This window comes from Rhipicephalus microplus, chromosome 5 (assembly GCF_043290135.1).
Source record: "Rhipicephalus microplus isolate Deutch F79 chromosome 5, USDA_Rmic, whole genome shotgun sequence".
Classification (NCBI taxonomy): Eukaryota; Metazoa; Arthropoda; class Arachnida; order Ixodida; family Ixodidae; genus Rhipicephalus; species Rhipicephalus microplus.
Genome location: NC_134704.1, coordinates 145,375,609 through 145,447,697, shown reverse-complemented (window position 1 = coordinate 145,447,697; position 72,089 = coordinate 145,375,609). Strand labels below are relative to the sequence as shown.

Sequence of the window (72,089 nt, the reverse complement as noted above, 5' to 3'; positions counted from 1 at the left end):
TTGATTGGGACACTGCAGGACATTCGGTCATATTGCCTGCAGCGTTGATGAAGGGCCCGCTCGATAGCCGTAGCCTCCTTAATGAAGTCAACTACGGTACTCGGAGGGTTGCGCAGTAGCCCGGAAAAAAGCTGTTCCTTGACACCGCGCATGAGGTAACTCAACTTTTTATCTTCCGTCATGTGCGGGTTAGCTCGTTGAAACAGACGAGTCATGTCCTCGGCAAACATTGCAACGGTTTCGTTGGATTTTTGAACCCGTAGCTCCAATAACTGCTGCGCACGGTCCTTCTATCGATATTGGCGAAGGTATCGACGAACTTCTGTCGAAAGTCGGGCCAAGCTGACAGATTGCCTTCTCTATTCTCATACCAAGTACGAGCACCGTAGTCAAGGTGGAAATAGGCGCGTGAAAGCTTTCCTGTTTCGACCACTGATTTACCTTGGCAACACGCTCATAGTGGTCAAGCTCAATTGACAAGCTCAATTGGTCTGAACACATCACGAAATTAGTTGCAGATACATCGAAAACTCTTGGCTTCATTAAACGCTCCCTTTCTTTGTCTCCGAGTAACATCCGAAAACTTGCCTATGAGGTATACGTCAGACCTAAACTCGAGTATGCCTGCGCTATATGGAGTCCACATCAAAACTACTTAATTGAATTATTAGACAGCGTCCAGAATAGGGCCGCTCGCTTCATCAGTTCTGAGTATAGTAGTTGGGTCAGCATTAGTGACATCAAATCATCCATCAGTCTCGACTCCTCAGCCCAACGAAGAAGGACACTGCGTCTGGCACTGTTTCACAACCTGTATCACAATCGTCCTGACCTTCGAACCTCTACTTTAATAGCACCTGTGCGAACATCATGTCGACTTTTCAATTCCATGAGTGTGCAGTGTATAACTGGCTCTACAACCGCCTTCAACAAGTCTTTCTTGCCTTTGGCCATAGAGGAATGGAACTCGCTTCCCGAATCAATAGTACATCAACGTGGCAATTCGAAATTAGGGCAGTTAGTATCAGCCCATTTAGCAAAATGAATTTGACTGACAACAGACACCTGTACTCCACCGACTCACACAAGAAAGTGAAAGCTTACTTTTAAGCTGCTGCTTCTTCCAAGTGTATATTAAACATTTTGTAATGTACCTTTTTTATTCTTTATCCTTTCGTAAATACCGCTAAAGTTATATAATACCACTGTCCTCGACTCCATAACAATGTAAAAAGAAACCACTCCTTATGGTAGATTCTGCTTACAAAATCAGTCCATCTATCATTTTGTAAACACGTACTATGTGGTTTGTTTGTTTATTTGTTTCTTATTAGTTTTCTTTTTTTCCTTTGTTTTGTGCATGTCAAACCGCAATGCAAATACTTTGCAAACGCATGCGTAAACGCGTAGCATGTGTCCTTTTTGTTTTTATTTTCAGTCTCGTAGCAGTGTACAGAGCTAACATGCCTTTTTCCTTTGTAAATGTGACCTTGTACGCATATTTCGATGCTCCCCCCCCCCTTATGTAATGCCCAACCCAGGGCCCTTAAGGGACACTAAATGATGATGATGATGATGAAGCCAGTCGTGAACGTCTTCATGGGCACCGCCACTAAACCGATCTGGAACGAGGGGTTGAAAGAGGGTCACCTGAGATGGGTGCATCGGAAAGCTGCTTTGGGGCACCTGTTGCGAGCTTGCGTTGGCCATTGGTTGAGGTGTGAGGTGCCTAGCAGATTCCCGCGAGTGAGTCAGCTCTGGCGCGAGGCCTCGCAACCGTCGACTGGAGCGATGCACCGGTGTTTCTACAGGTGACAATGCGTTTGGACTCGATGAGCGGCTCCCAGCGGGCGTGTGGAGCATCAGACAGGGTTGCGGCCCAGCACCTCCACCAGTGATGCGGTACAACGCGAATAAAGCAGAGATAGACCTTGGGACGACGAAAGCAGCGTGTGCTCAACAGCTGAGCCACAAGATCGTCGTCTTCGGCCTCGAGAGAAGCTAGAGGCCCACTACCTCGTGCCCCCTAAATGCCCCATCATCGTTATCCTCCACATGTAGACACGCGTCAATATATATATATATGTATATATATATTGTTACGGGGAAGATTTATTCACCGAGAGCTGGTCTTGCTAACGGCCTAAAGAGCGCACAGTCATGCAGGCCAACGGGAGAAACTCGAGAGTCCAACCCACAACAACCACGTTGTCGTCTTCTTCATTTGGCTGCCAATTCAGCTGTGTCGGGGCGACAGTTCCATACACGTATCATCACCCCGGCCCGTAAGGCACCGTCTCGGCGCCTGTTAAATGAGCGAGTCGGCGTTGTAGGGCTTGAGACGAGAAACGTGGACTACTTCCGTTCTGGGTGCAGCAGCTGATGATTTTGTGGTAGCGGCAATCTCGTAGGTCACAGGTGTGACCTGACGAATGACTCGGTAGGGCCCAGCGTATCACGATAGTAGTTTCTCGCAGAGGCCAACACGTCGAGATGGGAGCCACAGGAGAACAAGAGATCCCGCAGAGAAAACGGCATCTCTATGTCGACGGTCATAAAGAGACTTCTGTGCTGTCTGCGACGACGATAACCGAGCACGCGCTACCGCGCGTGCCGTGAGGGAACGGGTGATTGCATCCTGAGCGTACGAGGTGGAGGATGGGTGGTCTGATGAAAGCAGTGTGTCGAAGGGCAGTAAGGGATGACGTCCGAAGAGTAGATAAAAAGGGGAGTAGCCCGCTGTTTCAGGACGCGACGAGTTATAGGCGAAGGTTACGAACGGAAGAGCTATGTCCCAATCAGTGTGGTCGGTAGATACGTACATGGAAAGCATGTCCGTCAATGTGCGGTTTAGGCGCTCTGTAAGGCCATTACTGTGAGGGTGGTAAGATGTGGGACGGTCGTCGACGTCAAAGATATCCAGGTAAGAAAATAGAACACCCCGGAGCGCCGCAACTTGGGAAGGTAAGAGGTCGCTGGATATCATTTTGTCGAGGAACGCCTTATTTTGCGACGTGATGACAGGTTTCGCCATGGTCTTAGTGTCAGGTGTAAAAGAACAAATCGAACATTCATCAAGGGTGGAAAGATCGGCTAAAGTGATGCCTTGGGGAAGCACTTGAGTCGACGTAGAGAAGTTCAGAACTGGAAGTAGCACCGTGTTGTTAGCAACAACCACTATATATATATATATATATATATATATATATATATATATATATATATATATATATATATATATATTTATATATATATATATATATATAAGGTAAGAAGTGTATACTTAAGGGCTTGTTTTTCCGTGTTTGACATTCACACAATATTAATGAGATCTAACAGACAATAATGCCAAGAAAAGTACAGGGGACGATATTAGACCTAATTGTAATATAAATATAAAGAAAGAATAGCGCGTAAAAAGATAACTTGCTGTGGGCAGGAATCGAACCTGTGACCTTCGAATAACTCGTTCGATGCTCTCTCTCTCTTTATATATTATATGTATATACTAGTGTCCAGCGATATGTGCGTAAGCTGCGTACTTCTGACCTCTGCACTAGAGGTTACGGTATTCAATTACGAATACTGGTGATTTCCTCAAACCGAAAAGAAGCAAACAACAAGAAGCATGAATAAGAGTAAGCGCAGAAGGTAAGCGCTTCATGTGCTCAATAATGACTAAAGTTACAGTATCCCAGTTTCCATCGTTTTCACAATCAAGTTTCCCGTGAGCTATAAACTAGATGTTTTCTTGCCTTTGCCGTCTTTTATTTTTGCTTTCTTCTCTTGGTGAGATTCTGCCGGAATTTTGTGTTGCCACTTTTCCTGGCTGCATACACCGCTTTATTATTCACTCTTTATTAACATTGTATTTGTGTAAACATATACTTCTTTGTGCGATTCTATTTTTTCGTGTTACCCCGCTGCAATGTTGCCCTCGCGGCGCTGCAGGTACTTGTATAAATGAATAAATAAATACTTAAATAAATAAATACAATAAAGTTTCTTTTCTCTTTGAGCACGCTCACTTGAAGGCACTCACCTGGAGGGTTCGTTGGAGGCCGCATCCAATGCACGTCTGCCCGGCCGCTTTCAAATCCTTCACCGCGTTTAAGAAGCTCTGCCTGGTAGAAACATTTACTGGCATTAATGGGTGGAGTACCGCTGCGCTGCTACTGAACGTAACGATGGCAAGCCTCTTCGATCCATCCGCAATGTCTCGGACGTATCGTGTCAATCCGTCTTTCAGGAAGGTCATTCGATTATCACCCTGGAATATTCAGAAAATACATGAGTGAAATGATTGACCACTTTTGAACTGCTCTACATCTGCACTCAAAAAGACCCTGATGCCTTGCACTGTAGTACAAAGTTCAAGTGGAACATTACCACAACTGAGATCCAAATTTGTTCATGAGTTATGTGCCTTGATTAGCAGCTTCACATCTGATCATTGCGATATTGAATCGTAAATATTTACCATATAGTGTAATTAACGGTAGCATCATTATAACTTCAACGCCATGTATTAGAACCACCCTGAATTATAGGGTTGTGTTTAAACGAACCGTCAGAGGCTGGAGGAGCCGTTTATTAGGTCGTGAGGGTGAGCTCTGCAGTGGCCTTGTAGATAGAGACTTTTTCGAGACAGAGATTACAACAAGAGACTTTTTATGCCGGGTCTCACCGAGGCTTTACCGAGCCATTTCCGTCACGGATAAGACGTTCCTTTTAAGAAAAAAAAATGGTCGGCATATTCGTGAACTTAATTAACTGTTAACTTGTCACACAAAGCACTAGCCTCTTAATAAATAAAGGTAGTGCGATTAGCTAATTTTACTACCTAGTTATTAAGTGATTAGGGCTGACTCCAGTTGTTACTCCATTACAAAACTGTTAGTAACTGCACAAATAGAGGTTTACGCCAATTTTGTTATGTATGCGCGTGCACTGTCATATCATGATAATGCGTTTATTAAAGTATAGGGTACAAAAACAAGGTGGAATCGTTCGCGTACATTAATTAATGGCTGTTCAATACTTGATGCGACTATACTGCGGTAAGTGCGCATCACAGCAACACACTTATAGAGAACTGATGACATATTCATGTGATCACATCATACTCACAAATGGCCATGCATATGGTGACGCTCGTATGATCATAACATATGCTCGTATGAGTATGAAAAGAAGAACAAAACTTTATTTGCGAAAAACACTTCATTGCTTCTAAACCAGGGCAACGCTGCGTGTTCCCGTCCATATTCCAAGGCACCGCTGGCCCACGCCATTCTTTTAGTGCTCCTGACTAGCATCCGCGTGTCCTCAAGGGCCGGGCTGGACAGCATTGCCTCCCACCTCTCTTTGCTGTTATCTCCTGCCTGTTCTTCGGTGTGTGCCGTACATTCCCACGTGTTGTGGTAGAGCGCTGGTGTGCTTCCACACCAGGGGAATATGTCTCTATGCTGTGGGGTAGTACGCATGCAAGCTGTGGATGTTTATGTATGTGTTAGTTTGGAGTCGGCGTAACGTCGCAGAATCTATGGCCGAAAGGTTCTTGTGTAGTGCTGCAGTGGGTAGTGCCTCCGCAACTCCTTGTGACATTGCAGGATTACTTTGTAACTAGGGAAGCGATTCTCAAATGAAAAGAAAAGAAACGTGAGCCCCGTAACTGACTCTCAAGGGCAGGACACCTCAACGGCAGCTCACGAAGGGTGTGGATAAGGAGGTATTAAGAGGATAGGAATAAAAGGCATAGAGATAGAGAGAGCGAAAGGAGAGAGCGAGGCGCAGGGACAGTCATATACAGAAGTAAGGAGAAGATAGGAAATATGTACACGGTCGAAGGAGTCCGAGGATGAGGCACCACTCGGCGAGAGCTCTTGTCGGCGTTCGGAGATGGTGTATGGGGCGAGCCAGTCGGTCAGATCTGCGCTGTCGTCGGAGATCACTGGGGCACAACCGGTTGGCACGAAATCCAGCCAGCGAGTCCCGCTTTGTAACTGGGATTGATGTGTGTCGGTTCCTCCACGGTTTTGCCATCGGCAGCTCGGTAATTCATGAAACGTCGAGCCGCCTCATGTGCATAGCGGTTCCCAGTGAAACCCTCGTGTCCCGCGGCCCGAATGATTGTTTGGGTATAGCGTATGCCCAGCTGTCTGCTACATTGGGTGAGTATCCGGTGCGCACTTGTATAAATGGATCACAAGTGAGAACCCACACGCATACGCACACGCTACTTTTCGAGACTTCGTCATAGCAATTTTGTACTGTAGCAGCTACTTGAAGGCTATATATACCCCTCCTTTGTGATCGCCATTGTGTACGGGTCAGCAGCCATTGAACTAAGTAAAGAATTTTTGTTTTCGACACATCATCATAGGCGCTTCTGTTTGCTGATGTGTGCCATTACGTAGCACGAAACTTCTGTGACAAGGTTCAAGTGCCCATGTTACAATTGCCCATGTTACAAGTGCCCATGTGTGAAAAAAAAATACATGACACAAAAACATCTCATGATAAGCCCATGAACCTGAATTTGTTGGTATACATTCATAGTAAAAAATGACACCATCTCCCGCTATAAGGAACCATGTGGAGATGCGAAGAAGCGTTCGCTAACGCTTACACTGGCGGCGGCGTTGACGCGCAGGCGCTGATCGCGGTGTTGCGGAGAGAAGAAACCTGAGGAGAAGCAAATCGCGCTGTGATGGACCGGTGTTTCCTACTGGGACACGCTAGTCGCTGCTAATGGGTAATAAGAGACAAAAATCTATGATTGGACGTAGAGACCCTCAGTGTATGCACTTTAGATTAACGTGCATGCTGGGAATTTCTTTTGCTAAACAATAACACGGAAAATCTCTTACCGGCACCATCTTTTAGGTCAAGTTACAGTTTGTATATATAGGAGGGTGGCCAGTGAACTATGTTCAACGCCAGCAATCAGTTGTTTTCAATCATAAACTCGCGTTCCTCGACAAGCTGCTGATTCTCTGCACGTCCCTCCATCAGTTGAAGAGGTAAAGGCATCACTACAATCTATGAAACGGGGAACAGCCCCTGGGCCAGACGGTTTTCCAGTTGAATTTTACTTGTCATTTTGGAATGAGCTTGGTACTGCATTAACCGCGGTTATCCGGCGATGTTTCGAGGATGGTGTCTTTCCATCAAGTTTTCGAGATGGACGCATTGTGCTTATTCCAAAAGGTGACGCTTCTTCCGTTAATCCTGAAGATTGGAGACCTATCACGCTTCTTAACGTTGACTATAAGATATTCGCGACGGTGATCGTTCAACGATTGAAGGCTCTGTTGAACACCCTGGTGGGTCATCACCAGGCTTCATCTATGCCTGGACGGGAAATACACAGCTTGTCCTTTACCACCCGGGATATGATAGCCTATACTCTGTCGCGATCTGCGCATGGTCTCCTTGTGTCTTTAGACAAAAAAAAAGCATTTGACCGACTAGAGCACACGTATATCTTTAAAGTGCTCACAGGCCTTGGTTTTCCTGGTACTTTTGTTGAATTAATTAGACATACCTACTCTGGTATAAAAAGCACACTAGTTCTAGATGGTTGGGAGAGTGCTGCCTTTTCTATTACACGTGGGGTCCGTCAAGGATGCCCCTTGTCTCCTGTTCTATTTGTCCTCAGCCTTGAGCCATTTTTGTGTGCTCTAGAAGTGGATTCGCATGTCCGGGGTCTTGCGCTTCCCGGCAGCAGTACCGTGAAAGTCACAGCTTTTGCTGACGACATAACACTGTACCTTTCAGATGAAGATAGTCTTTCACATAGCCTGCGTTTATTCTTCCAGTATGGGGACATTTCAGGTGCCGCGCTAAACGTCTCTAAATCCCGGTATTTGTTCATCGGCTATCCCAACTCCACACTTAGCTCCACATCTATTCTTCAGCCGGCTGCATCTCTTCGCATTTTAGGAATTCTATACAACCACTACGGCGTTTGTAACTCCGTTTGGTCAAATGCCCTCGATGAAGTAAAGCGAAAAATTGAGAACGCCCGGGAATTCGTCTTCCCGCTTCTTGAGCGGAGGTACCTTGCGCAGACTGTGTTCTGCGGTCGCATTTGGTACCTTTCTCACGTGGAACAGCCGCCTTTACGCACCGTGAGGTCATTGCAGTCGGCCTTGTGTTCCTTCTTTTGGTCTGGTGGCACCGAGTTGGTTTCTCGTGCGGCGTTAGGACAGCAACGTTCCCAGGGGGTTTTGCTTTTACTTCGGTAACAATACGCTGCCGCCTATTGGCCCTGCGCTTCCTGTTGCGCCTCGTACAAGGAGAGGAATCCCCCGTCCGAACTCTGGCATATTATTTTCTAGGCACTCACCTTCGGCAATAAATACCGAAGGTGAGTGCCTAGAAAATAATTTGCCTAATGTGCGCCTTAATCGGGGCCCACAATCAGTAGTACTTCCTTCGTTTTATGCAACAGCTGTCGCGTTTTTTCGTCATATCTAGTCGACTTGCCCTGAGTTAGATGTGTTAGATAATCCTATCGTTGACACAACAGCCGTTTTGTTGCTCCTGTTAGTTCCTCCCGCACGCCGCACCCGCTCTAGTCGTGTGTCTTGGAACACGCTGACGGCATCATTTCTATCTGGCACCTCCGGGACTTCATGTGGCGGCTGGGGTGGGGCGTTCTTCCTACCCTTGACCGCCTAGATAGGCGGAGAATGGTCCAATCATCAACATGTCCGAACTGCTCCCTACGGGAAACAAATCAGCATGTTTTAAGACAATGTGTCGTTGCTCGTGTCTTCTGGAGGGCTGTGCATGCAGGATTTCGTGGCCTCGGAGTAAACCGCTTTGTTTCTTCCGGACGTTGTTCTCGAGGCCGCTTTGCCTGCCTTCTCATTGTTGCTGGTGCCTACTGTCTTTGGCGTAACCGTTGTGAAGCTGTTGCAGCAGGTCGTCGCCGCCGGGCTCTCTTCCCGATTTTGGAGCGACTGTACAAAGAAATACTATCTGTTTTGTCGGAGGAACTCTTCTTTCTGGGTGAGGTGGAATTCCTTCGACACTGGTCCTGCCGTTTTGTGTCCGTCTGTGAGAGACGTGTAAGGCTTGTTTTCAGGCCTGCCTGGTATTGGTAGGTTAATTTTTGTTTAGTACTCGTACAAATACCTTGTAAATAATATTTAAATATCTGACACATAGATCTCTACATTTTATTTGTGTATTCTTCGTTTACCATGTATTTTCCATATGTAGACATTGTTTTTGTAACAATTCCTATGTAGCTGTGTATGTTGTGTTCCGTTTACGTATGTAAACATATCTTTTTGTAACAACTTTTGGTGTGTCACAACTTTTGTAACAACTGTGGATGTTGTGTTCTGTCTCAATGTTCTGTTGGATTGTAATTGATGTTCACTGTCTGTGAGAATAAATTTCTCTAAACACAACTCACTCGCAGATGCTGGCTGCGTCGGCGTTGTGGGGTGAGATGGGGAAGCGCTGGAGAGGAGAGAGAAGGGGAGGTGATGCGCAATGAGAGTGTTAAAGCCACGAGGACTGGTGCCTAGAGGAGAGAAAGGGGAGCTAGCGTGTGCTAACAGACGCTGCCTGCGTCCGCTTTGAGAGGCGAGAGAGGGGGAGGGTAATAAGAGATGAGACAGTGGGAGTGCAGTGAGGGTGGTCATGCCGCACACCAGATTGAGTTCGGCTAGAGTGCACTAGAAGTAGCTAGGCTCAATGTTACTGGAATAAACTCGGTTTGAAAGCCAGCTGACGAGTGCGCATGCGCGAACACAGTACGCGCATACGGAAAGGAACCGTGTAGTATTTCCGTAAAATGTTCCTGTAGCTTGCTAAAAACCTCTAACGCGATGCTATGCATGAAAAATCGAATGTTTTCTACGCTTCGCTAAAACGATACGGTGCTGCCAGCTACCAACTGTTCTTCGTTATACGAACTCTGGTTCTACAAATTGTCTTGTTTTCCAAGGTTACTGCCAGATGGCGTCCATATCTCATTGCATCAGTGGTCATGTAGGCTCCCTATCGCATCGCCTCTAGGAAGGGAGCCAGCATCAGGCGTGTAGCCAGCAGTGTTTTTCTGGGCAGGCGCCACCTAGATTTCGGGAGGGCCACTCCTTAAAATGGCCAGTTTTCGCTCTCTATGCCATGGCAAAAAATTTCAGGGGGGGGGGGGTACGTGCCCGGTGTGCCAACCCCTGGTTATGCCCCTGGGCAGCACTGTCGAGCTCGTATCTGGACTCCCAAGAGGCCACCGTCAAACGTGGTGCACTCGCATGGCGGATTCCATGTTCCCATGGTTGTGTCGTTCACAATCTCCGACCCCGTGTAGCTCTCGCCGAATGGTCCCCGTCCTCGAACTCCTTCGACCAAGTGCCCCATCTTTCTCTACTCTCGCTTCACTCGTGTGCCGCGAGTACTCCGCGTTTTTTTCTACATTTCTTTTCGTTTCCTTACCCCATCCCCTTGAACGAGCTTAGCCTAATGACCTACTGCGTTTCCTCCAAAAATATCTTTCTCGCTTACACGTGAAACGTGCGAGGACAGCGGCTCGCGCCAATGTAATCTCGAACTAAGGACCCAATTCACCGATGTTCTCACGCGCAACTTCAAATAAACGTTTTATTTCCTCTCTTTCCAGAGAAAAGACTATCGTCTTGCCATTATGTTTGCAGTGAAGCACGTAGATATCCAGCCAATAGACCTTATGCAAAATTGCTGTCATCTATCGGCTGTTGTGTGCATAGCCGCTATGTTAGAGGCTCCACGCGGCGCAGTACGCACAGGTTGGCGTGGGTTTACGTAGACGTCTACATAAGGCGTATCGCCGTGAGGCGTGTATTGGCTGATAATCGCAATGCCGACGTATAGCTGAGTCTCTTGCAGCACACAGAGACGAACTCGGAATGCTGAAAGAAAAAAAGTAAGCCGCAAATTTTGTCTTTTTTTTTCAAGCTGATGGCGTTTCCAACATGAACTTTCGGTAATGCTCCCGAAATGCGTGTTTGCGTTCTCCTTTCTATGCAAGTAAGACGTACAATAGGGAACCGAAGCTGAAGTTTGCGGAGCAACGACAACGCCACGCCTGGCTCTGGCGGCGAGCTCCGGAAATCTTGAGGATAGATGGGGGAGAGGGCGCAGGGGAGTCGGTGTGCTTCGGCGAAACGGGAGCGCGTGCAAATTGCGCGGAACGCGTTCTGCAGTCGGCACGGAGAACTGCGGCGCCATGCCGTGCTAAAACGAGACGCTCGCTGTGTGAAGTCGCAATTGAAAAAGTGGCCCCACGGATATGTCGGCGTGGTCCTGAGTATTGATTTGTGGGCTGCCACAACAATGCAGACAGCACCAAGGGACGCTCTGCACGTGTAAAGTTGTATTAGTTCCCCAGCATGTCGGCGAACACAACCGCGTTCGCGAACGACAGAGCAAGCATGACACGAGTGCTGGGGAAAAAAAACGAGGCGAGCACTTCAACTTGACTCGCTGTAGTTAAAGCTGAGATTGCTGCTTCGCGGCGAAGTCAGCGGGTCATGGTCCCGTGGCATGGAGTACATGACTCTGAAATTTTTCGGATATTTTAATGCCATGGCTGTATTACTTTAGTTTTTATGAATTTTAGCACGACGCAAATATTTGCACATGACAGTACACGGTTGCTACTGCCAGATACCACATCAAAACAACAAATATGGGGTTTTCATAAACGTCAACGTCGAACATTGATAGAGTACGCTGCTTTATGTCGGCAGAATGAGACTTACTTCCGGGCATAGGTCACACCCGGTATCTTCATGGATCCGAGAAATGCATTTCACAGTGCCTCGGGCATCCTCGACTTCCGTCGTCTGCTCCACATCTAAAACATGACTACGAGCTTTACTCCTTTTGTTAGATTCACTTCTATGAAGTGCTTGTACAGCTCAGATATCTTTATTAAGCCGCACTGCAGGCGGTACATTGTGAGGTTACTCAAACGCACCGCGCCTCTCTGCACGAACACGAACGTAAGCGAGTGGCAGCACGTTGGCGAGAAGGGAAAACACACGATACACGTCCCCAATTTCTACTTTTCTACCAGAGATGGCGCTGCCTGTCCAGAGTCGCAGCGCTACCATGCTTTGCTTTGGATTCCTATAGCAATCGTATTCGTGTTCCCATGGATCGTATTCCCATGCCTACTTAATCAAGGCAGTTTTCCCCATGTTTTCGCTAGCAGCCGCTTACCAAGTGCAGGCAACTCGTACGCTTTACGAAGAAGCCACCTTCATACAACGGTCTTTATCGCGACTAATTGCACGTGCCTGCGCATCGAATGCTTGTAAAACGTGCGCAGTCATGCGCAAGTCATCCCACTAAACGGCTGCTTGTAACACTCCAGAAGAGAGAACGGAACAACACGAAACAAGAACGCTTTAGCGCAATACCGACTGAATTTCAAGGCTGGAGGGCTGCCGCAGTGACGTCAGAGGGTGGGGGCCCAGTTACGCCATGAATGCATTGGAAAGCCAGTGTTTCGTTCACGTTTTAGGAGAACCAACGCTCCCGCTGTTGCAGCTGCTGCGGCTAGATTGGGAACCGAGACTCTTGGCAAATGAGCAGCGCAGATGCTTGTATTGATTGTGTAGTACACTGCAACTGTGTGGCTAGAAGAAGTGTGTTTTTCCAATCTGCAGACAAGGCTTTCTAGTAGTGCCGGTGCAGAGTCATCCAAGCTGTACAGTTGCTACCAAGTCACACGCGCGCCTCTATGCAAGCCAAGAAATTAATAAAAAATGTAAGCAATGGTCATAGGGCTTCCTATTACACTCTAATATGCTGCTGCTGCATGAAATATATCATGCGGTGGTCATTCAGTATATAGACGGCCACATCTAGTGGTGTTGGCCTTTCTTACGAAAGCATTCTTGTGATTCATCAACCAATACAACGATCTTTTTTCCTTCCTGAATTGCCTTTCAGCTCCATCGCACAGTTGCTGAGAGTAGCCTATGCTGCAATACATCTGTGTACAGTGGTCGTGTATACTGTCATGGGGTTCAAGCGTATTTATTTTAGAGACATCACATCGCTTACTTTCATGCTGTCCGAGACGTCAAGAGCCATTACAACCCGTTGGGGTAGATCTTCCGTGTGCTGCGTCTCTTCGAACGTTGTCTCGATGCGCTTGGACACGTTGGCACGGGCAAGGCTGCAACAACAATGGGAGAGTGCCCGAATGACAGGCATAAGGCTTGGGCGTGTTGGTTTGTGTCTGCTTAGACACTCTTACCCTCCTTTCCTTGGTGCACACTACGAGATATTCTGATGTCCACGAGTGTTGGCAACCTGTTTTTGAAAAATATCCTACGCCGAGGCAAAAATTACTCTACTCTACCCTACGTACCATTTACTATTGCTCTAAGTTTTTTTACACCTAAATAGCACCATGTAAAAATGATAGCGTAGAGATAACGTACACTCTAAAACGTTCGTATATATGAGGTGCCTCTTGGATCAGCTCACTTATGACCGGGTGACGATCCTTGACGCCCCATTGTTATGTCACAGTGGCGTCACAGAGAATTTCTAATGAGGTCGAGACTTATGACACTATATCATGATGTCTTCTTGCAGCAGACACGTTGCCGCCGACCATCACTTTTAGTTAAAAGACCCTCAACGCAACGAACAGATTGGATATGATAAAGAGAAAAAAGAACACACCAAGAAAAAAATAAAGCTATTTGAATGATGTTTGACGCAATATTTGCTGTATTTTATGCTGGTGAGATTTCAAATAAGACAGGCTCAATGCCGATCTTCCCAGGAATGTAACCTTCGGAGAGGTCATGAGGATCTTTCACATTTATCAATGAGCGATAGGGTGATAAATGTTGAAATTGCCTTACGTCATCGCGGTGCTACCCTACGGTGGCTGGCGAAAAGTTCCGGAAATGCCCAAAGGCCGCTATGGTTGGCAACCTTGGTGTGCACCAAGTGCACTGTAACACTACCTCCATGCTCTCGGTGAAACACGAATGCGCTTACGATCGAAAAAGTTCGCCGTGGTTGTACTGTGGAGTGCTCAACTGCTGACCCGAATATCAAGGGTTCTATCATAGCCGTGGCTGTTGCATTTCACCGTCATTATCATGGCCACCATCATCATCTTCATAATCATCATCATCTTGGCTACGCCCACTGCAGGGCAAATGCCTCTCCCTTGAGCCGCCAATCAATCCGGACTTGTGCTTTTCGCTGCTGCGTAATACCTGCGAACTATGCATTATCATTGGGCCACCTAATATTGTCTCCCCCCCCCGTGCTTCTGTGAGAATCCAGTCAGTTACCCTTAATTACCAGCGGTTAGCTTACCTACACCCAACGTGCGCGGCTCATGTTCAATCTTTCTTCTCGATTTCAACTATAATATCGTTTTGTTAACCCCTGTTTGATACCCGACTCTCTCTACTCTCTTCATGTCTCTCAAAGTTACACCTATCATTTGCCTTTCCATAGCTGGCTGCGTCGTCCTCATTTCGGTGGGGGTGAAATGACAAAAACCTTTATACTATGATATATCAGTGCACGTTAAAGGACACCAGATTCCGGTGCCCTCAACTACGGTGTCTCTCGTAATCATATCGAGTTTTTTTTTTATGTAACAGCTCAAACATTATTATCATGCTTTGGTAAACGCAAGCTTTATTTTCTGTTTCTAGATTACGTGATAGCTATTCGTCTCCGCTGGGTGAGTTTCTAGGGACTGATAACTACAAAGTTTGCACGGGGCTTCACTCTACATATCTTTACTACCTGATGGTGTGTGGCTCTACTGACAGAGCCTAAGCCAAGGTGTTGGATGTTTTAATTTACTCCTGTTGTTACGTGACTGGAATTCGAAAAGGTATCTCTTCATTGCATGTTCTAAATGAAAATTTGGGAATCGCATAACTCTTTTCTGCACTTTCGACTCTCTTAATTTCTTTTGAGTTTACCTCAAAGCAATTAAAGTAGTTTATTGCAATGATAAGTTCGCTTGGTTAAATCTCATTTAAGATAATTGTTTTAACTGATCTATTCGAAGATTCTTCGGGATGACTTTCTTACTTCAATTTTCTCCGTTCGTAAATAATTTTCGCCAAGCAATGTGCTTTGTTTAGGTATGCTAGAGAATACCCAAACATGCTTACTTCTTTATCTATATTGCGCCGGAATACAGTTAAAGAAAATTAAAAAATCAAAACCTTTACATATCACCCGAATTACCGTCAAATCACCGGGACTGCGCCTCTGTCAAACCGAATAGCAGTGCCTTTACGGATATACGGTTTCTAAAGAAGTGAACAGTGGCGCCGTTCTACCTTATCAGAACCAGTTGTTTGTCAGAAGAATGTTACAGCGGTACGGTGATGTGCGTACAAATGAATAAGTTAGGCGAGTAGATGAGAGAGAGAGCCATAGATACTTAGTGAAGTCTTCGTTCTCGCTGATGACTTCCCACGTGGATCTTCCATGGCAGATCGCATTCTGCTCACTGGGTGCGTATGGGTTGTGCTGGCGTGCTCCGTTAGTGGATTCACAAAAGTGGCTTACCTGCAATATTCATTGGCATTATATAGCCAAATTACGTCGTTCGTCGAACAATCGTACCAATCTTTTTTCGGTGTAGGGAAACCATTGCACTACACCCGGGAATGCACGGCTGAGAGTAATACGTTACGTTTTATTTGTCTCATTTTAAGACGAAAAACTTTAATAGACAGTCATAGTTTACCGGGCTTAGCGGGATAGCGGTATCGAAGTGCGCATGCGCAGTAACGTACGTGACCCGTACCGCTAACCGTACGCATGCTATTTTTCATAATTAACGTTACTGTGTTAGCGTGGTGTATGCATTGTACGTAACACACGTCGGCGTTGTTGGACACCCGCTCCGAAGTGATTTTCGCGTACTTGTTGATAGATTCACTTTGTTCGCAGTAAACCACAGCTAAAAATGGCTTCGCTTGCATCCAGTTGGCTTCGATGATTGAGTATTACGAATAAGTTAGCTTAGCTGTTGAGATCGCTTCCCGTTTCAAATGTATTTAGGCCTAACTAGAAAATAGATGTAAAAAAATTGCAACAAAATTTTTTTCGCGATCAGTGCGTGGTTAAAATTTATTTACAATTAATATTACTAAAATGAATTTGTACGATGGTTTCGCGCGGTGACATAGGCAAACATCCTCGTCGTTTTTTTTTTTTGTCACTGTTCTTCAACTCATTAACCCTTTGGTAGGTGGTGCCACCATCCCAGATGGTGCACGTAAACCACGTAAGCGCTATCCCGCTAAACTATAGGGCGCTCTCCGCAACGACTTTTTTCTGCATGGTAACGCTATTCTCTTAACTTCCGCTATCATGCTAATGGTGCACTATAACTGTCTAATATTTCATAGTCGAGTTCATCCTTCTATGACCTGCAACGGTGCTAGCTGCGGTATCTCCCACCCCCTCTCAGCAATCACGTGACGGCAATGCGGCGCATAGCAACAGCTGCACCGCTGTACCCCTTAGGATGCTTACTCTCAGCTATCAAGTCATTGCTTAGCAAGTGTTGAAAACAAAAGAAAAAATGAAGAGGGGAGTAGAGAAATACGGAGACAGCGTAGTGTAGTATGGTTAGGGGTTGTAGCTAATCTCCACGAAAGAAACTTCCAGAACTGAGATTTTGGCTGTCAGTTCATTTATTGATTCAAACATTTATTTATTCATTTTCTTTCATTAATTATTTATTGTAGTTTTGTTAGTTGGACATGAATCTCCAGAGTTCATTCATTCATTCATTCATTTAGTTAGCACTGTTTTTTGTCACATGCAGTTCATGCAATTAAAGATCTACAAAGGCAGCATTGCTTTTCACTGAGAAATGGCACAATTTTTTTCTATTACTGAATTTTTTTCTATCAGCCCAGAAATACTGTTCTTCATACGACAAAAAAATGACGTTTTCGTCCAAATTCTCCAGAAAAATAAAACTGCGCTTTCGTGTAAGCAATTGAAATAGATTTTCGCCGAGATTCATTGCAATTCCTGCCTTTGTGGCCCAGGGGCAATCATTTTTGTGGGAAGTGTCAAAGCTTGGATGATCCAATTAAGCTTGCTTCAAATAATGGAAGGTACTCACGTTGGCGACATACGGCATGAACATGATTGATGATTCCACAGTATCTGTCACGTCTGTTTTGATACGCATAACGCACTTTTCATGAAATGTACATGTAGTTTTGTTCAGTGGGCACGAATCTCCAGAGTCCAGTGTCAAGTCGAAGGTAAACTTTGAGGAGCACGCATTCAGTTTGAGTTCTCGGAGTCCTGTGACCTGAGTGAGCAGAAGGTAAGCGCAATTAGCAAAACATGAACATCAGCGAACTGCAAGGTGCATCAGCGAACTGCAAAATTGTCTTGATGTGCTAGTGTGTGTAAACGTTATTCAAGAAAATGGAAATTGAGGGAGAGTAAATGCTAAATACAGTGCTTCGGTTGTGAACTTCTGCTAGTTTTGGCGTCCATAACTGCTTCTGGCAGCTTCCGTGGTCAGACCGAATACGTCGCACCAAAAAAATAACTGCAGTTTATACAACACAATCACAACTAACTTCTTTTAAGCTACTGCAAAATTGTCTTGATGTGCTAGTGCGTGTAAACGCTATTCAAGAAAATTGAAATTGAGGGAGAGTAAATGCTAAATACAGTGCTTCAGTTGTGAACTTCTGCTAGTTTTGGCGTCCATAACTGCTTCTGGAGGTTGCCGTGGTCAGACCAAATACGTCGCACCAAAAAAAATAACTTTAGTTTATCCAACACGATCACAACTAACTTCTTTTAGGGTACCCCTGATAAGTCCATTTCTGTCCGAGTATGCACTTACGGTCACTGTTTTTTTTTGGTCACCGGTCATTGTTTGTTGTTCCGACTGTAACTGTGTAAGAGTGTAATAGTGGGTCATGTATTACTTGTATTTTGTGACGCTGATGCTGATTGCAAACAGGAGCGTGAGCACTATGTGAGGCCCTTGTGGTCATTTGCTCTGGCTCCTTGTTTTTGTAAAGGAAGTAAAACAAACTTCTACGACTGGTTTGCTCAGGTGTGCACTTTTTCCTAGCTTTTAGCAATGATTGATTGATTTGTGGGGTTTAACGTCCCAAAACCACCATATGATTATGAGACGCCGTAGTGGAGAGCTCCGGAAATTTCAACCACCTGGGGTTCTTTAACGTGCACCCAAATCTGAGCACACGGGCCTAAAACATTTCCGCCTCCATCGGAAATGCAGCCGCCGCTGCCGGAATTCGAACCCGCGACCTGCGGGTCAGCAGCCGAGTACCTTAGCCACTAGACCACCGCGGCGGGGCAATGACTCTATGGAAGTTTCGTCAGGGATAATTTCCGTCATCACAGATAATGTCTTGAAAAGATCGCTGATGACACGTAATGTGGTGCTGCACCTTAGCGTTAGCTGAAGAACAACTATAGGAAGGAGCTTCTCTGTAAACAACTTCAATAGAACTCTTTGAAAGTGCTCCAGTGGTCATCATAGCTTCGCTGGTATTGTGAGTTTCGTTGTCAGTTTTATATATTCGGGCTTCAAATGACGATTTTGCTCGAGTTTGCAGTCAATGCTAGGTGTTTCGACGTTATAGCTGTTACTATGTAATTTACAATCGAGCAGCGTAACAAAAAGAAAAAAATGTGGTGCATTCAGAACTCTATAAGCACTATGGTGCATTTCTAGTTCCCAGCATTGCGATGGCTGTACTGCAATCAAAAATAAAAATAATAACCATGATTCTATGAAAGTTTATACGTAGTAAAAAAGAAATGTTGATCAAGGCACAGTGCCAATGGGACCTACATAATTTGCGAAAAATACAGAAAGTGGATAGTATGTAACAAACAGCATTTCGAACTCTTCAACTTGCGAAAGAAAATGCTGCAGTTATGATTATTTGCTTCGGAGATCTTACAAGCAAATATCGTTCTGTCGTTCTTTATGAAACTGTCGTTCTTTATGAAAGGGAACACGCGATAGCCTGACCTGCTCTCTTCAACGGCTGCGTACTGTATCTTGTAGGGCCTGTCCTGCGACCTAACTGGTTGTTTTGTTCGCCAATAGATGACGCCAAAAGCCAACGTCTTTTTTTTTTGCTGTTGGTTGATGATGGTCTTGCAGGCAGCCACCACAGAGCGCAGGCCACGCGCTTACGTGTTCCCTTTCATAAGGGACGACAGTGTACCTAACTGACAGTGACACCTCAGATAAAAATCACTAGCGTATTACAGGATCCTCCTCGCAGTAGGTGAGTGGATACTTTTCGTCATCCCGCCAGCCATGTTCGTCAAAGACTCCGTACCGGTAATGGGCCCATTCGTGCACAAAGACGTACGCTGCAAGAGCAAAATAGCCATGTCAGTAAGCACGCACCATGACATTGAATTAATTTGTTCGTCAAATTCTACGACTACTTACATAAGCGGTTGCTAGTAGAATGTCGAGGATATAACACAGGAATTATTAGCTAGTGTAAGGGGGAAGAATACGCCATAGTGGGCCATCTCTTTAGCCATACGTTAAGCGTGAGCGGTTGGCCCTAGCGCCGTGATTCCTGTGTCGGTTGTCGCCGCTTACTTTCAGTGTGAATAGACCTGCTGTGAAAGTGCTACTTACGCCACTAAACCCCGTTTCTGAGTGGTGGAGGTGCGGGGTAACTCAACCTAGAACCCTGCAACAGGAAACTACCTGGCTCCCCAGAAATGGCTGACGAAGCATATCGAATGACCTTCACCTTTTATTTCTCTCTTTTCCAATCTTATCCTTCCTTATACCTCATTCCTGTGCCGACCTGTTGAGGTGTCCTCGTGAGAACAGACAGTTACGGGTGGCACTTTTCTCTCCTTTTCTTCTGTAAAAACGATGTATATATATATATATATATATATATATATATATATATATATATATATATATATATATATATATATATATATATATATATATATATATATATATATATATATATATATATATATATATATATATATCAAGCACGGTATGCGCCAGCCTCCGATGATCACCGTGCCCACTGCGCTACGCGTGCGCGATCCACCTTTTATCGACGATACCGATGAACGAAACGTTGAAGTTTGGCTGTCGACATTTGAAAGGGTAGGCGCAAGCAACAAATGGGACGACCCTTCGAAACTGCAATATGTGCCCTTCTACCTGAAAGAGGTAGCGAGTCTCTGGTTTACCAAGCACCACTCGGAATTCCCCGGGTGCTTTTAAGCTACGCATTGTTCGGTTGGACCGAAGGACGCAAGCTTTGAGGAGTCGCGTAAACAACGGGTCATGACATGGAGGCCAGCGGCCGCGGATGAAACTCTCGTGGCGTTGACCCTCGGCAGAAACCACAAAATACTAATACCGAAAATCAAACGATATGTGCGCGAAGAGGTGGCAGAGGTGGCAAAATTCTTTGCCACCTCTCCGTCACCGACGAGAACCGGAAAACTGACTGTCACGGCTCTGGAGGCACGAGCTTCGTCGTCGTCACAATGATCAAGTACTCGCCTGTCCCCCGCCAACGTTCTGGAAGTGTTTATCGGAGTTTTATGAACTCTCGCCCTTCTTGATACCGGAGCTGCCATGTGTGCCATGAGCCGAAAACTGTCATGACGCCACCATCTGAATTTTCGGTTAGTACAGCGAGAGCGCAACGAATTCGACCGTTGAGAGCGTGTACGGCTGGAGTCACCATTCAAACATTTTGTACCACATCGAGTTTCTAATGTTGGCCACCTGTTCGCATCACGTAATACTCGAATGAGACTTCTTGCCATGCCACCACGCCGTAATTGAATGCGCTCGCGCTCAGGTGGAACTTGTGTTCGCCGATGTCCCGTCTGCCAACACCGACCGACTTAGCGTTGGCAAGCTTCATGTGGCCACTGACACTGACCATCGTTCTCTTAGTCATTGTCCCTGTTGACCGCACTGACCTTTCTGGCACTACTGTTACGTTCACTCCGTCTGCCATTTCCAGTCATCGCCATGGCACGTCTCTGTCATATGCCATTCTGCCTCCCAATGATGATGCAACGGGAAGACTTGTTCGCAATCCCAGATTATGTCCTCTCACCTTACACCATCACGAGACACTTGGTCGCGTTCACCCAGTAGACGAACGCTCTATCGTTCCCATTGAATTCCATGACACTGGCCCAAAGCTTCAGTTCGATGCTGTACGTCCTTGTTTCCATCCGGATGACGTCTCTCTCGATGTAATCAACTGCTACATCGAATGCGAGCTCCCTCGGGATTAATGAGCACGACAAATAACGCTTCTTCGGGAGTTTATACATTAATTTGTCGTTCCACAGAAGCCACTGAGTCAAACCAACACCATCACTTACAGTATCTACACGGTAACGCATACTCCTTTGCGACAACGCCCCTACCGTGCACCAGCAACAGAACGCAATATATCATTGCGGAGCAAGTCAATAACATGCTTCGCCACGATGTTATCACGCCCCCTTCAAGTCCCTGGTCTTCGCCTGTAGTGCTCTTCAGAAAAAAAGATGGTTCGATTAGATTATGTCTGGATTACAGACGACTCAACGATATTACGCGTAAAAATTTGTACCCTCTACCCCGCATCTCCACCACTATAAAACGAGGTTTTATGGCGTAAGTAGCACTTGCAAAGAATGGTATTGATACTGAAAGCGGGCGGCAGCAACCGACTTAGAAATCACAGCGCTAGGGCCAACCGCTCGCGCTGAATAGTCCTGCTGTGCAAGCGCTATATATTCACGTCAATAAACCCCGTTTCACCTAGATATATATGCCAGAAGGTTTGTTCATCGTTTTTGCTTGAACTCGTCAGTTACAGTTTTACAGTTACCAGAATGAGATGGTCAAGTCGACATCTCTGTTTTCAAAAGTAACATGAAAATGATTCCTTCAATTGCTACAACTATGACATCGTGTTCAATTTAGTTATGTATGCCTGATTAGATGTTTTTTCCAAGTACAAGGTAAGAATGCCTTCTCTAGGTCCACCTTTAGTCGGCCAGAACCAAAGGTGGGCGTAGCATACAAGTGTGGCCGACCTGTAAATTTGTAAAAAAGAAACCGAGGCGTGAGTTAGGGTACGAACCGGAGTTGTTACTGACGTTCGAGTAAAATTCGCCAAACGATGAGCGATAAGTCACCAAAAGTCGCCATTTGTTGTCAAATTTCGTGAAAAATTTGCTACTTTACATATGTATGGCCAGGGTGGCTATAATAATTACAGCAGCATGCTTAACACCTCAATTATCTTGACGTTTTTCAATATCAGAAGCATCAGTCGGTTCACCATGAGGGCACATAAAAATGACATGCATGCTCCAGCAGCGTTTTTGATTGTTAGCGCCTCATAACAAAAGTTTTTGATGGTTTCGATTGTAGCGAATACAAGGCGACGCAGTCGGTATAACAACAAGAAGAGGGCGTGCGTAGCATTCGTGCAGATTTGAAAATTTTCGTTGCAGTCGAATCATGCGCCTGGTAATAGAACAACTTACTTAAAAAAACAACGGAAATAAATTCGAAAATGCATTAGCATCAGTGCAGCTTCTGAAGTTTCTGAGGGCTGCCTAAACAAGAAAATTTTTCGATTGGCCGAAAAGCGTGTTAATGAAAAACTCACAGCTTTGCCGCAAAGTCGAAGCATTGAATGCTATAGCAACAAATTGGAAAGTCACACAAAGAATGGCAAGCATATTGAGAGTATACTCAACAATATATGTACTACATTGTATGTTCAATTTTGTAGTTGTTGATGATTGTATACTTGCGCGATTACAAATTATTATTACTGTTATTTCATTAGCCCTACTGTGAAGCTGCTGTCACAGCTCAGTCAAGCTGTGTCTGAGAACATTTTGTGCGCTTCTGCTGTCTGTAAATGTTCAAGGGAGGGAATAAAGAATTTGACTTGAATAACCAAATCCAAGAATTCTTACATTTACGGCCGCTCTAGACGTGTGGAAAAGCTTTGTATTCTTGCACAGTACATTTGTCAGCAGAAAAATATGTTATATTGCCATTTTAACAATAACACGTTTAATATTAAAAAAATAATAAAACATCAAACTTCGTTCATACTTTCTGACCATGCAAATATTGTAGGTAGCGATAGAACGGCCCCTATGATAATTAGTAGGTTGGTTGTACTGTACAAGTAATGTCATCAAGATATCTCTCGACTAGACCTGTGCTTCGTTCCCAAAATCGCCAGTGGCGGTGCGCAGGTGTTTTTTCTCCAGTGACGGCGCATCAACGGCGAGAGGGAGATTGGGGTGGGTTCAAAATTTGTGTGTCCCGTGAATTTGAAAAAAAAAAACTGTTTCCTTGAAAGGGTGAAGCAGTGTATGCGATAGCAACAAGTCTTAATGTTATAACGATCTAAGGCGAGCAGCTTACTATTTTCATACGATCTCTTCATACGTGTCTGTGTTTCACGCTTGTATATTGTTCCAAGTTCTTCAGTGCATTTACTTCTCCCTTATTTACGTACTTCATCGGGTAAAAAACTAAAAGGATAAAAGTGCATTAAGCCCTTCAAGGCTGGAGGATGCCGCAGTGTGGGGACAAGCAATGCCCTTCTGACTTCTGGAGAAAAGTACGTTGGGAGCTATTCTCGATGTGTCCATCTAAAAAAGTCGTCCATAATTCATTTGAGCAGAGGACATTCATTTCCACTAAAAATAGAAAAGTGGTGAGCTGTAATGTTTGCTTTCAACCACGTCCAAGCACCAAACCCACCAGCACATTCTTAGGGTAAAAAGAAGCCGTGCAAAATTTATAGAAACGTGAACTTGTCAAGTTTTAACTTGCATATAAACGTGTCCCAAATGTTTAGGAACGATGCAGCGAGTGGGTGTCAACCTTCACAACTCCATTAGAGTCCAAATTAACCGTGCCTTCGATCAGAATTTATGCACAACCTCTGAGATGTACGCCCAAAAGCAGACGTCTGGGCACCTGCGTTCATTGCGCTGAAGAGAATTAGTGTCGATATTTGTTGAAACGTCCGGACATCGAAATGATGATGCTGAAAAAGAACCGTAAAAAGTGATTGTGGTGATCGCTGACATGCAGCTAACCAACTGCCGCCGAAACGGACAGTACTCCAGCAGGACATATCGAGTATAACTTCGCAGTCATAAAAAGAAAATTAGCACATCCCACGTATTGTGGGCATCGATGATTTTCGAAGCACGAATGATTAAGGTTGATATGTCACTTTATAATGACCACAACGTTACGAGGCGGACGTAAATTATGGCGTTCATGACTCCGATGCCATGATTATTATGTTTGGATGTGTCATTTACCTTCGTCGTATATTCCCGTTACATGATACCAAATTTAGCATCGCGCGAAGTGATATGCGTAGCTTGCGAAACAGCCGCGACCATGCTATGAGCGTAACATGTAGCCATGTTTTGCATCACACGCATATCATGACTATCATGTTTGGACGTGTCATTTACCTTCGTCGTCTACTCACGTCATGTGATACCAAACTTGGTATATGTGGAGCTGGCGAAACGGCCTCGAGCACGCTATGAGCGTAGCAAGTAGTCAAGTTTTACAAGACACGCATATCAAAATTATCATGTTCTGACTTGTCGTTTACGTTTATCGTGTATTAGAACGTATCACATGATACCAAATTTGGTATTTGTGGAGCGAGCGAAACGGCTGCGGGCACGCTATGAGCGTAGCATGTGGTCATGTTTTACATGACATGCATGGGACGATTATCATGTTTGCACCAGTCATATACCTTCGTCATCTATTGAGGTCACGTAACACCAAATTTGGTATATGCGAAGCTAGCGAAATGATCGCCAGCGCATCATAAGCGTGGTGTGTAGTCATGATTAGTAATAACATGAAAATCAAGACATGCGTGTCACGATTCTCAATTTACGGGTTGTCATTTATGTTCGCCATGCAGTCCTGTGATACTATACTGTTGTAGTTACCGGGCACACAAAGGTCATTGCAATCATTGCAGTCTTCGTTTGCGAAAAGCGCGTGCTTTTCAGACACAGCGAAGTAACAACTGAGACGCTTATTCGCGTGCATCTGTACCTGTCAGTAGGTTTCGTGCGTCATTTGCACGTAAGATACGCGGGGCACGTTTCAATTTGCTTTCCATTTGGTGCATGATCTTACAATTTGTTGCTATCACATTCATTTCTTAGCCTTTGCGGCAAAGCTGTCACTTTTTTCATTCCAATGCCTAGCGAGTTCACAAAAGCGAACAAAGCGCCATAGATCAAGATTTTGGTGGATGCCAGTACAGATTCCATACACCGCACAAGATAACAAAGCAGTACCAATACAGATTGCAAAAAAGGTACGATTCCGCTCTCAGGAAATGAAACATGCTGCTTTCCATGATCAGTATTGTTCAAAATACGCATAAAACACTGCATGACCAAAATTATAACTCCGATCCGCCTATTCGATGCACCCTCCCATTACATGTATCAGGAACACTGATATATTCTTAACAACAAGGCTACCGATGAAGCAACATGACAATATATTAATACTGTAGGCATTCATTAAGCACATCATCTATCTTTACACATATTCATCACCATGAGTGGTAGCCATCTTATTCTGCTGTGGGGACTTGGCTTAACTGAGTTCTGTGCCTTGGGCGCGGTCGCTTCATCGTGTCTTCTAGGCCTAATAAAGGTTGCCTTCACCGTTACATCACAAGTGGTGGAGGTGCGGGGTATCGATCCCCGTACCTCTCGCAGCCCGATCTGCCTCCTGGAGCTGCGCTCAGGTCGTCGTTTGTACCAGGTGTCCGGTAACATGCCTCAGGACGAGCCAAGCGGCGCTTCTGCGTTTACCTCCACGGCCCCGGCTACCACGGCCTATTCATCGTGGATTATCACCGCGCACCAGCGTGAGCCGCCCACGTTCGCCGGCCTTCGAGGTGAAGATGTTGACGATTGGTTGGACCAGTTCAATCGAGCGAGTTCCACTAACAACTGGGATGATCCTACCAAGCTTCGCCGTGTTTCTTTCTACCTCACAGGCGTAGCGAAAACATGGTTTTTCAATCATTAAACGGACATTACGGACTGGACACGCTTCAAGCATCAGCTTCGCCGAATTTTCGGCACCCCGGCGGTTCGTTCAGTTCTCGCGAGGAAGACACAGGATTCTCGCAAGCAACAATGCGGTGAGTCCTACACATCGTACATAGAGGATGTGTTTGCTCTCTGTCACCGTTTCAGCACGTCCATGTCAGAATCAGAGAGAGTTCGCCATCTATTGAAAGGGATAGGCACGGTCGCGTTCAATGCCTTGGTCATTCAAAACCCGACTACAGTCGCTGACGTTGTTGCCACGTGCCAACGCCTAGAGGAACTTGAATCCCAACGGTTACCGCCGGACAGCTCTGAAAACACTACCACGACTGATGCCTCACTGCGTGCCATGATCCGGGCGATTATACGGGAAGAGCTGCAATCTTTCGGCCTCTCAATGACACCGAGTCCACCTCCCCCCTCCAACACTGTTTTCTGGGATGTTATCAAAGAGGAGTTGGCGTCCATGACCGGGCCAGCGTTTGTAGAGTCTCCAGTACCTCGACTCCAACCGACGTACGCAGAAGTCCTCGCTGGCTCACCACCCGTGGTACAAACGATGCCCGCACACTCGACGCCTGTCCCGCTGGCTTCGTTAACTCCGAGTGTGACTAGCCAGCCCTTTCACCCACCGTGGCGGCCGCATCATCCGATCTGTTATTACTGCGGCTATCGGGGCCACATTGCACGCGTCTGTCGGAAGCGTCAGCAGGACGAGCATCGTGGATTCCACACCTACGGACGGGATGATGGGACAAGCTGGTACGCTTTCCAACGTCGTCCTTATGATCCGCCGCTACGCCGCTCACCGTTTCCAACTGCGACATCTGAGCCAACCAGTTCCTACTGCTCTACTAGACGCCGCTCACCCTCACCCCTCCGCCGTTCCACGTCTCCATTGCGACCTGTCTCGCAATTCACCAACCAACGCCCGTAAAACTAACCTCTGCAGCTTTTGGAGAAAAAGCTGCATCGAACGAAAAGACAGAAATTCCTCCAGTGCGTCCATATAATACGATAGCTGTTTTAATAGAAGGTGTGTACGTGGACGCTTTAAAAATAGACACTGGTGCTTCTTTGTCTGTGATTGATCGTTCTTTGTGCTCACGTCTACGAAAAGTCACCACCCCTTATGATGGACCTACACTGCACGCTGCTCAAGGGGACGCCATTAGACCTGCCGCTATGTGCACCTCTCGTGTTTTCATAGCCGGTATTCTTCATTTTGTACAATTTGCTGTGCTGAATTCATGTGCCCACCAGATTATATTAGGCTGGGATTTTCTGTCTACGGCGAACGCTTTCATCTGCTGTCGAGAAAATGTTGTTCATATGATGGAAACTGACTATGCCCTGTATGCGGATGACAAGCCCGTTCGCTTGCTCACTGCTGCAGAGACCGAGCTACCACCTGGTCATCAGCGGATAGTTGCCATCACTTCTAATGTGATCGACTCTGGTGACGTGTTTGTCCAACCATCTGCACGCTGTCTCGCAAAAGGTATAGCCCTTGCTTCAGGTCTAGCGCGATCGCACAATGGCTCCGAACTTCTCTACGCTACAAACCAGACTTCTGAGAAAATTCTCATTCCTAAAGGCACCACAATGGCTTGCTTTTCTGAATCTCAACCTGTCTCTGTTGTCCCGCTTATGCCAGCGTGTTCTGATCTTCCTTCTATTGGACGTTCACCAAGCGTTTCTGTTCTTGCTGCGACTATTAGTCCAGAACTGACCTCTTCACAGACAGATGAGTTGCTTGCCTTGCTACAAAAGCATAGCAGATTGTTTGATGCCCATTGCTCATCTCTGGGGCAGACGTCCATTATTAGGCATCGTATCCAGACCGATGGCACTTCCATCGTACGCCGTCGACCATATCGCGTCTCTTCATCAGAGCGTGAAATCATTGAACAAAATGTAGCCGATATGCTGCAACGGAACATTATACGTCCCTCCGCGAGTCCTCGGTCATCCCCTGTTGTTTTAGTAAGGAAAAAAATGGCTCCGTGCGATTTTGCGTGGACTACAGAGCACTTGATAAGATTACCCACAAGGATGTTTACCCCATGCCGCGCATAGACGATGCTTTGGATTCACTGCAAGGTGCTGAGTACTTCTCAAGCCTAGACCTGCGTTCAGGTTACTGGCAAATACCCATGCACGAAGATGACAAAGAAAAGACAGCGTTTTCAACACCAGATGAGCTGTATGAATTCAACGTCATGCCATTCGGCCTTTGCAATGCTCCAGCAACATTCGAGCGGATGATCGACACAGTTTTACGAGGCTTGAAGTGGAAGACTTGCTTGTGCTATTTAGACGATATGGTTATTTTCTCGTCAACCTTCCCTCAGCACTTGCAACGACTGGACGAAGTTCTTACGTGCCTTGCAAACGCAGGCCTTCAGCTGAACACCAAGAAGTGCCGTTTTGCGAGCAAGACGATTAAAGTGTTAGGCCACATCGTAAGCAAGGACGGTATTCGTCCCGATCCTGACAAGATTTCCGCTGTCCAACACTTCCCGCGTCCTGAAAAAGCCAAAGATTTGCGCATTTTTCTCGGCCTCGCTTCTTATTTTCGCCGATTCATTCGAGACTTCGCCTCAATAGCTTCACCATTGCACAAGTTGCTCGGATCAGGCGTCCCCTTTGTGTGGTCTCCTGAATGTGAAGCGGCGTTTGCCCAACTGAAGTGGGCACTCACATCCGAACCAGTCCTCTGCCATTTCGACGAAACCGCGCCTACGCTCCTGCATACAGACGCTAGTGGTCGAGGCATTGGTGGAATTCTCCTACAGCGAGACAAATCTTCACGTGAGAAAGTCGTCGCATACGCCAGTCGTGCACTGACCCCTGCTGAAAAGAGTTATACCATCATCGAACAGGAGTGCCTAGAGGTCGTATGGTCGATACAAAAGATTCGACCTTTATCTCCACGGCCGCCACTTTACTGTAGTTACGGACCATCACGCCTTGTGCTGGCTCTCGACAATCAAGAACTTGTCCGGCCGCCTTGGTCGCTGGATTCTTCGCTTAGAAGAATACGACTTCACTATCACATACAAGTCGGGAAACAAGCATCAAGACGCCGACGCACTTTCGCATTGCCCGCTCTCTTCGGAGCCGCTTAACAAACCCGCCACTGCCGCACACGAGACGCTTTCAGCCGTCTCTTCCCTACATGTTTCGTCATTAAATACTTTGGACTCAACTTCTCCAAGCGAGTGTAGTTTGTTCTTATCTCACGAACGTGCTGACCCTTACTTTCGCCGCATCATGGACCGTCTCGACGGGACTTGCCGGCCCCCTAAGCCCCGCCGTGGTGGTCTAGTGGCTAAGGTACTCGGCTGCTGACCCGCAGGTCGCGGGTTCAAATCCCAGCTGTGGCGGCTGCATTTCCGATGGAGGCGGAAATGTTGTAGGCCCGTGTGCTCAGATTTGGGTGCACGTTAAAGAACCCCAGGTGGTCGAAATTTCTGGAGCCCTCCACTACGGCGTCTCTCATAATCATATGGTGGTTTTGGGACGTTAAACCCCACATATCAATCAATCAATCCCGGCCCCCTAACGCCCATCTTCGCCGACAGCTGACGCAATTCAAGCTCAACAACCACGTCCTTTACCGTCATATCTACCACCCTGATGGTCAACGCTGGGTGCCCGTTCTACCTCGCTCTCTTCGGGCTCAAGTTCTCAAGACATATCACGACGACATGTCTGCTGGACACATGGGCTTCCAGAAAACGTATGACCGCATAAGATGTCACTACTACTGGCCGGGCTTGTCCACCTGTGTCGCGAAGTACGTTGCCTCATGCGCCCTTTGTCAGCGTCGCAAGCTACCTACATCAACTCGAAGTGGGCAATTACAACCGCTCCCGTGTCCCCTGCAACCATTCGAGGTAGTTGGCATTGACCTGTATGGTCCGCTTCCTATGACTGTCACGGGCAATCGATGGATAGTTACAGCTGTCGACCACCTGACTCGCTACGCCGAAACAGCTCCCGTGCCTTCTGCATCAGCTTCGGAAGTGGCCGACTTCATCCTTCGAGCAATAATCCTTCGACACGGAGCTCCTCGTGTAATCCTGAGCGACCGTGGAAGAGTATTTCTTTCAGCACTCGTCGAAGAAGTGCTCAAGGCAGCCGGCACTACACACAAAACAAGCTCCAGTTACCATCCTCAGACGAACGGCCTTACTGAGCGCTTCCATCGTACACTGTCAGATATGATTGCGATGTATATCGAACCCGACCACAGAATCTGGGACACCATTTTGCCATTTGTCACTTTTGCGTATAATACCTCTGTACAGCGCACAACCGGTTACTCGCCGTTCTACCTCGTCCACGGTCGCTTCCCCTCTTCTTTCCTCGATGTTTCGTTCTTCTCTGCGCCTGTCAAACCATGTTCATCTTCAAGTGAAGAATACGTGTCTCGTCTACTTCATTGCTGCCAGCTGGCTCGCGTGAACACTGAAGCCAAGCAGCAGGATCGCAAGCTTGAATATGATGCCTCTCATTGTGTCGTGTCTTTTAGCCCTGGCGACGAAGTCCTCCTTCTTACACCCATTCGCACTCCTGGACTTTGCGAGAAGTTTCAATTGCGTTTTATTGGTCCCTACACTGTCTTGGAGCAAACATCTCCTGTGAATTATCGCGTGGCACCCGTTCTTCTTCCGACGGACCGCCGCTACAGGGCAGCAGAATTAGTCCACGTATCCCGCATGAAGCCTTTCATACGGCGTTCATCTTCGCTTTAAAATGCGGCCAAGAACTGCGGTGAGGATGACCGCTTTCACGTGGGGGGGGAAGTTAGTGTAGGCATTCATTAAGCACATCATCTATCTTTACACATATTCATCATCATGAGTGGTCGTCATCTTCTTCTGCTGTGGGGACGTGGCTTGTCTGAGTTCTGTGCCTTGGGCGCGGTCGCTTCATCGTGTCTTCTGGGCCTAATAAAGGTTGCATTCACCGTTACATCACAATACAAAGATATGAAGTGGCTTTTTACATGAATAAGGTGAACGCGCGTCATTACAAATGCAATATCTCTCCGAAGCGTAGGACCCGTCTTTAGACCCTGCGGCTTCTTTTCATTTTAATTAAGATTCTACGTTTCTCCCAACTGTATATAAACATGATTTGCGGAAACAATAGAATATATGGTCTGAAATATATTTATACTTTTGTTTACTTGATTAGTTTAACGTAGATGGGGACACCGCAGGCGATCATGTACCCCGACAGCAACATCATAGAGACGATGCGACTTCCCTCCCAAGACCAGAAAATGAATGCGCTGCGTTGTATTTGTATTTATGTTCTCTTTGTTTATGTAATTTTCGCCGTAGCACTTCTGAAATTTCGAAACCTCACGGCTGTTGGTTTATTTACCTTAAACCAGGAGGTAATCAAGCAGGTGATACATACCAGGATTTCCAAACGTCTTGGTTGTTGAATCGTTCAGTTCGGCTAGAAACGTTGGTGTGACTTTGATGTACTCTCCGGGCTTTCCACAGAGCTTCCACTGCTTTGTGAAGGGCCGTTCCTGCTCTTGTGACTCTGCAGGGAGGTCGATGCGTACGTCGCCTTTCTCGAATAAACTAGAAGACAAGCGGCGTGCACTGCTTCTCTTTGGCCACGTGCTGGGGAAGTTGATGGCCACGTGCTTGAAGTACACGAGGCCATTAGTTGCACGGTGGAGGAAGTGAGATGAAGACCTGAGCAGGGTCTGAAAACATGTGAGTAGATTTAGTTCCACAGATCCCCTTAAGGGTCGGTTTGTTATGACAGGTGAGAATAGCAATGTGTGGAATACCTAGCGAGAATAAATGGTAGAGAAGAAAATGGAAAGAGTTTACCCAGTCCAGGATAACCAGTTGGATACACTACACGTGATAACAAGATGAATAACATTGAAAAAGAGACGCAAGAGATTGAGAGATAGCACAGCAACACACAAGGCCGCAATGAGTAACAGTCGCCCACTACTGGCCGCTGTTGCTGAAAGCGGCTGTTTCCCCCTTCTGCTGACTGACTGCTCCTATCCCTGTCGGCTATTTTTTACTGTTTCTTTCCCTTCCCCATCCCACTACAAGACGCTGCGCCGTGCTCCCTTAAGGGCTGCATAAATTTGGCGTCTTTTCCTTGCTCTAACCTTAATCACCACTATGAATCGGGCTTGTAACACGATATGACTGTCACAACCACAAGTTTGCGCAACAGTTTAGTATGATGAAAGCCTCAGTTGTCGATACTTGGAAAGCCTTGTGAAAGCTTCTTCGTTGAAAAAAAAATCATGATCGATGCAAAAACGAAAAAAAAATTCCGGAGGGTCGAGCCAAAATCGTAACCAAATGAGGCGTGGCAATCAAGTATTTTGACAAAGGTCCACGAAACTATTTAAGAAAAATGACCATCTATGTGAGGTCAAGTACTGTGAAGGGTGACGCTGTTCTATTTAATATTGCGTTGCAAAAGCACAGGATATCAGCAAGCCTTACACAGTGTGGATTTCTTAACGATTCGCTGGTTAAAAGCTCTCTTACGAAAGGGTGAACTATAATTAGTCCGCATTAGGCGTAGCACCAACAACAAGCGCAGCCACAGCACCACGGTATACCCTGATTTCTTGTTGTGGTCATGTGAGCTCTTGCACAGCATGCCACGCTTATGGCAGAAAATAAGATACTACCTTCTGAGAAGACAGGACACGCAAGCATGGACCCAAGTAGGAAGTCGGGACACCTCAGACGCTTACTAACAATTGAAGATGCCCTCAATGACGAAAAAGAAAGACGGCATAGAAATTTATCTGCGAATGCTGATACAACTGGCGAACACGTCAACCTGGCATGTGTGGTGATCTACGTTAAGCACAACACGACTATTAAGGCATTTGATTTCATATTTGTGCAAGTTAATGAACGGTTGTCTTACGCATGCGCTACTACTACTATCAATGTATCAGGCTTCAACCATCAGACATGTTTCTTCATTCCTATGCAGGTACAGAATAAGGCATTTGTTGAACATTGGCGTGCACTCGCAATCATGAAATGTAAAGAAAAGTTTGAATGCCAGATTGAAAGGTTCGCATAATGCATGGGCATCAGCAAGTAAGCTTTCATCACTTCATTCATTTTAGTTGCAGAAGAGACAACGCTTAACGTATACACCACCTAGTAAGAAATAGAATGAAGCAAAGTATGACACCTGTAGATGAGAGTACTTAAAGTCAATAACAAAAATTGGGGGATCTTCAGCTTCGCCTTTTAGAATTTAACGCGATAGCGAAATCCAGCCCCTAGTGCGCCCTTGAACCGCTAAGGGCATACTTAATAATAAGTTGTGTCACACACACACACACACACACACACACGCACACACACGCACACGCACACGCACACCCACACACACACACACACACACACACACACACACAGATCGTAACAGCGCGCAGCGCGAATGCTACATACAGGTTTTCGATCTAAAGCAAGAATCGCAAAGTGTCGAAGATACACGCCGTGCGCTCGCCATCTCGGAGGCTATAGAGAGTCTCACAATGCCTCTCAGATAGCAGCACATTATTCTCAACTTTCACAGATTGTGGCGTCACCATGCGGCATCCGTCGTAACTGTCGTTTGGGTAATGTCCACGCAGCCAGCCCATGCCATCGTTGAGCCGGCCTCACTTTGCGGGCTCGCTGGTGCTTTATATCTTGTCGCTGGCAATTTCTACTATGGTTATTGTGAAGTCGGACAGTTACTGCTAGTTGTATTAGCAATGGTTTATTTTCTATTGTAGATTTGGGTGCACGTTAAAAAACCCCAGGTGGTCGAAATTTCCGGAGCCCTCCACTACGGCGTCTCTCATAATCATATGGTGGTTTTGGGACGTTAAACCCCACATATCAATCAATCAATGGCGAGCAAATGCCACTTCGGAGCCTCTGCAATTCCATGGCCCGTGATAAGCTGTTCAGAGGAATAACTGCCCAAAATGTGCGAAGACGACTGTTGCAACTAGGTTCTACCCTCACCTTACAGCAAGCAATTCAAATTGCGAAGGAACAGGAGCGTACCGAACTGGAAATGCAGGAATTCACGAACCACGCTAGTTGAGAGGATCGGATTACATCCGGGTCCTCAAGACGGCCGCGAAAAACAAAAGCATGGCTGATGGCCTCCCAGACAGAGCTCGGCAGGAAGCCAACATGGCCGCGGACATCACAACTTCCGTCCTACAACATCGAAATTGTTGCAGCCGGCTGCGGCGGCTGCATTTCTGATGGAGGCGGAAATGTTGTAGGCCCGTGTGCTCAGATTTGGGTGCACGTTAAAGAACCCCAGGTGGTCTAAATTTCCGGAGCCCTCCACTACGGCGTCTCTCATAATCATATAGTGGTTTTGGGACGTTAAACCCCACATATCAATCAAATTTGCATGCCACCAGAATGGACCACACCGATCTGAATCCGGTGTCTGCAACAGATGCGGACCTCATTAACACTACGCAATTTTTTTAAATTGTCTAGCCCGCAACCGCACTTGTTCTGCCTGCAGAAAACGAGATCACTACCAAGCTGTATGCCGCTCATCAAAGGTCAGCACGTCTCAATAGAACGTAATTGAATAATGAGATGCTACGATAACAAACTCGGTTACAATCCTAAACATTGTTGAATGCTCCAGCCGTCCTTCGCCGCTGAAGATTACAGTTCAAGTTGGTCAAGTCAACATTCCTTTCCTCGTTGACACCGGTGTGACCGTATCATTGCTTAACTTATAAGATTTCAAGAAGTACTTTTTGGGGGACCAGACTACTTTACTCGTACGTTGTTCTTCAGGACTATTTGAAAAAAGGCATTCCCAACCTCGAAAACTTCTCTACAAACGTTCGGTACAATGAAACCACTCACTGCTGCTGTCACATTTTACGTGACGAAAGGGGGTTTCTCACTTCCTGGGTCGGACGCCATTCGAAGCCTGCTTATAACCATTCACGGTGCAACATTGTCTTGCTCATAAGTTTTATGTTAAAAAAACGCCAAGAATTTTTGCCAATGCTCCAAATTTCGCCACCTCTTCACCCAGAAACCCGGACTGGTGAAAGGCTACATGCACGAAGTGAAACACCGTCCAGGTGTGCCGCCAGTTGCTGCCAAACTTCGCAGATTTCCATTCCTGCTTCGGCAACAATCTCAAATGAACTTTCTCGTCTTGAAAAAGCAGGCGTCATCGAACGAGTTTCAGCAACAAATTGGGTATCTCCACCGGTCGTGGTGAAGAAAAAGAACGGTTTCGTAAGACTTTGTTTGGAATTGCGTGAACCAAACGAAGCTATCGTGGTTGATGGATTTCTCCTACCCCACATCGAAGAACTTCTCCAGCAACTTACAGGGGCTGTTTACTTTTCAAAGCAAGATCTTGCATCAGCGTACCATCTGGTTAACTTGTCAGAATCAAGTAGAGACCTAACTTCCCTTGTAACACATGGTTTATTCAGATTTCGTAGAGTTTTTTGGGCTTCCATCTGCCCGCGCTGTTTTTCATAAAGTTTCAGACATCTTGAAAGATTGCTCTGGATTACTGTGCTACGCAGGTGACATTTTGGTATAGGGTCGAACGCGTGCTGAGCATGATGCTAATTTAAAAGTTGTACTAAGATGCATAAGCAACACAGTAATGAAACTGAACGACAAATATGTCTGCCGTCCAGCAAATTCCAATTTGAGGACACAATGTTAGTGCCAAAGGATAGTCTCCTCTTGAATCCGAAGTGCATGCTATTGTTAATGTATCTGCAGATTGTAAAATCTTGCATTCATTTCTTGGTCTCGCTGGCTATTACTCAAAATTCATTTCACATTATGCTGATGTTGTTGAACTACTGCGTTCTATGTTGCGTAAAGGCCAAACATTCAATTGGTCCGGAAGCTAATTCGGCTTTCAACTATATCAAAGAAGTACTAGCTGCAAATCCTGTCATTCAACTCTTTGACGAGAAGCTTCCAATAGTCATTACTACTGATGCGCCATCATAGGATTGGGTGTCGTGTTTGACATTTGTACTTATGGGATATACATTTTACATAACGCACTGATCATCAAGCTCTTGTTACGTTACTTTCTGCTGTATCAGAGGGCCGACGCCCATTACGCATTTCACGCTGGTGTGCCAGGCTGTTATACTACAACTTCACTGCATAGTGCTGCAATGGTGCACATAACGTTGTGATGGATGCACTTTCTCGCTTACCTGTACAGCTTCCAGTCTGCCCAGATCTAGAAGAAGAAGTAGTCTCTCTCGTTACTCCTTGCATAAGTAAAGCGGACCTACAGGCAGGAACTGCTGAAGATGCTGCATTACAACATGTGCTTGCATTCATTGCCAATTGCTGGCCAGGTAACAAATCTCTGCCACTAGAATTACTGCCCCAGTTTGCAGTCCAATTAGAGCTGTCCTGTGTAGAAAACTTACTTTTCCGCGCAGATAGTCACAATTCTTGCATCAATGTGTAGTAGACTCGTGAAATTGGCTCATGAAAGCCACCCAGCCATTGTAAGGGCGAAACAACGGTTTAGAGAGATACACTGGTGACCTGGCTTGGATGGTCAAATTGAACGAGCAGTTCGCAACTGCATCGTATGTTTTGTCAAACAGCTGATAAATTTGCTAAGACTATTTTTGCATCCCTCCAGCGTGTTCGGTGGCCAAGCAAACCGTGAGAAAAGCTAGGCATGGACATTGTCGGTCCACATGAACGTGCTCCATGTGACTGCAGATTTGCAATTACATTAGTTGACTACCACTATAAGTTGCCGGAAGTTTGTTTTACTCATGCAGTCACTTATCAAGCGGTCATGACATTCTTGACAGCAATCCTTAGTAGGGAAGGCTACCCTGAGGCAATTGTTACGGACAATGGTCCTCAGTTAAAGTCTCAACTATTTGAAACTTTCCTCTCAGAAAGAGGCATTCAGCACCTTTGCTCATCAAACTGCTATGCACAAGGGAACAGCCAATTTGAAAGTTTCAAAATAGTTCTGAAAGAGCAAATTCAGCTCACTCAACTTGAATGCCGCCAACTGAAACTTTCTGTTACAGAGTACTTAGACACATATCACTTAACGCCTCAAGCTACTACAGGGTTTTCACTTGCACAATTTTTGCATATTCACCAACCCCATTCTGGAATCGACATTGCAGGGTTACACCCAAAGTCTTCTGGTTCTTTGCCAACGTTGGATAATGTGAGAACACGAGTATTCAATAAGCAACGGGCAACTAAGCAACGCATTGATTCAAAGCGTGAAGCAAAGCCACCTAAGCTACAGGGGGGCCACATGGTCAAAGTACTGCTTCATGCAGAGCAAAACTAAACTTCACAGCAGAATTCACTTCGTCTGCGTAATTCTTCATTCATGCAACAGAATTACTCCCCAACTCCATTCTTCTGCAACGACCCGGTTAGTGACACTTCCAGAAACCACCTTACTGGCATCTTCACAAGAAACGGCTAATGTGCCCAGCCCCAGTGCAGATTGTTTTGAAGGGGGGAAAGATGTCTCAGGTACTGATGTGTCATGTACGGACGCTCCAGAATCGCTACAGCTCTCCGAGGATGAGCATGTAGGTGAGCCCCAAGGCTCAAAATCTTCTGAGATCGATACGGCTCCATCGGTAAATCCTTCACCTCGTCCTCCGGCATGCCGTCCTTCCAAGCTACGCAGTAAAAAACCGGCGCGTTAGGGCCGGTTCACGCTAGCGGCGAGCCTGCCGCAAGACCGGTGCCACCCGCAGAAAAGCTGCTCGAATTGCACGGCAAGCTCCCCTGACAAACATGGCTGCCCTTCCGAATGCAGTTGTCGACCACCTCGAGTCTATCAAGCGGATCCGTGCTTCCTGTAGATCATAAGCTCCGAATTGATGCTTCCATTTGCTTTTGACTCATATCTTTGAGCTTCGACAATACAGTACTCGAATTGATTCGGCACCGTTTTTGAGAACCATACTCAAATAATTGATGTTCTAGGCCTGAGCAGGCATTCCCGAATTTCAGAGGGCATACAATACACGTTTGTTTGTTGTTGCTAACGCTGAATAGCTGGCGTCACTTGTCCAAACGCCTGCTTTAGGGACGTCATTTTGAATTGCTATGCGATTTTTTGAGTACCGGACAGGCGCAAATGCTCTAATCGCTGCTGGAACGTAGTCTGGAAACGATACGTACGATATATCGTGAAAACCGTGGAGCAAGAAGCCAGCAGCTCGAAGTGTCCCGCGGTAGACGCAGACAATGCGGAGAGGCGAAAGCAGACGACGCGCCTCAGCCATGTCACTCGTCACTGATGGGCTAAACCACTTCCCGGCAAATGGCAAACGGCACGAAAATGGGTCTCGGACCCATTTTTTGAACGTCGTAAAACGGCAGACGTGCGCGAAGCAAACAGCCGCGCACGGCTGCCTGAAAACATGAAACGCCATACGGTCAGGTATTCTTGCCGCTATAGCGTGAACCAGCCCTTACAAGGATTATTTACCTTGAGCGTACTTAATTATATTACTCTAATTCCTACATGTGTTATGTGTTGTATAATGCTGTTTTCTTACCGATTTCTTACCACCGTCCACAATGGGTGCCGTAAACACTACCGATGAGGACATGAAGAGGTAATAAGTGAAGTCGAATGCTTCACGTGTGCATTTCAGCAGCGGCAAGTGGGTGCTGCCTGATGTACTGAATTTCGTCAAGAAGTAAGTTCAATATATTATCTTGACCTGCAGCGTTCTCGATAGTTTTGTTGTGTTGAATCCACAAAGCTGAACGGCAGTCGCTGCTTCGTTTTTCTTTGCGCTAAATAAATACCACGCATGGTACGTGCTCGTTCTGCACTTCTCCGAAGCAGCGTAGTGCGGTGCACGCGCAAATAGGAAATGTAAATCGTGATCCACTGTCAGAGAGAACACGCAAGCTCGTGGCCGGTGGTCCACGTGGCGCATACTGGCGGCGAGATTTTTAAATACGGTGCGTGCGCAGTGAATTGTAATGGCGGTGCGCACCCAGTGTCGTCTGCTATTTCTCCGCCTGCGCGCACGGAAGCGTCGGAAAGGGTTTCCGTAATTTGCAATGCAATTGATCTAGCTTTCACATTGCCTGCTGCTCGTCGGACTTTCAGCAAGAACCAAAAATATATGGTTTTAATTTTATTGCTGCAGTTTTTCGCAAGCTCTCACCGTCCAGGCTGTCATATTATTCACGTATATATACTGCTCGCTCCATCTAGCCGCTTTAGATAACAGATATTGTTAATCAAGACTGATGAAGCAGACACTCCAGGCTCGTAGTGACCGCCAAGAAATATCGGCTCATTTAAGAATTGGGATGCTGAGTTGGTTTCAGTTGATTTACAGTGCGAAAGTGAGAAGCGCGAAGGGACATCGCTTGCTATCGCATGCCGAGTAGATGGGCAGTGAAGTAGCAGGCGACGCGAGGAAGGCTTCACCTTCATGGAGCAACGCGCATGCGCCGCATTTCGAAATCTCGCCAGCAGTTAGCGCTCCGCAGACCGCCAGCCACGTACTTGCACGTTCCCTCTACAAGTGGACCGTATTGTAAATGAACGCACCCTGTACCACGGCGTTACGAAAAGGAAAACAATGTACACTGTCAAATAGTTGGTCAGGAGCCACATGTTGGAGTTGCTCTGGAGCCAATGCAGGCAGATAGGTTGCGATTGCTTAACATTTAACATTGGCCTAGTTCCCGCAGCAACGATAAAATCAACAGGCTGCCTGACAATGTTGTAAGCGCGCACCGCTGTTGCAGAGAGCAATCTACACTCACGGCCACCTGGATTTCAGAGACTTCAGCCTGGATCGGCGCGCAACACTTCGCACGCGCCCGATCCACGTGGCTGTCTCACACTCTGGTATTCACTATACTCCGTTTCAGAAGTTACCTTCAGCACTGTGGAGGCTACAGGGCCCCCAGCCAATAGAAAAGGCAACTAGCCCCTTCACATGTATTCATCCGCGCTGTGTCGTATGCTCACCGTCTTCACAGCGTGTGCTCTCTTAATTGTCCTTACACGCTCATTGAATAAACCACGGGTGCTTTATTTATTAAATGAGTAAAGTTGTCAAACAAGTCATTACACAGCAACTTCAGGAAGGTTTGGACACTTGGGAAAGGAGGGTTGGACACTTCGGATTGGGTATTGAGAAGCTTGTTGCTACTTAAGTCCCGGCTAGTCCAAGCAGTTACACTATATGCTACCTTTAGCTAAGAGAGTTGCGCATCTCCTTACCACCGTCGCTAGCGACCATGCACTGCGGAGAAGCTGATGCACAGGCCGCGCCCGCGAAACATGGCCGCATCGCTGAAAGCAGTCATCGTCCACCTGGAATTTATCAAGTGACCGTCGTGTGCTTTTTAGCTCGTTAGCTACGAACTGGTGATTCTATTTGCTTTAGATTCATGTCCTTAGGCTTCTACGGCAAACAATTAGCGTATATTCGGCATATATCTTCGGAAGCCTCCGCCACGTCAGCAACGGCGTCATGCAATGACGACGAAGGACGATGTCGGCAGCGGCAGGAATGGCGAAGCTCATGAATGTTGAAATTTCTAGCATGGGCGAAACGTGACAGACCATCAACTTTGACTCCGTATGACAACCAAGTAAGATCGACCCAACAACTCGGGGGCTACAAGGCTAGAGTAATCGGACCAGGGATAAAGATCGGCAGTTAGAAGGGACATAGACAGTTTAGTTTGGACATGCAGGCATTTAGTACTCTTGCGTTTATTTTGAAGACGATAGTCTTTCTTGAGATATTTCAAAGCAGAAATTTGGGTCTGTCTATCTGTCCCGTGCGGAACACTCGAGCGAAAGTTAAACGCCTTGCTGAACGCCCGCCTATCTTGATATCCCTGCTGTGTTCATACTAGTGAACATTGCCAATAAAAAAGCAAATATTGCGCATATTGTGCATATTTGAGCGCAACAACGATGCGTGAGTATTAAGTAGTGACCACCGCAGCGGCGGCTACATAGAGCGTCCGCTCCCAACGTGGGATGTGCCGGGTACGATTCTCAGTGCCAATCATGGAACCCATCGATTTTTCCCAGTGGGTAGATGAGTACACCTACCTAGCGCTTCGTTGTTTCTGGGCACTCATCTCTAGAGGTAGCCCATAAGGGTCTGCAAAGGCCCCTGGGCGCAACTTAACCCGCCACAGCCTTGGTGAAATAGTTGAGCATCCGCCGCTGCTGTGGTAGGCAGTGAGTTGCTGCAGCCTGGCGCCACCTGGCTAAATAGCTACAATCGCACTTCCGGCGTAATGCTCGGCAGAACGGAGTTTTAGTCGCTTTAGAGGGCACCCACCCCGTTGGAAATTGGCGGCATCGGACTGTCAGACCTTAAATTAGGTGATTTTTTTACAAAGGCTACAGCATATGATCCCTGAACTCTTGATTGCACATACCGCAATTACCACTATAGCAAAAGAAGGCCGTTCAGTAATTGCGTTTCAAACAAAATACACACATACCTAGTAATGATTCAAAAATAAGTTTCCTTTCCACATGAAGTCACACAGGTTTTTTGTGAAAAAGTGGCGTGTATAAATGTCTGTCGCCTTGCGATTTAGTGAGTTGTAGTTGCATAATTGTTATTTAGGAACTCTGGGTATTTCTACACATTCCTTGTTTTTGTGTCTAAAAATATTACACTACACCATTACTATGAATAAGTCTTATGGACAGGCCTCAAAGCATCAGTATTTTTCTAGCAATTTTTTAAAACTATAGTATCAAAAGTGTGAAGCTGTCACTACTTCTTTTATTAAGATTGTTTACCGTATGTACATTACTGCTCCTTGTGTTTCTTAGTGATTGGGACGGGTGACGGAGTCTTGTCAGACTTTAGTTTGCCTTTTTTCCTCTTCTGTCCCTAACTTGTCAGTGTGTACTGTGTAACTCATTTATGATTGACTGAATGAAAAAAATCCAGATTTTTAAATGTATTGATTCGTAATTATAAAGACCACGGTATTTGTTTTCAAAGTTGTCTGCATTTGCTGCTCGTGTTTTGAATGCCGCGCGTTTGACTTGGTAAATATGTTGTGCCGGTAAGCATGTCTTAGTTCATGTTAACTGCAGCTGCCTGAATCCGTGACACTCACGCATGCTCTCCATGATTATCGATATGTCGTTTGCCTCAGTCATCAGACGCCTTTTTCATTTGTATGCCGGCACAAAAGAATGCATTCATCCAACATTGACATACACTTACATTCTCGAAAATGTAAATAAAGTTCAGAATGCCAGATTGATAGGTTCGCATATTGCATGGGCATGAGCGAAAAAGTTTTCGGTTCAGTTAGATAAACTTTCATCGCTTAAGCCATCTTATTTGCCGAAGGGATGACTCAAACGTATACAGCGCGTAGTGAGGAATTGAACGAACCAAAGTAGCGTGGGTGTGGATAACGCGTACCCTAAACGTATGCTAAAACTGATCGGTGTCCCACGTCGTCGTCCGCGTTGGTGGCGTCAAGACGAATGATAAAAAAAGGGGGATAACGGCTCCATAGAAGGTCACCATATGATGTCATTGTGACGTTCTAAGTCGGAGAGGGTGTGGAGATATTATGTTGTATTTGACGTCATCACACCAAATCACTGCTTGCTCAAGGAATGTGGTCAAGGGTGTGTTGATCTCGAAGGCAGTGCTAAACGTGTTGAGGTGCACAACGTTCATCATGCCTGCGATCCCAGAGGTGTTGCGAAACCACGCTATCTGCTGGAAGCTTCTGGAAGGGGTGCTGGAAGCTTCAGTACATTCAATAAGAATAAAATAAAGAGGGCTTTCGGCTGAGGCCGGGGATTTTGTGAGTTTTCTTCTGCCTTTAGGACAACACAACCTGATTTAAGTTCTTGCTTTTGCCAAAATATATGTATAAACTTTGGGAATATGTTACATACCTTGATGTTCACAACGATGGTCTCGTTGTACGGTACATTCTTATTGATCGAAATCAGCAAGTCTTTGTAACCGCCGTCACTCTTGTCTATCTCCAAGGTGCTGACACAGATCAGCAGGCACAGCAGTGCGGTAGCTACAGGCATTCGCGAGGCCATTCTCAGATAACACGCTGTTGAACAGAGAGACAAATGGTATTTACTATTCTACAGCCAGCAAATGCACGGTAACTACAAAAAAAAGTGTTTCATTGACTTGTGTCTATAATAACAGCTTTCGTTGAGGCAGTTGAGCGTCGGGGCCCAGAGCGCGCGAAATTTGCGTTCATTTCCGGTGCATTTTACAGCATGCAGTAGAAGAATATATGAGAACGTAGTTTTGAAGCATGTGCTTATCCATTGAAAACAACTTAACGAAGCGCGCTCGTAGTCATTTGCCTCTCGCAACCCGCCAATCCGAATTTGCCCGATTACTTATTTCTTTGTTGATTTCAGTTGCACAGACAGATACACAATGACACTGACAAAAAAGGGAGAAAGCAAGAGAGAACATGTAGTTTTCGGTCACGTGGAGAATGGCTGTGATGCCGTGAGAGGGCACACGCCATCGATGAAACGATACAGCCGCCCGGCGAACACTTTCATCAAGACACACGACGCGAGGCACATCACCTCTTGTTTCGAATACATTTGCACCCTGTGTAGGGATGGTAAAATTGAAGAATTACTCGATGAATTGTGCCTAAATAATCGAAAAATCTTAAGCGATTTCTGTGTTTTATGTAATTGAAATAATTGATTAAAACTCTTCGAATAATACATTGTGGCAACCACTGTTTCCCCGCCTCCCTCAATACTGCCCCATGGCCGATGCGCATGAGGCGAGGTAAGCTATGCCGAGACGCAAAAGACGAGCTCACGAAGTCTGTTCTCACTGCAGCGCATGTTTGTTGGCCAGTGAAGTGCACCAAAAGCTGGAGGCGGTCCTACGTCATAGAGGCAGCGATGAACTCACCCTGGTCTCCGTGGCACACGGCATCCACCTCCAAACCTCTAAGCCTTTCTCAACGCTTCAAGCGCGAGCAGGAAGTGGCCCCAACGCGACGTGGCGGAAATGCACTTGCCCGCTTCTGAAGAAGCTGATTATTATGATGATGATGACCTCATATGGATGGAGCTCACCCACAAAGGTAGATAAGCCAAGAGCCGGGTGGCAGGACGCTTAAATTTATGAACTGTGAAGCTAAAAGCAATCTGAGTAACTTCATTCATTCATTCATTCATTCAAAATACCAAGTTCGCAGTTAAAATTATTCAGACAAGGTTCCCAAGTCGAGTGACTGCAGTGGGACCTGTTATGTCGTGCATCGGACGCTACGCACGGGGCATCAAAGGGGACTGGCGCCCGGAGCGCGGGCCGCGAAGAAGCAGAGAGTAGGAGCCGAGACCCAGCTGACACTCACGAAACCTTTTTTATTCACAAGGCGCCAAAATATATACAGCAGCACAGCGCCCCCTAACATATGTATTGAAACTGAAACCAAAACCACTATACATCCTTCCCCCCCTTTTTAGAGGGGAATTCTTTTATAAAAATGAATGAAATCAGTATACAAAATTAAATGCATGCAGGCAACTAGAAATCTGCAGCGCAACGTATGCAGTCGCCAATGCTTAGAAAAATGATAAAGGATCTTTTTATACACTGCCTCTGAACCTGCACCATTCAGAGCCTGCCATGATGTCTTCTCCCCCTCCGGGAGGAATGTTGCCTCGCCGGTGCGACATCAGATTAAAATTACATAATGCAAGGCATACCTATATATTGTTGTAGAACAGTCACAATATACGGAATTCATAGTATAATGGCCTACGAATGGTCTGGAGGCTTATGGCGTTCCGGCGGATGGCACGGTGGTATGCATGAAAGAATGGCCTCCGCCGACTCGCGTGAACACCCTCCAGACGCTGATGGAGCCCTATATCTTATGCACATTAACATTGCAAGACAACGTAGCTGACTTCTAGCATGGCACCACAGATGGACCTTGTATTGGTGCCGGAACAGACGTACGTTTTTCAGTACCACGCTCTACAGTAGACTATAGAAAAGTACTGGCACTAGGCACAACCACATTAACTTGACAGCTTACACCACATACATGAACTGTATGCGCTTTAAGCCCGTTAGAAACACTCTGCATGCACCCGCGGCTATAAAATGGTCGCGTTGGTAAAACATAAGGACGATGCAGCATGGAAGGCAATGGCAACGAATGCGGCTTAACATCGCTTTTAGGAAAGTCACTGTGATCTTCATGCATTTCAGTCACTGCAGTATTGCAGTCGAATGATCTCACCCTCTTTAATAGTCCAGCTTGTTCGAGCCGCGCAAGGTCATCGGTCACCTCCTTAGGCAGCCGGAACGAGAGTTGCTGGATCTTCGTGAAATATTCGTGGCCCGGCAGGTGACCCCGTTGGTGTGCCGACTCCTGTACTCGACGAGTGTCTGGTTGAACCGCAGTACTAGTCAAAGTCTCACCAATAATCACCAGCTGAAGCGCCTGAATTGCGTAAAGTCCCAGAAGCGACATGCCCTTCTCTGTGACAAAAAAAAACTTCACCGGCGCAAACTTCTCTTGGTATTGCACAGACGCTTCGATGAAGCCCAAGTTGCCAATCACCTGTTCAGAATGATTGTGGATGGTGAAGTGTGATTTCAGCAACTTGACCTCCGAAAAGTGCTTCTGGTAGTCCTGGATTCTGAGCAGTGACACGACGACTCCAGTGTTGACGAGCCATTTGATCTGGACGCCATTGAGAAGTACGGGAACGCGCATTAACTGAACGCCGTTGACGATGATGATGAAAAACATTTATTATAAAAGAGAGAGGTACGGGGCCAAAGCATGACCCCACTACGTGGTCGGCGTCCTTAGTCCGGGACACCGCATGACGAGGCCCCTACTTACGCCCGTCTCACGAGAGCCCGTTGAGACTCTAGTGATGAGCAGTTGAGGAGGGCAGTCTCCCATGCCTCTCGGGAAAGGGTAGGGGAAGGGGGTAGGTGGGGATTTTTCGGACATGCCCATACCATGTGGAAGATATCACACGTCTCCCCACAGTGTGGGCACCGCCCATCTGTGTTCGCATCGAAATGTTTTAGGATTGCAGGACAGAGTAGAGTACCTGTCTGCAGGCGCCTTAGAGTTCGCTCTTCCGCCTTACTCAGCCCCTTTGCAGGAGCCGAGTAAAGGCGGTGAGTGTCGCGATAATAGGTCAGAATTTCTTTGAACCGCAGCAGCGGTGTATTGGCCTCCGAGTCATAAGAGCCAAGGTGGGGAGCCCGGTGGGTAAACGCTCGGGCGGCCGCGTCAGCGGCCTCATTACCTCGTAAGCCCTGATGGCCAGGAGCCCATACGATGCGTTTCGGGGCTGGATCAGCGAGAGCCCGTTTTAGAATTTGGCTGGCTAGGGGGGATATCTCTCCTACCAATTTGAGCACATGCTTTCCGGGAGTCCATGATGATAACTTTCGAGTTGGGGTCCGCAGCAGCAACGCTATCGCGGCTTCCTCAGCGCGCTCTGGATTTTGTGCTCGGAACGAGAGCCCATTGACATGCTTTTCCCAGTTAACTACAGAGGCCGTGTAAAATCCCGTGGGCGAAGGCCCTGCTATATCTACGTAGAATACACCAGGTTGGGAGCCGTGTTGCCTCTCAAGCGTCCGAGCCCGCGCCTGTCTTCTGCTTTCGTGCGTGTGCTTATCAATGTTACTGGGGAGTGGAGAGACCGAGAGCATATGCCGCCACAGTTCCGGAATACGCTCCGCCTCCTCTGCAGTGCAAGTGTGCTGTATATGTAAGCGGTTTAGCAGGCGGTGCCCGGGAGCCGTCTGCACGAGCCGCGTATATTGATTCATAAGGTGGGCCTCCCGCAACTCCTGGTAGGAGTTGAGCACACCTAACGCCCTCAGTTTGGCGTTGGAAGTGGCCACAGGGAGATCCAGAGCTCGTTTAGTAGCCTTACGAATGATGGCGTCTATTCTTTCGTCTTCTTGCTTGTTAGTGTGAAGGTATGGGACGGCGTAGAGGACCCGGCTAGTTACGAAGGCATGGGCGAGCCGAAGCGCGTCCCTGCCCCGCAGACCACCCCGCTTGTTGGAAACGCGGTGGATCATGCGCCCTACCTGTTCGCCTATTCTCTTGAGTTTCGCTATAGTGGAGTCCGGTCTGAGTCTGTGGTGAATGAACAGGCCCAGAATCCGGAGCTCCTCCACCTCTCTGATGGGAACTCCAGACAGGGAGATGTGTATGGCTGACTTATCTCTTGGCTTCGCTCTAACGTGCAGAAGCTCTGATTTGTTTGGAGCACATTGGAGTCCACAATCGTTGGCATACGCCTCGACTATGGATGCAGCCTGCTGAAGGCGTTCCTGCATTTCACCAAGGCTCCTTTCAGTGGTCCAGATTGTAATATCGTCGGCATATACTGCGTGTTGTGTGCCTTCCTTGGCCAATTCGCTTGGAAGGCGCATCATAGCAATGTTGAAAAGGAGCGGTGATAACACTGCTCCCTGTTGGGTACCCCGTGTTTTCCCGTTGACGACTCTGCACGCTGAGGATGGTGATCGCGTTCGTCACAGTACGCTATGCCTTCTTGACCATCCGGTGCAGATGCCGATTCACCCGACGAACGGCTCATCTTACTAAAGTGCCCTTACCTGCCGCAACTTTTGCAAGTTCAGCGTCGCGCAGGACAAGCCGGAAAATTCGCCCAGTGACGAGACGAGCCGCAGCGGAAGCAGACACTCGGCTGTAGTGGCGATGAAATAGGGGAAGAAGCATGCCCCTGTAGAGCCAGATATTGCACGGAAGACGGTTGACGAGGACCAACGTCGTGGCGTCCACGCTTGCATCGCTTAACTGTATTGACTTGCGTAGTCAGTTGCTGCATGGTACGCGCGACGCGTTCCTCTTCCTTGGCGTGCTCCAACGCCTTCTGCACTGTAAACGAGTCTCCTATCCTGATGAAAAACTGTACCAAGTTGGGGTCTCGCAGCCCTTGAAGTATCTGCTCTTGGATCATCGTCGTAGCTGCTGTGTCGAAACTTCAGGTGTCAGCCAAACAACCCAGCTCCTGTATGAACTGGACAGCAGCTTTGTCCGGCTCCTGCACCCTGCGTCGGAACTGAGCACGGATGCAGACAGCGTCTTCAGGCGGCGCGAAGCATGCGTCGAGGACAGCTAGGGCCACGTGACACGCGTCGCGAGCCACACCATCTCCGGTAGGCTGTACACCGTCGAGCTGCGTCTGCTCGTTAGCAGCCTTGTAATATACGTCCAGTCCTTCCAGCCCAAGCGCATTGAGCAACAATGCCTTCTTCATGTCCGGCGTTGCTTCCGGTGCTGCCGCGCCGATGTAAACTTGCAACACGCAGCGCCATATCATCCAAGGCACCGGAGGAACGCTGGAGCGCTGAAGAAAAACAGGGGGTGGAATGGAGGCGTTCATGCTGCTATCGAGACAGAGCGACGGGAGATGAACAGCAGCTGCGATAAGCGTCGCATGGTAGCGTCCGAAACAGCACGTTAACTTGAAGACAACTTGTTGAGTAGCCGTAGTACCCAAATGCATTGGTAAAGTACGGGTGAGTGGTACAGCAGAAGTAGTTGGCTGGCAGGATGCTCACACTGTTCTTTGGTGTCCGCGGATCCGCAGAACTCGTCTCCAAAATGTTATGTCGTGCGTCCGACGCTACGCACGGGGCATCAAAGGAGGCCCGTGCCCGGAGGCGTGTTTCCGTATAATATCCCAGGAGATAAATGGGAAAAATTCGGCGCCATTATTGGCTGAAAGCAATCACATGATCAAAACGCACTTCCGGTGATTTTTGTTTGTTTTTGTTTCTTTTATGCAAGATGGCGGCGCACATAGACGCTAGCATAAGGCTAGCTTTGCAATACGCCGGTGAAGCTTGTTGAAGCCATACGCCGTAGAAATTGCACCGAAATGTGTGGGCTTTTTGCTGATGGTGTCACTGAAACGAGTTGTGTTCTTATGTAGCAGGTGTGTTCCGATTTTTTATTTGTTACGCGTTCGTGTGGGCTGCCGGCCGGCGAAGAAGACGCAAATTGGTTCTAAGAGGGAAAAGAAGAGAAAAGTGAGCCCCGTAACTGTCTTCATAAAGGAGCGACACCTAAGAAGTAGCTCACAAGGGATGGGGGTGAGGAGGAATTAAAAGAATAGGGTAAAAGGTATATATAGAGAGAAAGATGTGCTAAGTCAGCGAGCGAGGACATATCCAGGGGATAGGAGAGATAGGAAAGATGGAAACACGGTCACAGGAGTCCGAGGATGGGGCACCACTTGCGAGAGCTCTTGTCGGCGTCAGGAGATGGCGTAGTGCAAGTCCAGTAGGTCAGAGGTACGCTGTCGTCGGAGGTCAGCGTCACGAGATGACGTAGGGCCAGCCCAGTCGGCCAGAGCTACGCTGACGTCGGAGATCGCGAGGGCACAATTGGTCGGCACGGAATCCAGCGAGCGTCCGCGAAGAAGCCGCATCACTTAGACTACTCCAGATGTCAGCTGTTTTAAGGTAAGTGGGTTGTATCACATGTGAAATTTACGCCGTGGTCTTTTGTGCTCCGTGCGTAAATTAAGACGAGACGAAATTGTTTCAGTGTTAGTTGTTTTGTGACGGTGGGCTGTTTCTCGCTACGCCGCGCATTCGCTCAAGGGTCTTTTGCCATCTTATTTCTCTTTATATCACGCGACTCACTGCCAGCATGCCCGCTGTTAACGCGCACAGTGCTCCTGAAACTCATGCAGCAGAGTAGAGCGGTTGGAACCTAGGCGTTCCCCAGATCCAACTCCGCATTTGAGAAGGACACTGAATAGCGCATAGCATGGGTCTTGCGACAATAAAAATTAGATAACGCAGTAAACCCTCCCAGACTGATGAGTAATCTAACGTTCGAAAATGTTTGGGCTGTTTTGAAAAAAAAAATTGAAATATGAAGCAGGGAAACTGTCCATGTCACGTAATGAATATCTCAGTCATGATGAATAAAACATCCAGTGCAAGTAGTAGTGCCTACTGTTGTCCATGCAACCTGAATATTTGGAAAATTCTATTGTAAAACAAAAACAAACATGGCTACTGAATTCAGAAACATTGTTGTACAATACAGACAGACGTGGTATTTGCAAGAACAGTTATTGGAAATATTGTACGCATTTTTTTACTGTCACTGAACATATATTACACAAAAGTGCTGTTGATACAAAAATCAACAAATGAACTGCAAAAAAACAGTTTACTATGAAAAAGAACAAGCAAGAAATTAGTGAAATAATACAGAGTATGAAAACAGACAGAAGGAGACAAACGTGTTCACTCGTTAAAAAATGAACTGCTTTATATTTCATGCACTTCTGAAAATAAAATAATTTGTGAGTCACTGCACATGTATGTATTATTTTGTCTGTATCTATTCGTGTCATTTGTAACTTCACTGTTTCAAAACCAATTAGTCCACAAACCCATTAACTGCAAATAGGTTTCCTAGACTGTGACATGTTTTGAAAGAAATGATCATGTGAAATAACAGTACTTCACATTGCATGTGATCTAAGGGAGACATAATGTCATGATCCCATTAAATGACACTTCTGTTCTCAATTTAACATACCATGCAGCAGCCAAAGTTGGATGATCTTTTAGTCGAAGCAGGATTAAAAACACCACAATATGTGAAGCAGTGATAAATTTTGGAGCACATTGTGTGTTCTATTACCTCGCACAGATGGCATGAAATTGCACCTGAATGCCATTCACTGAAAGATATGTCCACCTTCCCTTTCTTGAAGTCTCACTGTGGTGGTTCTAGTGGCTAAGACATTCAGCTGCTGACCCGCAGGTTGAAGGATCGAATCTCGACTGTGGTGGCTGCATTGTCGATGGAGGCGAAAATGCTGTTGGAACGTGTGCCCAGATTTGGGTGCACGTTGAAGAAGCCCAGGTGGTCGAAATAATTTGAGCATTCTACTACGGTGTCTCTTATTATCATATGGTGGTTTTGGGACATTAAACTCCACATGTCAATCAATCAATACATTTTGCTGAAATAGTCTCTTTCATCGTCCAGTTCATGCGAATGCACAGTCCACCCAATGTGTCTTTTTTTACAGTTCCTCCACAGCTTAGTTTAGGTCTTTTTCCTAGTCGATTTTTTCAATGATATTATGTTATTTAGCAAGCATGAACTCCGCCTAGAAATTGTTCATGAATAATATTGTTGCCTTAGAGGTAGCACTAGACTTGCGATACCACTTGGTAAGCGCAGACGTGAGTCTGAACATCTGATGTATTTATTGATTCACATGTTCTTTTTGTTTCTTTAGTTATCTCGTACACACTACCGGTATTGAGCAGAAGTGAATTTAGAACGATGAAAAAATAAATGAAAGAACATGCGAATATATCTGAGAAATTACTGTATACGGAACCTTAGTGCTGCATGCGACAGCACTCGGCACTGCACGTGGCAAAGTAATTGTTGAATTACATAGCTGGTTAATGAAAAGCAAGCAAAGAATACAATCATGCAAGTGTTTGATCATAAACAAAGTAAAAAGATAGGGGAAGAGAAATCACAGCAGGCAGTGTGAGATGGCATGTCAAAAATTGCAAATACAGCATCTTAATGTCCTGCCATATGAGCAGTAAGGAATAAACATCTACAATCAAGGCTCGTTAATGCAAACAAGAGAGAATTATTGTATATTGAAAATGCATATATTGCTAAATAACATAATATCTTTCAAAAAATCGACTAGAAGAAAGACCTAAACTAAGCTGTGGACGAACTGTAAAGAAAGACACATTGAGAGAATTACTGTATATTGAAAATGCATGAAAAGTGTACGGAAGGCCCAAAACCCGCTAATATGAACAATAAAGTGCACTGAATGAAAACTAAGTAGTCCGGCATTGAACCAGCTCAACAGGCGGATTCTTTCAAATACGGGCACTGCTGCAGATGAACATCTTTTGTGCTGATATTCGCTAACCTTCATTAGACAAAAGGCCCAGATTCGCTACTTCCGTACTGGTGGAAAGCATTGTTTCTGATATGCTCTTAGCTGTGTTTCTCATCTTCTCCGACTATCTACGTCAACCATCGTAACTCCGAATTTCGGTGTGTTGATGACTAAAATTTCAAAAAAGGTTAGGCAGGATCTGCAGTACGATATATTTCACTTTTATTGCTTGTCTTTAAAAAATGAAACTACCAACTGGCACATGCCCAGCATGGAGTCATTTTAAATGGTGGGGTTTAGTAGTAATACAATCGATCCTAAGAAATTTGGTGCACCATCTGGTGCAGCTAAAACCTCAGTTTTGAGTAGCAAATCAGCCTTTTTTAGCACTTGACAGTCACACATTTATATAACATATATTTTAGATCTCTAAGTGCTAGTAGTTTACCATGTTTAAGAATATATTTATGCATGCGCACTTGTATATGATGCCACAAAAAGTAAAGTTAACCCACAGCTTCTCGGTTTCCTGCTGACAGCCCTAGATTTCTGCACACTCTTGGCATTTTCTTGTGATACACATTTCATTTGCTAATCAGTACAACTTTTCCTGATGCTTCCAGATGCATGAATTTTCCGCGCATATTGCATTTGCTATCAGAATGAACTAGCCATGTGATGACGTCTGTGCTTTCAATGCAGTCTATGATTAAGAGTTACGTGGAGAAGTACGCGCTGTCACACTTTGTGAACAGACTCATCAAGCTTTTGGTTCTTTTGCACTTAATGAAGAAATGGTATATTGTAAATTCTAACAATACGCAACATAAAATTCACGAAAATGCAAGGCCAGGCCTTGCATTTTATTTAGAATCGTGCCAAAGAAGCAGCACTGATGTACAAGGGTAGTATTTCACTGTACTACAGCAGCAAAATCTGGTCACTGTAGTGGCTGGCATTGTTTATATATGTGGTCAATGTAGTATAATAAATAAAACTTTAGTGACCTGCATAAATGCGATATAAGTAAGAAGTATAAATCTAAAAGATTCTAAAAAACTGAACTCATACGACATGTTCTAATTACATATGCGCACTTCTTTCGGTAGGTAATGCAATCACTCCTCGAATAACAGAGTGGCGTCTCATAAAAATTTGTAATTCTGCACTTGTTTATCTTACTTACTTTTAGCATCCTGCCCTAAGATGCAACCTGACCAAGAAAAACACACACACCAACTAGACAAAATTTCTACACTGCTCCAGCACCCTCAATGGCACTGCCTGGCACACTATGCTGAATTCCGTGCTCTTTTGTGCACAGGTTGGAGCAAAATATCATTATGCAAAGTGTTTTAGGACGAGCTATGCATGCCTTAGTGTTTTGGCGAGCCTTGCTTGGTGTATTGCATAATTCTTTTATTGTTAATTATGAAGGGTGATGAAGAAAACCCAGGGCCTAATAGCTACTTTCCATGGAAGATCTTAAATACTGCCACAGAAATTAAGGCAGTAGACAAAATATGAATTTTAAATTGGCATGCAGAGTGTCCAAACAAACCTGTCTCTCATTCAGAATACGTTTGCGTCACCTAAATACTGTAAAAAATGGAGGAAACTGGGCCGCAGTAATGAATACGGTTCAAGAACGAGTTGCGAAATTAATCAGTAAGATGGTGGGAGACTCAAACGAAGATCCAAGTGATGCTCGACGCTTAAGGTTTAAAAAAAGTTAGGACTTTATCATTTACATTTTAATTTATAATGTAAAGACTTTATAATTTAAAGAGTGCATCTCAATCAAAGAGGGTTTCCAGCTGAGATGAACTGAAATTGACATATGCCCATCGTGGGCCATGGAAAATGTGCTGAATGCATGCATTGCACATGATTGCAGAGACGGCAGCCAGCTCTAATTCTGTCATGTCTTATCAGATTCTCCTCGTCAACCAGCAATCCTCTTGATAACTACTGCTGTATTTTGGTCGTAGGTAAGATGTCAATTTAAACTCGTGCATGAAGGCTATAGCGTACAATGTGAGGCTCATTGTTGCTCAAAAGTACAGAATTTAAGAATGGCCCCAAGTCCTAACTTGGCTCCAGCAAATGACTAATTTAGCCTAAGATTGTGTGGTTTTGAAACAATTAGTGAAAAAATTACTACTATTCCTAACTCCTGAAATAGGGCTTCTTGGAATCTTTTTTTTCTGATAATAATTGCGACGACAGGTTGAAAAAAAAATAAATTGTTTCAATTTCGTTGCGAAATATGCACAACGCGGAGGCCTTGAGTTCAGCGTTATTAAAGAAATAATTCAGTTGTTGAACTGCACAGCGTAACCTGGTATAAGAAACTTCCCACTGTTCATTCCATCAATGCCATAGATGTTCAAAAAGTTTAAATCCATGCAATGAAATTTCACCCATTTCACATTGCATTCACCTCGTCTTGGCCCCTCCCCTTTCTTCTATCTTGGGCCGGTTAGCCGTGGGCAAAGTACGTGTATTGCTTGCGTGGTATAGTACGCTATTATTGCATTTTGGCGTGCATACTGCTTCCTTTGTCTTGTCAGAATAAGGAGCAATTTAAATAGAAGTGTGATTTGGACGTTGTTCAGAGAAGATGGAAAGACGGCGACTGCAATGTGTTATTCACTTTATACTCGGCTCGGTGTGTGTGTCATGTGCGGAGGACAAGAAAGAATAAGGTGGTAACGCACTTTCTAGGACGAGCGGCATTAAGTGGTCCCATACTTTAGTTCATTCCTTAAATGGCTACAACAACTGTACTACTATGCAGAAAAGTTTCGCTTCGTAAAGATGCCATGGAATCAATAACGTAATGGGCACAGTTTACGTATTCAAAGTACGTTGAAAATTCAGTGGTGCCCTGCTATGTACTATTGGAAGTCGTAATAACTAGATTACGAGTCGTGTCTCACCGTTAAATTTGTATTCACACAGGGCTGGTGTGGTGATATCGCCTGAATGCAACTTTTGTTCAGAATCAAAACAATAGAACATTATTTATCATCATGTCGCCGGTGTAGATTACTAAAAAAAGACTTTTTCTTGCACTTTTATTTTAGCCGTGGCGGAACTTGACAGTTGACAATATACTTACCTTCGATGCTTCAGCCAGAAAAATACACAAAGAAAACGACTGTGAGCTTGCCTACCGTCTTAAATTTCAAACTTTGCATTTTTAACTTCTGACAACCAGTTCGACAACCGGGGCTCGGCAACACATGTACATCCTGACGGCTTCCTTGTTTTCTTTTTACTAACGGAACATATGTCCCTCAATCACTCATACAATTCGTCACAAACGATATGGACATCGAATCCCTCGACCTCTTGTATCCAAAAATTTTGGCACTCCAAAGCTCTCAGAACGCAAAAGGAAATACCAGAATAACAACCTATCGAAAAGCGATTTTCTTAAACACAGTATTTTAGATAAGGTTGTTGCTGAAACTATTCTGTAAAAATGATAAGTTCTCTCAAAATTCTTCATTGGAACTGCCAATCTATTCATTTACCTAGTACAGATTTATTGTATTTGTCTTGTGAATTCGCTCCAGACGTTATTGCACTGCAAGAAATTTGGCTGTCAGCACATCAATCGTTTCATTTACCTGAATTGTGGTCTTTCCGCCTAGGTCGTACATCAAAAGGTGGAGGTTTAGCATTCTTTGTCAATATAAAATTTGTTCAAAAGTCAAAAATTCCTACAAACGTATGTCCCCAGAATGCGAAATTTTCGCTTTAGCCATTACCTTTCCTGAATACCCGCCCTCCTCTCTAGTAAATCCCCACTTTCCTGTGGGCGTACACGACACGCGATGTTTAGACATGGCTGTTAAGTTGTTGTGCAAAGAAAGAATTATGGTCGAATATTTCAATTCTCACCGCACTAGTTGGGGTTTAAGGACTGATCAAAGTGGACAACGTTTGTGGGACTGGTTTGGAGACAATAATTTATCATGCCTCAACGCTAGAACCCCCCCCCCCCCCCCATTTATCCGAGACCGATCCCGCTCTAACTTAGATTTGAGTTTTACAAGCTTGGGTATTTCTAACGTCTCTTTGACTACCTTAGACTGCGCCACCAACAGGGACCATTAGTACTGTATGAAATTACTTGCCCCATTACTCGATCATGTTCCCAAGTTCGAACTTTTAGAAACTATTCCTAATTTATGAATGACCTAAAAGTTGCTTTGGATTCTCCCGCTGAAGGCAACGATGGAACTAAAGCCATGATATTAAGTGCAGTAATTAAAAGAACGCTAAAAAAGCAGAATGTTCTATTGGGTCTGTTAAGATGATGCCTGGTAGCCAGTGGTGGAACTATGATTGCTCTCGTGATCATAGACGACGACAAGCATCTTGGAAGCAGCTAATTCATAATCAGTCCTCCTAAAATTGGGCAGATTACAAGTTTCTTGCAGCTAAATTTAAACGCACGGTGGCCCAAGCTAAAGAACACTATGACAAAATGCATTTTGACTTTCTGTCCCAACTCAGAAATAAAAAAGCGTTATTCCGATATATAAGATCGCGCGAAATTCTACCATCTATAGCAAACCCTGATTATGATCGTCGGAAGAAATGGCAAATTCTTGAGAGTCGTTCGGTAAAGGTCTAAAAAACTGATTTTCTTCTGTTCGTCAATCAACTGGCAAAAATCTTCCATAAATACTGACTACGAAAAACTGACAATGTCTCAGGTGTCAGGCGTAATTGAAAACTTACTCTCGTCAGCTCCTGGTTCTGACGGTTTGACAGTTTCCACGAATAAAATTTTATTCAAACTATCACCCGGTGACGTCCTCATTCTTACAAACTATTTCTTAAGCAAGGCCTGAATACCCCATGACTGGAAAATAGCCAGAGTAGTTCCCATAAAAAAAACAGCGGTCAGGTTTTAACATAATCAATTTCCGACCCATCTCTCCAACAAATCACCTGATTAAAATTATAGAGAGGGTTTTAAGTAACAGGAAAAATGTTTGGATGGCTTACAAGATAATATTGAAGCCAAACCAAATTGGTTTTCGTAGCGAGTGTTCAATTTGGTGTGCTCATGCCGATTTAGAGAGCCGATCACAGCTTGCCCGAAAAAGACTGCACTACGCGGTGCTAGTAACATGGCATAGCTTTAGCTATGTCGTGTTAAGCTATGTCGTGACAAGGTCGAGCACTCAATTTCATTGAATGCTTTACAGCACTTAAACTTTCCGGAATATTTGTTGAGTGGATAGCAGAGCTTTTAAAATCAAGGCAATTTTATTGTGCAAAGGATGGATGCCGCTCATCTAAATTCAAACAGGAACGCGGAGTTCCTCAAGGGGCTGTCCTCTCTCCGCTATTATTCAATGTTTTCGGATGAGCTTTATTCCCATTGAACTAGGTATCACTCTCTACATTTATGCAGATGATATCGCGCTTTTCACTGCAGACAGTGACATTTATTCTTTGCATCGAAAGTTGCAAAGGTACTTGCAAAGGTACTTGCAAACTGCATAGAAAGGTACTTGCAAAGGTACTTGCAAACTGCATAGAAAACGTTCTCGTGGCTGAAGCCTAGATCGGAAGCACCGAAGAAAAGTATGTTTTCTAATGTGAAGTTCAGGCCCAGGCTAGCGAATGGGAGGACTAAGAGTGTTTTCCTGAGCAATTTGTATCGGCGACATGATAAACAATTGTGCTCAATTATTTCTGATTCTGAACAAATGTTGCATAGCGGTGATATCGCCAGACCAGCCCTATGTGAATAGAAATTTAACGGGGGGACACGACATCGAAATCTGGTTATTATGGTTTCAAAATGTCTTGTATGTCACCAATGACTTTTCCACGGACATCTTAAGTGAGTAAATTCGGGTGTTGATATTATTGCTTCTATAGCACCTGCACGAAGCGCAAGTTTTCTGTATCTTGTCGCAGTTATAGTGGCCACTTCAGGAAGGACTCGCAGTACTGGCCCTTCCAATGCTGCTCGTGCTAGAGAGGAGGACGCGGCGTTTCAGCGCGCGCGTGAGACGCATGTCTCGTCGGCTCCGTCTGAAATCGACGAATGTTGTGGACTTTTGGCAAATATCCACCATAAACTGGTTTCAGCGTTTCGGCGAAGTCATCAGGAACCTCTGGATATCTATTTTATCCAGGTAGACCCATTTTCCGGCAACCTACGACTGGTTGAACATCACGCGACGCCCGAGCCCGGCTGAGCCCAACGCCGACGAGGCTTACGCCCGGGCTCCCCAGCCATGGCAGCGTCCACGAAGACAGGCTACGACCCCAGCACGATGCAGTGGGTTGACATCGAGGTGGCAGAAACACGGGAAGACCCCATACCAGGTGAAGACTAATATCTTCAGATCATGGTTCGCCAACTGCAAGAGAAGCTCGCTAAAATGAAGCCCCGAGGCTCGACGGCCGCCGCCCAGCCACAGGCTCGCAAAACAGGATCAACACCCGCAGCTTGCGTTGAGTCCCCGCGGCAGCTGGCGACGTGGAAGCCAACACACACGCCTCGAATCCGGTCGGACGAGTTGGTTATTGTGCTTAAATCAAAAATAACCATGGATCTGCACGCTGCGTTCGGTCCAGGCGGGATTGGCACAGCAGTGCAACGCTTCACTGGCAGCACCACGAACGCTGGTATCTCCGTGTGGCCGGTGTGGGACCAAACCATCGTTGTTATAGGTGTGAAAACGGAAAGCCTGGCCTCGAAGCTCATCGGGGACATCACGCTGACGATCGGGGACCGCCAGGTACCATTTCAAGGACATTTGAAATCAGCCGGAGAAACCTGCAAGGGTGTCGTCACCGTCGCAGACAATGAAACTTCGGAATCCCTTCGACGCAAGCTCGAGTGGATCGACGGCGAAATTTTGTATGTGCGGAAACTCGGAACATCCAATGTTGCAGTGGTGACCTTCAAAGGACGCCGCGTTCCTAGATTTATTCACTACTGATGTGAAAACGTGCCAGTGCGCTACTACAAGAAAACGGTTCCGGCATGTTACCGGTGTGAAACGGTGGGCCACAGACCGGATGCGTGCCCCAATCCGGACAATCAGCGGTGCATTCACTGTGGTGCGAAGGTGGAACTCACTCTGGAGGGCCCAGCGAAGCACGACTGTCAACCCGAGTGCCTTATATGCGGTGAAAACCATTTCACCGGCTCAGCGCAGTGCATCGGAAAATTCCGGAAGGCATGGAAGCCCGCTCTAACACAGCGGCAACATGGACTAAAAAACAAGCAAGAAGAGCCTTCAGTACCTATCAAGGCTGGCCACAAAGCGAAGCCCATGCATAACAAGCCCAAGCCGATCAAAGCCCCAGCCGGACAGAAGTCGAGGCCGTCAACCTTCGGTGCCGAGGATTTCCCGTCACTGGCAAACGCGCCCAAACAGGTGAGCAATTGGGTAGGGGTCTCCTCTCAGTCTCCCACCACCACCACTGCCTCCCCCTCCAATCCTGAAATTTTAAAACAATTGGAAGCCATGAAAAAACGCATTGAAACTCTGGAACGCGAAAATCGGGTGCTGAAGGCGTCGCAGGCTGCTACTCCTCCACCACCGTCGGAACCGGTGGCTATGCACACCTCCGACTGCTCGGACGATAAGCAGGACACTCAGTCAGACGTATCGGGTAACGCTAGTGTGTCTAAAACTGTAGTAGGTGCTTTGAACGACATAGAAGGTCGACTAAGCAGACTAGAGGCTAAATTTGAGGAGCAGGGCAAAATGATCCTAGAACAAACCAAGCTTACAGTACAAGACATTATTCCGCAGCAGCTGAACCTATCAGTTCAAGCCGCTATGCAAGACCTCAAGCAAAGCGTTTTGCCAATTCTCACAGCCAGTGTACTACAAACCATTCAAAATTGGCTCACACCCCAATTGGACGAACTCAAAACTAGCATTAAGACAACAGAACAACCCGACGCAAAATTGTTCATCGTAACCTGGCAAATTCTGAATCCGAGAGCAACATAGCCCAGTCGTTAACAAACCAAACTGAGTCCCCCACGCCTCTCCAGGCTCCCACGCTGGCTGCAGTGGCGAAAATGACACCTCCTCAATAATAAATTCATAATGGCAGGCAATTCTAAACATAATAATAAAAGCTCCAAACAACAGCAACTTGATATTTTCCAGTAGAACTGCAGGGGGTTTAAAGATAGGAAAAAGAGGGCCACTCTTAACCTTTTCCTGCAGAATCAACATTTTACCCCTGCAGTTTTGGCGCTACAAGAAACCGGCTTACAGGCGAAATTGCCTGGTAACAACTCATTTCAGGGAAGTGCGCACACCTGTGTTTTCGTACACAAGGAGTATACCGCTTGTCAGATAGACCTTGAGCTGTCAGAGGCACATGAATACACAATGGTCAAAGTCCTTCCCAATAAAAGACGAGATCCTAGCTTGTACATTCTAAATGCATACAGTTCTCCAAAATCTAGGCAATATGTCTTCAAGGAAATGTTTTATAAAGCGATTAAGGAAGCAGATAAGAACCCACTGGTGATTTTGGGTGACTTTAACGCCCCCAGCTATTATTGGGGTTACACCCGCGAAGTCCCCAAGGGACGGAAATTGGCAGAACTCATATCCACTCTTCGTCTATCGCTTCTCACGGATCCAATGAAACCCACTAGAATCGGGAATTCTGTAAACCGAGATACTTGCCCGGATCTATCACTGACTAAGAACATTTCCTACGCAACATGGGAAAACTTAGAAGAAACGCTCGGCAGTGATCACTGTCTCCTCAGAATCACACTCTCCGGCAACATAGGCCGTAGAACATGGAGCCAAGCTAAGCTGACTGATTGGACAGCCTTCCGCTCACAGGTGATCCCCTCTGTGCCAGGGGCGGGAGGATATACGGGATGGGCAAAGCAGCTCCTTGCAGCCAATTCCAAGTGTCTTAAAACTATAAAGACAACGGAAGACACCCCCGCCGTCAATAAGTACCTGCTCCACCTTTGGGACGCCCGCAGAAGCCTAACTAAACGTTGGCGGAAAAACAAATTCAACCGCAAGCTTAAACTTAGAATAGCCAAGTTGAGTAAGCAAGCGGATGAATATGCTGCACAACTGAACGAATCCAATTGGATAGAACGGTGCAATGTTGTAGCTAAAGAAATGAATACAAGGAAAGCATGGCGTCTTTTTCGAACTCTCGTGGACCCCGCCCAAACCCAAGGAGAAGCGCAAAAGCAGCTCCGTCGAGCCCTGCACAGTTTTCAGGGAACCAACTCCCAGCTGGCTGATGATGTGTCGCACCACAGATACCTATGTCGCACCACAGATCCCAACAGGAACGCATATGAATACGCAGGTAGAGAAAACAGTCAGCTCGATGCCGCTTTTGAAATGTGCGATCTGAAAGCAGCACTGAAAAAATGCGCAGGGGCCCTGCCCCGGGCCGAGACCTGATCACGGTAAAACTGTTAGCAAATCTGTCAGACGATTCTTATCGGCATCTATTGCAGTACATTAACGCGATCTGGGATGGCCAACCACTGCCAACTGAATGAAAAACAGCAGTTGTCACATTCATCCCCAAACCAGGCAAGCAAATCAGCACGGACAACCTCAGACCTATATCATTAACTTCATGTGCCGGCAAATTGACAGAAACAATGGTTAGAGACCGTCTCGCCACGTACCTCGAGAGCAAGGGGCATTTCGCAGATTCCATGTTTGGCTTTAGGCCACACCTGTCTGCGCAAGATATCCTCTTGCAACTAAAACGAGACATTATCCAACCCATTTTCTCGACGCACAACGACAGAGCAATCCTTGCACTCGACCTTAAAGGCGCATTCGACAATGTTAAACATGAAAGCATTCTGAAGAACTTGAGTAGTGTCCATTGCGGTAAGAAAATATTTGCCTACATCAGAGACTTCCTCTCTGAGAGACTGGCGTTCATTCGCATAGATAACGAGGAACATGGACCATTCAAAATGGGGACGCGGGGAACCCCGCAAGGAGCTGTCCTGTCTCCGCTGCTATTCAACATAGCCATGATGAAGCTCCCGCAAGCATTGGCAGTAGCGGAAGGAATATATCATGCAATATACGCCGATGATATAACAATCTGGACGAATCGGGGCAGTTTAGGAGAAATTGAAGACCGCCTGCAGCAGGCCGCCTCCATTGTGGAGGACTATGTGGCCCAGTGTGGGTCGCAGTGCGCTCCAACCAAATCTGAATTCCTGCATATCAGAGAAAACATTAAAGATAGGACGACCCTGAACTTGATGGTATCAGGATCAACAATACGAGAGGTTTCAGAACTACGAATCCTTGGCCTTCTGGTTCACAACAGAACAAAAAACAGCACCACGCTAGACAAGCTACGGAAAATTGGAGAACAGGTAGGGCACATGATCCGCCGAGTGTCAAACAAGCGCGGGGGGCTACGAGGAAGGGACGCGATTCGGCTCGCCAATGCTTTTGTAACTAGCAGGATTCTATATTCAATACCGTACTTACGAATGACTAAACGCGAAGAGAACAGAGTCGATGCTATTCTAAGGAAAGTAATTAAGCGCGCACTTGATTTACCCATCAGCACTTCAAATCAGAAACTCTCTGCATTGGGAGTCTTTAACTCTATACAAGAGCTCCAAGAAGCCCACCTCACAAATCAATATAAGCGACTGGACCGCCTCTTGATCCGGCACGAATGCGAAAACTCTGGGTGTACCCGCTTCCCCGCAATATGACCAGGGAGGCGCAACAGGGTAGAAGGCAAGCGCGCGCTGAGGCACTTGAACAACGGCTTGGCTCCCGTAATGGGGTCTATTACGTCGATGTGGCCGGGCCGTCACCTATGGGATACTACACGGCGGCGGTAATACATCAAGGAACGCAGGTGGACGGCCTCACTTTCAAAGCCACAAGCTCAAGTAAGGCGGAGGAGGTGGCCATTGCACTGGCATTATCCCATCCAAACTCAAAGCAAATAGTTACAGACTCTCGAAGAGCCTGCAAGAGCTATCTTGCAGGAGAAATCTCTCCATTGGCTAATAGACTTTTAAAATTCAGCATCAGGAACCGCGATCCTACCCCAAAACGTCTTATATAGACTCCGGGACATCAGGGTCTACAGGGTAACGAGGCTGCACATGCAGCGGCCCGCGTGCTTACTTCCCGGGAAACTCCCCGTTCCCCTGATAGACCTGAACGTCCCACACCTTTAACACGGTTTCGAGAAATCAAAGAATACTACATTGAGCAACGCCGCTTGTATCCCGCACCAGCGAAGGGACTCTCGAAAACGGAGGAGCGCATCCTGCGGCGCCTACAGACAAATACGCTGCTCTGTCCAGCCATACTCAAATATTATGGCCCAAAAATAAGTGGGCAGTGCCAGTACTGTGGAGAAGTGGCCAACACTTACCATATGGTCTGGGCCTGCAAAATTAACCCAAAATTAACCCCCTTTCCCAACCCCACCAAAGAGGACTGGGAGACGACCCTACTCAATAGCTCCACACTAGAGGAACAGCGAACTCGAGTCCAGCGGGCTCGGGTGGCGGCCTCGACTAATGACGTCCCGGACTAGGGATGTCAACCAGCCCGGTGGGGATAAGGGCTATCTGGCACAGCCAGCATCAATAAAGGTTTTTTCCTCCTCCCTCGTGCTAGAGAGTCAGCGATTTCATTTACTTATGAGCCGCAATGACCGGGTACCCATACTAATTTCAGTAGCTGCAGCTGAGGAGGGACTAGCATCAGGAGCGTCTTTAAGGCCATCGATTTTGTTGACGCCGTAATCGACGTACAAGCGTTACCACCTTCTTCTTTCTTGTCCTCCGCACATGGCACAGACCCGGCCGAGTAGAAGGTGAATACCACATTGCAGTCGCCGTCTTTTAATCTTTTCTGAACAACGTCGAAATCACACTTCTTTTCAGATTGCCACTTATTCCGACAAGCCCAGGGAAGCAGTATGCATGTCAAAATGCAATATTAACGTACTATACCACGCAAGCAATACACGTACTTTGCCCACGGCTAACCGGAACAAGATAGAAAAAAGGGGAGGGGCCAAGACGAGGTGAATAAAATGTGAATAAGTGAATTTCCATTGCATAGATTTAAAATTTTTGAACATCTATAGCACTGATGGTATGAACAGTGGGAAGCTTCTCGTACCAGATTACGCTGTGCAGTTCAACAACTGAATTATTTCTTTAACAACGCTGGACTCAAGGCCTCCCGGTTGTGCATCTTTCGCAACAAAATTGAAACATTTTTTTTTCATCCTGTCGTCGCTATTATTATAAAAAAAGATTCCAAGAAACTCCATTTCAGGAGTTAGGAATAGTAGTATATGTTTCAGTAATTTTAACTGTAGGCGGTACTTCGTTGGGTTCTTGCCGAATCGATTGGTCTACTTCATTTGAATACAGCAAAACGAAAAGATTACCGTGTTTGTGTATATTTATTCAAATCCTTGGTTTGTAAAACGTCGTTTCTATCAGGCCTAACCACTTAATCAGTATGCATTTCTATTCACTCGATCTTTTATCTTTAATGCTTACTCTAATACATGCGACTATTTCCATGTGACATAAATCATTTACTACTTTGATCAATAGGCTTAACAACGAACTGACATTTGTCGTTAAATGGTGTCGTATGAAAAACGTAATTTTAAACCCTCTTAAAGCTCTGTTAATATTTTGTAAAACCTCTCAAAAATGCTTCATTTTATGCCACAAGTGTCTATTGACCATCACTTCATTACTGCATTTGACTGTGTGTGTTTTCTGGGCATAAATTTAGACCCTTATTTCAAGTTAAATAATCATATACTTTATGTTAAACAAAAACAGTATTTGGTATAAGATCACTCATTAAATCTCGTCCGTTTTTTTACGCGAAGCCTTATTGTCTTTATACTTAACCTTCATACATAGTTACATCACCTATGGCATTACTTCACAGGGTAATACCTATAACAGTCATCGTTCATCCGTACAGCTCATTCAGAATCAGGCCATTCGCACTATTACCAGCAGTTCACTTTATCCCAAATGCTGCCACACTCTTTCAGGCTTACCACATTCTTACTTCTCTGGATTGTTTCATTTTCACTTAGTCATATTTCAAATAAAACATTGAACAAACAGCTTGTGTTTGATTTAATCGATGCTAGATTACTCACTAACACCAACAGCACTACGTTCGCTCAAAATCACAACTTTCTCTTACCTAAAGGTAACACCAGCTATATAGCAAAATGACTTCCTCTTTCACGGTGATTAAACTTTAACGCAATAGCGTTTGAGAGCTCGTGTCGCAGAAATCTCGCCGTCGGTGTCGGCTCTGTTGGTTGTGGGCGAAAAATCGTCTGTGCGTCTGTGACCGAAAAATCAAGTTACTGAGATCACCGCGAAAGGCCGCTACTTGCCCGCGCGTGCGCACGCGATGACACTGAGAAAGCCGCGCTTTTAAAGAAAAAAAAAGTTCTCAAGGTCACGAAGTGCAGTAGTTTTTGCCCCTGCCACCCCTGTCTGCCTAGCTTCCAGCGCTTTCGTCGGGACGAGAAAGAGAGTGCAATTGCAGCATGCGACGAACTTTTGTAACTCCACTCACACTGGACGAATTCTTAAACATTTACGGCATTGAATTCGGGAGACAATAAAATATTCTAGTGAATTCATTCCAAGGTTGCTTGAAAAAGTGTTTCCGGGCTTCTTCAACGCATTTGGTTCGAAAGGTTTAACAACGAAAACGAACCCATTCGGCGATTATTTGTAGGCGCATTTGGGAAGCCTCAAACTACGTCGAAATAGACCAAGATAGTGCAGTCATCGTTGCTAAAAACACACCGAAACTTTCAAACACCTCTAAAAATGGACAACTGTGTCCATCTAGTGAAAAACATATCGTGCCTTTCCAGAGGCCTTGATCAAGCAAAACAGAAAACGCTAGATAATGTGCTGCTATCTGTGAGGCATTGTGAGATTCTTTGTGGCCTCAGAGATGGCGAGCACGCGGCGTGTATCTTGGAGGCCATGCGACTCTTGTTTTTTCGTTTTAGATCAAAAACCTGCATCACCATTCACGCGCGGGCACTGGTACGATCTACTGTGTGTGTGTGTGTGCGTGTGCGTGTGCGTGTGCGTGTGCGTGTGTGTGTGTGTGTGTGTGTGTGTGTGTGTGTGAGAGAGAGAGAGAGAGACAACATAAGAAGTATACGCTTAGCGGTTGAAGGGCGCACTAGGGGCCGGATTTTGGGTATCGCATTTAACCCTTTAAGGCAAGGCTTTAGGTTCCCCAATTTTTGGTATTATTTGGTTCCTGCCCACGGCAAGTTATCTTTTCGCGCAATTTTCTGTCTTCACATTTACATTACAAAACAAAAACAGAACATACTGTGGAACGAAGGATATTTAACAAGCTTAGCAACGTGGGCAGGAAAGAAATAAAAGAAAACATGAATGCCTGGGCAACAATTGGCAGACGTGGATTCACGAAATGTGCCTGCAGAATGTACCCATATTTTGTAAGGTCCTGCAATGTTGATTGTGATTCACGGTAGTTGGAACATGTTAGCTGTAAGAAATATCTGAATATGCACCTCTCATACAACTAACCCCCCCCCCCAAACCTCCAGGAATCACACAGATGAATGATGCACCTACCGATTGGACTCACAGTGCCGAAAGACTGGCATATGTCACGGTAGTTGAGCATGGGCTCTTCTCGATCAAAGCAATGTGTATGGTTCACTAATGACAATAATATAACAATGCTAAATCCAATTTTCTCCCCATAAAGCATTTGTTTTTGCTTCAAACTTGTCTAACAGAAACGTACATTGTTTATTTAGATGTAAATATTACTTGCCCAACAGGACACACTTCTTAACCAGAAACCAATGAGAGCACATACATTTCTTAACGCAAAGCCTAGAGACTCTTTGACATGTAAACTTTCTGCTATTTTTCTCCAAATTAGATTTACGATTTGATTGCATACTGCTTTCAGTTTTTCATCAGGCTAGCTCATTACACCACCAAGTAGATTGCTAATACAATATTGTTTACTAAAGGCTCAATACTTCATCAAAGATGTGATGTTAACATATAACAGCTTCTTGATGCAGGTCAAAAGATAATTGAAGTTGCATGAGTAAGCTATTCTATCTGTTATTACAAAATAAGCACCTGTTTTAAAAGTAGGCAATCAGTTAAACAAATGCTATACTATTTTTTTCAAAAAAAATGTGACAGTTTCCGAACAAAATGAACCAAGATTTGACATTACTTCATACTAACCAGTGCCTTAAGAGACATTTGTATATGAAAATGTTTTCAAAAAGGCATTTGTATCTTACACGGATAACAAGCTGCTGTATAATTGCCATGGTATGATGAACAATCAGTATGCGTTAAGAATGCTTCCAGATTTCATGTATTTATGTTACCTGTAATGAATTGGACAACATTATTTAGGGAGAGACAAGTTGGCATGAGCAATACAACTGCAGATCTGAGCTAGTTGGTTTGTCTTCCTGTTAGTACCACCATCTCGCACCACCATCTCGCATCTTTTCAAGTACCATCATCTCGCAAGTACCATTATATCGCATCTTTTCATCATATATGTGTCCGTCTGTATGACCGTCCGTGCGTGCGCCTGTTCCTGCATCCACTCGTCCATACGCGTGCGTCTGTCCCTGCGTTCGTCCATGCATCGGCCCCTGCGTCCGTCCATGCGTCCATCCGTCCGTGCAGCCATTCGTGCGTCCGTCCATGCATCTTTCTGTGTGTCGGTTCGTCCATCTAGTCAACACTCCAAGTACCACCATCTCGCATCTTTTCATCACATATTCCGCATATAGAAGCACCGCCATGCAGCGGACATTCCAAGGAATGAATGAGAGGTGGCACGCGCACATTTGCTTACGGCTTGCGCTTCGTGTCTACTTCCCACCTTTAACCACCTCGAGTTCATGGTTTGTACTAGTTCACTGTATTCATGGCACTGCGGTCCAACACTCGCTAAAACTTTCTAAAACCAAGGAGGTTACGCCCAGTGAGTATAAACTAGCAACCCTTTCTTGTCAGATTGTGCTCAATGTACTTGCCAATGCCTGCTACTTCGGAATGAGAGACAGGAGAATTCGGCTTTTAGTTAACGCGCACGCTGTGAATTTTTTATTATTCAATAACGCTTAGGCGAAATATCCCACCGGAACCACCTTCCAGTTCAAAGCGTAAGACTGGTTACGCCCTAAGACTACGAAGAGGGACGAACAAATGCGCGACGAGGGACGACGAGGGACACAGTGTTGATTTCTTGACCACAAGCCTAACGTGCCGAGAGCCTTCGCATCCCCAATGACTGGTTGCATTTAGTCCTGAGTGCATGTATAGCATACATCTGTCATGAACCTTGTGCATATAACGGTTTGCAATGTATACTTGTTTGAGATTCATCTGTACTATTGTGACGTAACGCAGAACGGTACACGGACACGAACTTGCACAAGGACACCATGCAGTTGTGCGTGTTCAGATATAAACTTCCAAAGTCCGATTAGCATTTTAATGCCTGTGCGTTAAAGAGCTTGTTTCACAGAAATTCTGGCGTCGTTGGTCGTGAGCGAAAAATTATCATTACTGCGTGACCGAAAAATTGCGAAATATGCAGATAAAAAATATTGGTTCCAAATCTGTATGTTACACCGCAAATGTAGTCGAAAGACGATAATCTTGTGTCTGGAGAGAGTGAACAAAACGTTTATTTGATGTTCTGCGCAAGAAAATTGGTGAATGGTATTCTACAGGCGCTGCGTTGGAGTGTCTCGAGCGTGTAGTGAAGGCGAACGAGTGCATCGAGGCACGTTAGACACAAGCGCCATCTGGCAGTTATCTTCGAAAACGAAGGCGTGCAGCCCGCACGCCTTCGTTAAGGCGATAAGGTGTACGTGATAAGGTGATAAGGTGTAGAACGCAAAGTGACGGGAAGGTGCCACCATTGTGCCGTCGTAGCAAAGCGTTGGAAACAACTTTTTGAGCAACGCGTTACACTGTCAGTGCAGCGCAATTATTTCTACATTCCTCAGAGTTACTTGCGTGTGCCTCTTCTAGTATAAAAGCAGACATACAAAACTTCGAAGTGTTGTGGCGCCTCAAATATGCGCAATAATTGCTTTTAATTGACAATCGCACAACTATGAACGCTAAACCTTGGGCAATATTGGGGGGCGCTGAGAATAGGGTTGGCCGTTTGATGCCGTTTGAGGTATCGTTTGGGCGGACAAACACACAAATGCACAGAAAGACAGACCAAAACTTTTTTGTCGAAGGTCCCCAAGAAAGACTATCGTCTTTAATAAATACAAAATTTTCTGTGAGTGGGCATTGAACAAGGGTCATATTGCATGGTAAGAGGGGGTTCTACCGCACAGACATGCTTCTGCTTGTGAATACAATGAAAGTAACTTCCTCTGCTTGGAAATGCAGTGAAAGTAACTGAAATGTTTTACTAACGCTCGCGTCCTATAATTCCTGCACCACATGAAAAATAATACCGTAATATTACATGGTAACAGCGTTTATTGTCATCTGGCTTTCGAACATGGGATTATTATAATGACTTCATAGTATAAAGTTGCTCACCCGCTGCAAAAGGCACACATGTTAATGCACCCTTAATGCCTCAAAGTGTTTGAAGTAAGCACTAGGAACAGAATATCACCATTGTGTTCAACTCTTGAAGGCAAAGCTTGAAGGGGCCCTGCAACACTTTTTGAGCATGGTCAGCAAATGCTTCGTATCGGTAGTAGAGGCTCCCGAGTACACGTAAGCCAAATGTTATAGCGCAGCACGTGCTCTGTAATTCACAATAAATTATCAAATTCAGCCAGAAATTGATTTCTCTTCCCTTGACGAATGACGGAAGACGCTCAAAAATCACACGTAGAATACCCATCCATCAGCCATTGGCTAATTTAAACATGGCGGGCGCGCTTGGTTGTTACAGAGATTGCCGCGAGAGGCCATCACATGTCCACGCGTGCACATGCGATCGCACTGAAAAACCGCGTAATTGAAGAAAAAAAAGGAAAAAAAAGAGCTGATGGTCACGAGGCGCGCGTGACGTTTTTTCTTTGCCCCTCCCATCCCTGCTTGCTCAGCTTCCAGCGCTTTCGTCGGGACGAGAGAACAGAGAATGCGATTGCAGCGTGTGACAAATCTTCGTAAACTCCGCTCGAACTGAACGAATTTATAAAATTTGTGCGGCGTTGAAGTTGGAGGCAATACGCTTTTCCAGTGAAATAATTCTTGGTTACTCAAAAAGTATTTCGGAACCCCTTTAAACATCCGCCAGTTTTTTTTTTATTTTGTAGCTCCTTAAACGCGCATCCCGTTAGATTGCAAAGCTCTGTCCACCAGCGTCCATTTAACTGTGCGGGAAAATTAAGATTGCACATATAGCTGAATGAACAAATTTCTGCGTCCACGCTAGGTCTCTAGCCAGGGGGGGGGAGGGGGCTCAAAGCTCACGCCTTTTTCTTTCGGACGGAGCTGGGCGTTTCACCGTGCACAAATAATAAAGATGGGTGTTCTTCAAGGCCTTCAACACGTCTCCCTCGGTCCTCACTCCGAAAAAATTTCTGGTATGCGGGCCTACAGAATGTATATATAGAAGCTCCCTTATAATACCCTTTAGCATATCTCAGCTCCGATGGATTTCTGTGCGAAATGTAAAAAACGAAACTAATGCATATAACTATGCCAGTAGATTAAGCTTTCTCATGCAAGACAAGCAAAAGCGCACAGCTTATATTTCTTAACATTTCATGGTGTACTTGTGGCACATTCGCACCTGCACAAATCTGCCGCAATAGTATCTGAACGCTGTTTCACAGCGGGGCTACAAATACATTACCCGACATATAAGGCGTGTTGTAATGCGGACAACAGTAACATAAATAAACTACTACAGAAATAACTGAACTGAAAAATGTGTGAAGCTATGTCAGTTCCGAATAGGTGACAGGGTCAGATGAAGGTTGACCACACCGCCATCGGCCGACCAGAGGACCGTAAACACTGTCGGTTTCCGCGCTCGATCTGAATAGCACGATCAGCACAGCCACAATCACGATCACCACTGCGATACCAGTTATCAGGAACCACACCCACAAGTGCGACGGGCCACGTGTGGCTGCTTCCGTTGTGGTTGGGGACGTTGTATTCTCTGTAGTTGTACCTACCGTGATTGTAGTGGCCACTGTGGTCGTTACAGGAGAAGTCAAGTAAAGCAAACGAAAGACGTTAAACCCGTGCGAGTTGAGCCCGTCGCTGTTGACAGCGCGAGCCGCCAGAAATATCATCCACCATAACGCCCCGCTGGGTTGACGTTCTGCCCACTCGCTAGGGAACACCAAGGTGACTTTGTGTTTGCTGCCCGCAGGGAGAGGGTCGAGATTACCTTCGACAACATCTGCTGCCGTCATTCGTTTCTGCTTCTCGAACTCCTTATATAGCTTGACCTCGTCCTTGCTAGCTCGAATATCCACGGCTGATGCTGAAAGAAGATTGAGAGAAGGTCAGTAGATCTTTGAAGGGGCCCTGCAACACTTTTTGAGCCTGGTCCGACAACGCTGTCGATCAGTAGGCCAGGCTCCTAAGAACACGCGAGGCTAATATTATAGCTCAGCACGTCACCTGCAGTTCAGACGATTCTGTCAAGAGCGATTCCCTTCTGACTGCTTAGCTGTCAGCGCGCTCGCGGGTACGAGTAGCTGTAACTATGAAAGTCATTTATGTAGTCTAAATAGTTTCGCGG

General features: G+C 45.9%; 1 protein-coding gene across 1 annotated transcript; it reads right to left on the bottom strand.

The window, feature by feature from the left end:
• Positions 1 to 14,793: 14,793 nt before the first annotated feature.
• LOC142817587 (uncharacterized) lies at positions 14,794 to 48,282 on the bottom strand. The gene is made up of 7 exons (XM_075894637.1): positions 48,156 to 48,282; positions 47,918 to 48,045; positions 45,555 to 46,001; positions 31,633 to 32,020; positions 19,307 to 19,413; positions 17,153 to 17,347; positions 14,794 to 15,576 (listed from the first exon to the last, which is right to left on the bottom strand). Exons 1-7 carry the CDS (start codon positions 48,280 to 48,282, stop codon positions 15,349 to 15,351), a joined length of 1,620 nt encoding a protein of 539 aa, XP_075750752.1. The 3' UTR covers positions 14,794 to 15,348.
• Between the last annotated feature and the right edge of the window lie 23,807 nt (positions 48,283 to 72,089).

Excerpts from the sequence above, each read along its gene's own strand:
- LOC142817587 (XM_075894637.1), bottom strand. The coding sequence starts at position 48,282 with ATGATCCAAGAGCAGATACTTCAAGGGCTGCGAGACCCCAACTTGGTA. Across the intron at positions 48,046-48,155 it reads GGAAGAGGAACGCGTCGCGC|GGGCATGCTTCTTCCCCTAT; the intron begins GTACCATGCAGC and ends CTGGCTCTACAG. Across the intron at positions 32,021-45,554 it reads AAGCTGGACTATTAAAGAGG|GTATTCCACACATTGCTATT; the intron begins GTGAGATCATTC and ends TATTCTCGCTAG.